Consider the following 72,089-nt stretch of genomic DNA (forward strand, 5'->3'; position numbering starts at 1 on the left):
TATGTGTATATATATATATATATATATATACACACGCCCTGCGTCTGACCTGCGGGTCAAGGTGCAGTGACTCTGAGGTTGTCTAACTGGGCCTCTTGAAACTCTTGCTTTGCATTCCTGCACCCAGTGGAGGGGGGTTGCCACAGACAGGGTTATTACTGGACTGAGAGACTGAAAGAAAGACTGATAGAGAGGGAGAGAAAAGCGACAGAGGGAGGGAGAGAGGGAGGGAGGGAGAAGGGGGGGTTGAAGGAAGCTGGAAGGTATTATGCACTATTTCCTTGCCTTCCTAGAAGCTCTCACTTGTTCCCTCCCACTCGGCCGGCATTCTGTGGCAAAGTAAAAGAAAACGCTGAAAACTTGAACCTGCTTATACTCGAGCTTCCTCGGCCTTCAAACGAGCTCACTTGTTTTCTTTCCCTACCCTTCCCCGCGTATGTTTCTCGCACTCTTTCTTGCTCCTCGCCTTGTTCGTCTCTCTCCCTCTCTCTCTCTCTCTCTGGGCTGTGTGTAAGAGGATCACTTTGTTTCCGTTGCCTTTTTCCGCGGTGCTGCAGACACACATGGAGCAGAGGATTGGATTTGAGGAGATACTGACGAAGTGCACAGCTGCAATGGTCCCCTCCATCTCCACACCAGGACTAAGCCCCCCCACCGACCCACCCCAGTGTGTGTGTGTGTGTGTTTGACTCTCTCCCTCTCTCTGTCGCACTCTCTGCTATCCGGCTCTCCGTGGGGTGGGAGTTGCAATATAGTAACTCAGAAAAATGGAAGTGGATTGGAGACAGACAAGATAGGAAGCTTTCGTTCTTGGGCTCGGACGTCAGGATCTGTGTGGTAAGTGCTTTCCTCTTAGCACTTTTGACAAGTTCTGTCCCTAAGAAGAATCCATCTGCCTGAAATCTCAGGAGCACTCTTCATGGCTCTATTGATTCATTTGTTGCCTGCTTTAACTTCTTTAGTTGGACTTTAAACTCCGTTCCCAAGTATTAACAAAATAAGCCTGATTTCCCTTATATTTCTTGTCAGTCTTAAATTAATTTGGTGACAGGAAAGGCTAGATCTTTGAATTTGTGTCCCAATGATTTTTAATGATTTTTAAAACATTTTTTTATTTTATTTGGTGGGAGGGGGGGCGAGGTGGAGAGATGGGGTGGGAGCAGTTGACTGGGGGAAGGGATTTTGAAGAGGTCAAAGAGAACGGCTCGGACAGAACAATGGTTGTGAAAACTTTACTAGTCATTTAGTTACGCCTCTGTGAAACATGTGTCCGTTTGTAGCCAGGGACCCGTGCTCGACTCCAAGGAGGCTTGCTGTGGAGGCCATTTATTTTAGCTAATTCAATTTATCAGCTGCTCAGTAGCTTCACTTTTTTATGAGTTTGGAATTTTTTAATTTGTTTTTTAAATGGGGTGGAGTGCAGTTGTGAGACACCGCACAGTATTTGAGACACCGTCAGCCTCACCAACCGACAAAACTGTTCATGTCTCGTGTATTTTACACCGTCACTGCTTTTACAGGAACGAAGTGATGAACAAGAGAAAAGAAATGAGACAATGAGCAAATGTTTTGATACAAAATCATAGAGAGAGAGAAAGAGAAGTTCCCAAGTTTGCAGTGGATACGGTGGGCTAAGCTTCGATCCACATTTCATCGGCCTTTGATGAAGCGCTTGAGGAATTCAGATTTTTTGTTGTAGTGCTGTTGAAGGAATAAATAATGCAGGTTACAGGGAAAGTAATACTTTACTGCGAGCCCCCCGAATAACTCCATTGTGTGAAATGTTAGGGGGACCTCACATTTCACATATGTGAGAAGCACTGGACCAACATTTATAATAATTAACATTATTTATATATTTGAGATATGTTATTGCTCAATAATTAGTTGATAATAATATATGATAGGACTTAAGATTTAGTTTGAATTAAAAAATCCTCTGAATTGTAATTTAGAAAGAATATTGTTACCTATTTATTTTAAGTAATGTTGTAGCTCATTTAAACTCACAAATGTTGGTGCAGTTAAAAAAAAGCTTCTTGTTTCCTGAATGTAAATCATCAGTTACATGAAATATATCACTAGCATCATTTAAAATTCACATTTTATTTTACTTTAATTTTTTTTGATGTGCAAATATTCTTTAAGGGTCTGACAAACTATGTAAAGTGTCAGTTTAATAAAGTAAGCCTTTTCACTCATTTGCACAGAGAAAGCTGTGGTTTGTGAGAGTCTTGAGAAATTAGCTGAGTTGAGCAAGAAACTCATTTTAGGAAGCTACTGAACTTTAGAGCCGTGATTTATGTGTCTCACCTTGATGGTTCACTGGCAGTTTGGGGTTTTTGACCTCACTCTTTGAGGAAATCAGAACCCGTTTCTCTGACCGCCTCACTCTGTGCCTCCCTCGTTCCCTTTGTTCATTAGACATCTCAGTAACATGGGAATTGAGTGTCTCGACTGGCTGTAATGGGCTTATTTCTCCTGTGAAAGGTAGTTTTTAGAGCCACGTTTTAAAAGCCTCAGATGTGCCTCTTTTAATTTATTTATGGCGTTCTCTGAACACAGTTGAATTTATAGTATGCAGGATGAAGCCTAGCTGCTACCATAGCTCCTTTATGCATGCACACGAGCTGTGCTGCAGGGTCTGGTTCTTTATTTTGATTATGTGGGTCATAGTGTTGTGAAGGAGCACAGAACTGCACATCTTCTTGGAAAAAAAGTCTGTCAGAAAGTTGGATTTCCAGCTTCAGCAGCGTAATATGAGAGTAAATAGAAACTTAAAGTGACTGCTCAGCACTGAGGATGATGCTGTCGATCGGTTTCTTCTTGGTGAATGGCTCTTTACACACTTGCAGCTTTTGCTTTTCTCTCCCAGTGTTAGCTTGAACAAATATTAAAATAATGTAAAAATTCCAGCTGTGCTCAGAAATATTTTTTGACCCTTTTTAGGAGGTAATGGCAGAATTTTTGGATTAAAATTACTTTTTTTCTTTTTTTACAAATTATAAAATGCACTTATTAAATAATAAAGTAAAAATCTGATTTGTAAAAATGACAAAAAACTTTACTTGAGTTTCTCAGCTCCCAGAATTCAGTGCTAGTGAAGAAGACTGCAGTTGTCTTCTATGACTATTAATCAGTTGGTACGGTGCAGTTCATCGTCTAATCGGAAACCCTCTCTACTCCTCTCTGGGATGCATTTGTGTATGTTTTCCAGTAGTATGTCTGCTGGCAATCTCCACTGCTGTTTTTTAAGCCAAGTAACGACATGTCGTCAGATAACCTCCCTGACCTCCCCGGGCCAATTTTAGCCTCTCCTGCAAGCCTGTTCTAGTTATAAATTAGCCTGGTTCTTGTGCGCAGGCAGTGAAAAGGAAAAGCTCAGTTAGGAGCAGTGATTTATTAGCTGTTAGGCTTCCACTGTCATGTGACTGACAGAGGTGTCATTCAGGATGAAAACAGAAACCCAGAACGCAGGCGGGATCCGACTGGTTCAGGAAATAGGAGGTGGTTTCCTTTTCTGCCACTCAACCAGGAGAGAAGTTGCATGATTTACATTTGAGTATTCCTGCCAAGTAGTGTTTGAGTCATTCTCAGAGCCTGTTAGTGCCACACTGTACTATTTACTATGATTTTCAAGGGTTTTAAGGTAATTGTCTGCGACGTTCCTAAGTTGTTTGTTTGTTAAAATCCATAAGATGAGAGACAAACAGGAAATAAAAATGAAATACTAAAATCTTTCTAAAACTTAAGTCTTTCCACTCAGCATCCACCTTGAATTGTCAGAGGGCATTTAGCTAAATGAACTTTCATTAAGAACTGCATTCGTTGAATCCTTAGATCAAACACTTACTTATAAGGGTTTAAAAGCTTTAAACAAGCCCTTCCACCCACGTCTTCCACCCTGTTTGCTGTTGTGCATTTTCCCACTGACTTCATCTCAGCTATGCCACGTCTCCCTTATGTTTCAGATAAATATGTTTGTACCTCATCATAATGCAACCTGTGCGAACCTGTGTGCTGGTAATCATCTATGTGATGTTGCCTGAAAACCGTGTTTTATTGCTCACTGCTGCTCACCTGGCTCCTTCTCTTTCCAAACACACCACCTTGCATGTGCTTCACTCTATGACTCGTGTGGCAGCTGTATACATACTGTGCTATATGCTCTATACGTGGTCAGGCTCATCTAAAAATCGATTACTTCTGTAAATCGAGTTTTGCTTACTCCGATTACGGCCTTAATGCAAGTAAGATAATTTTGTTAAGATGTTTGTATGACAGTCCCAATAATGTGAGTATTGTCTTACTCGGGTTATGATCAAATTACTAGAGTGCATGTAAAACCAGTGAGTGGAAGCCCTGTTTGTCTCTGTTTACCAAGCAGGCTGCTCCAGTTTTTACCTCTGACATATGAATTGTTGTAACAAAGCCTGGATATCACCAGGCTGAATTCAGGGAGGCTCGTGCTGTTGCAAGTGTGGACAGTAAGAAGTTTTTAGTCGTCATTGCTTTGTTTGTTTGTTTTTGAGAATGGCTAACTAGGAGACAGTTTCTAGTTGAATTTTGCTGACTAATGTAGGCACACAGTGTGGCGTACAGTTAATTCATGCTGTTCCAGGAAGAAATATGATCAAAATAACTCCTCCAACAATGCAGCTGTTCATAGAGCAGGAGTTCGTATCCCCGAAGGCCGAGAAGAGAGGAGCTTTACAGGTGCTTCTTAGGCCTGAGCAATGTGACGATCATGTATTGTGAACAATCTTAACTTGGCATATCTGCTTTAAAGTCATAAAGTTTGCGTCATTAAATGACATTCCCTTCTCTGTGTGATGTAGACAAAAGCATGATTGGTTATGACTCCTTGGATCATTAATTAGAGTTTATTGTAAACCAGAGACAGTATGGCAGATGAAGAATAGCAGCGAGCAACAAAGGAGTCCCAAAAACAGCACTTCTGATCAGAACTTTCAAAATAAAAGCAAGATACAAATTGAATGCAGACCTTAGTGACACTGGCCTCGATTCGACTGCAAAAATAGGCCCAATCCAGCGTTTCTGTTATGATACTGATATCTGGGCTTAGGCAATTTCCTGATGCAAGCATTTAATAGTAGTTTTCTTCATTTTGAGACTCTGAATAATTCAAAATTATTGCTTTTATAACTTTATCATCTGATATGTCACAATTTATATCCAAGAATAAAAACTTACTGGATTTGTATTTGCTAGTAAATTAGTAAGTGAAAACAGGAATAATTAAAAAGTAATTACAACATAAAAATCATTGCATTTATCACATTTCAGCTCAAAGTGAGAGTCTCTTGTAGTTATACTATTTTCCTTTTTTGTCTCTCACACTCTCTCTCTCTCTCTCTCACACACACACACACACACACACACACACACACACACACACACACACACACACACACACACACACACACACACACACACATCGGGCGTGGAGCTGACATCCATCCATTCATTTATTTTCTTAACCACTTATCCAGTTCAGGGGCACAGGAGGGTTGGGGCCTATTCCAGCTGTCACTGGCTGAGTGGCGGGGTACACCCTTGACAGGTTGCCATCCATTCCATGGTGAAGTGAACTAATATTAACTGAGTTGACAACAACACTTTCTGTTATTTTAAGTGGAATAAAATCTTCCCTGCAAGTGTTAAAATGAACCAAAGACCTTCTAGCTTCTGTTCGTAATTGCTGTCTCTCCCTGAAAGTTAATGAGAGAGAGAGAAGCCTGTTCGGTTGTGTCAACTGTCTTGACCAAAGTTTGCAGTTAAATAAAAAACTTTTTCAAACATAGAAAAAAAGGAGCATGAAATGGCTCCAAACTACTGCAGCGTTTCAAAGAGATTTTACTAGGGCTGGGCCATATCATACCGTTCACGGTAATACCGGTATAATGTTGGGCAATGATAAGAAAATGAAATATCACGATAGAATATGGGTAAAACGCACATGCGCAGTGCTTTTGTTTTCATACGCACATGGCGGAAAAAGCATGGCGGCGACGGAGAATATAAGAGCGAAAGTGGATCGTTGAATGAAACGGATGAACCAGAACTGGTTTGTAAAAAATGCTGCAGCTTCACTGGTGTGGAACTGGTTTAGCTTTCGTCCGTCAGATACACAACAAAGCACTATTTTTGGTAGCGCATGCTAGCGGGCCGTCGTTATTACCGTGTTTTTTGGAAAATACGGCGCACTTAAAATCAATCCTTTGATTTCTCTGAAAATCGACAGTGGCCCTTATAATCCCGTGTGCCTTATGTATGAACTCTGGTTGTGTTTACTGACCTCGAAACGATTTTATGTGCACGGCGCTCGAAAATCTGTCAAATGTTTCAGTGCGACTTTGCTAAGCTATGAAGCCGCACCGCTTGATGGATTGTCGGAGCATTACGGCTGTCGTAGGCGGAGCCTCGCGGCGTGATACGTACTGCGCTTCAACATAATGTTACCGTATTGTGTGTGTATAACCTCTTTTTAAGTTGTGTGGATATTATACATGGTTATGCTCAGGATATGTCGGCCAATTTCCACTGGAAATGCCTTTTGGTTAAACTATCAGCGAGGAATTTGCATTTGCACTGTTAAATTTTTATATAACTTTAATGCACATAAAAACAGCTGCTTGTTTAAGTGAAAATACATTGATGGTTTTTTTTTTTGCACTAATAAAGTTGTGGAGTTGTAAAGTATTTTGTCTAGTGTCAATTATATCGTCAGTTATGTCGTTATCGCAAATTTTCAAATGTATATCGTGATAAATATTTTTGGTCATATCGCCCTGCTCTAGATTTTACCATTCTACTTTAGCTTTCCATCTAACTGTTACTCACGTAATAAGCAAAGAACAGGTTAGGATGCCTTTATTGATACATGATCCAGTTTTTTGGGTCGGGGATCCAAATATTCCATCTGTGAGTCCCAGCAGAGAGGACCATGTGGTCTACTGGCCAGACTGTAAAGATGGCAAAACACTACCAGCAAATCGTCTCAGTGTTTACTGATATGATTGGTGCAATCGTGACTTCCACAGAAAGACATCTTCAGTTTCTTAATCGAGCTGGTGGCTCGTGCCTCATCCCAATAACACTGTCCAAAAAACACGATCATCCATATGAGCACAATTGCAAACTGGGGTGGAACCACCGTTAAAGCCAAACTTTTAAAATGACTGGCAAACTCTTTCATGCACCAGCAGAAGCTTTTGAGCGTGCAACTGTTAGTACACCCATTCAATGATAAATGAACGGATTCTATTGCATTCTGTTCTATTCTATTAGCACCATAGTTTCTGTCCAAGGTGGGAATCTGCTTCTCTGATTGGCTAATGTTACAAACATCACATTATGTTTCTTAAAAAGGTCACCTGCTGGATGTAGTAAAACTCTCCCGTCCTTTAGCATGTGCCCAAACTCTGAGATGCAGGTTTACTTATTTATGCATGCCAGTTTGACAAGTCTGTTTGTTTTACAGAGTTGACACTCCCTCTCCTTTAGTACACAATGCACATGTAGCCCTCCACGAGGATGATGCACCATTAAACTGTTAGTTCACATGTTAGGACGTATTCTTAGGACAGAGATTTCATTTTTAAGTGCAATAATTTGTCATTGGATATTTTTTTAGTATTTGAGGAAAGTCATAGGGGTTGTTTACTCTTTACTTATATGGTAAAAGAAAGTCATGACTTTATGGGCGATTAGCATAACTTACTTTGACAAATAGCACGAAGTGCAGGAGGATGCTAAGTGTCATTCAACACTACAATAATGATGACAGATGATATGCGTCATAAGTCACTCATTATTGAATTATTAATGACCTGAGCGCAGTCTTGAGCATTGCCAATGGAAAATAACACAGATGTTTAGTGTTTGGGATTGTTCGCTGTGATAAATTAATACCCATGGCTACAGTTTTCAGTTCAACCTATTATTACCACATGAAGAAGAAAAGTAGAACAACATGTCGGTCTTTGAACTTAAAGTGATGTGAAAAAAATATTATCTAAAAAGCAAAGCAAGAGTAGATACACACATACACATGAGCACACATGCAGCATTGGATTCTGGCACAAATGGCCCCCAAAGGGTTGTTTATAAAGGGGGTGATGTCATGTCTGTGATGGAGGCTGTGTCTCTTTACCAGTGATCCATTTCTTACCCAGCTGTCCTTTGTGCTACTTAGCAGAAAGGAAGAACAAAAGAAAGACGGATATAAAGATGCAAGATTATTTTACATTCCTTTCACCTCCAGCTCACTTTATACCTGCCATTAAAAGGTTTTAGTTATTGATACGATGGTTTTTTTTCTTCATTTGTTTTTGCCCATTTGATATTTTCTGTCCTTTGCTGCACAAATGTAAGGAGGGAAATAAAAGAGCACAAGTCAAACATTGTGTTTCTACTGTATACCAGAAGGCGGTTGTTGGAGTGACCGCGTCTAGGACGCTGATTAAACAGCATCCCAGTGCTTACTGTGAGGTGCTCACACCAGACTGCTTCTGCAGTTTTGCTATTTGAACACCTTATTTGAAAAAGTGCTCATCTTTGTACTTTCACTAATCCAATTTACATATTTATTATCTTATTTAGTGTTTCAGCAATTTTATTCTGGACAGTTGCCCATTTCCTGGGTCAAAGGATCATTGGCAATTTGTCTGCTTGTCTTTGAGCCAACAGGAGTTCGTTCTTCTGTGCAGACAAAGGGTCGCGGGACTTCTTTGTGGCATCGTACGTGTGTCTGCGTGTGTTTATGTGCGTGTGCGCATATGTCAGGTCTAGTGTTTCCAGCCCCTCGACTCTGCACTATTTTAAACAGCTTGGCTTCTTTAACCACCGCGCTCTCTATGGCGGGCACGCATATAAGTGCTGTGGGGGGGTTGTTGGGGGAGGGGAGTCCATATAGAGCTCAGGGGGCTCCCTGGGAAATGGTTTCCATACATTTAGCGTTTCCTCTTTGTGGTGCAGCAGGGTTGTCGCGTCAAAGCTGTGGTACAAGGAGGGGTGGAGGTGTTGGATAATGCAGACACAATGGGCTAAGGCAAACATTAGGAGTGAGACAAAGGACACTCCGCTTAGGTCACAGGGGGGGCAGCTCTTCCCATTATCTAAGGGAAGTGATCTTAACTGAGGGACTTTTTAAACCCATCAGCAAATTAGGGGCAGCGCTGAGCTGCTGGTGTGCGTTCGGGTCATGATCAAAGCCTCGAGAGTGGGTCTGTTTAAAGAGGAAGGCCGTAAAGCAAAGGACAGCAGTCACAACACAGCACAACATGAGGCTGGGTTAGCGCTGAGAGTGCTATCATGACCGTGTTATCATTGTCACAGTCGGGATATTTACTCATGGGAAGCAGAGGATAACTTCTTTCTCATCTGCACTAAAAACAGCACAAGCACCGTATGTCATATGGTCAGCTGAGTGTTTCTGCACCATACACGTGTGTTCTAAGGCGAGCCAATCTATAATCATGCTACACCTCTAATAAAAATTGGCATCAGTTATCTTTTTTTATATAGAATAACAAAATTGTGTTTCAGTTTCATTGTGTCAAATTATCATCTAGGTTTTTGTAATTGTGTTTTCTTTGGATATAGTACAACATTAGGTTTTACCTTTCTAGTATGACTTTGTATAGTTGTTGTCTAATCTGCTGTTCAGAGATTTGGGCTATACAGTATATTTAGCTTGAATTAATAATTTACTTAAATAATTTATCATTAAAATAACCACCAAAGGATTTTTTAACATCACTAATTTATTTAGACACTCCCATATTTGCTAACCACTTTAGAGCTGAGACGTAGGTCAGCTTTTAGTATTTTTTATGAGCTAAGCAGCTTGTCACGTTCCACTCTAATTTATTGCTTGAAAACAGAGTGTCAATTACGTGGTAATTACACGCTGTTAAAGCTACTGCTTAACTGCTGGACATTATGAACATTTATGTCTTTGTTTCTCACTAAACATTTAATTTACTATTGGGGTGTTCAACCATAAGGAAACAGTGCGATCAAAGCAATTAACCTGTCGTTAACAAATTTTAAAAGATTTCACTGAAAAATCACTGAAGAAAATTGATGGAGGGAAAAGCTAGAAAAGAAAAGCAGAAATCTTTTTGCCAAAAAGCTCAACTAAATGTCTCCATATTCACTTATTGCGCTTCTTCTCCTTTTTTTTGTTTTTTGAAACCTTATGCGTGTTTGTGTGGCTGAAGGACCATTATGGGACAGGCTTTTAAGGGAGATCTGGGAAGTGGAAACCTAATACTGCCTGACTGCTGCTCTTGTGTACATGAACCCCACAGCTGCTGGACAGAGAGGGAGAGAAACTGGGGAGAGAAAAATGGAGGAAGAAAGGAGGAGGGGATATAGGAGAGCACGGTGTGCTCGGTAATTAGTTGTCTGGTTTTGTATTGACCAGTCTGGTGCTTGGGCCTTGGGGACTGTTAAATTTGCAATTGAAACTGAAAGGATTATGCATCCAAAAGACATTAAACAGGAGCAATGAATAGATTGTGGGCCACACGGTGGACTACTTTGTTTTTCTTTTTTTTAATCTTCTTCCATCTTCTTAGACGAGCTCGTACTTTCCTTGTGAGAAGCTGATGTTTTACATGTTACAGGTAAATTACAAAAATGTACTGTAGGGTCATGACAGTTTTACATTGTGATAATGGCAGCCCGTTTTAAGAGTCAACCATTACAAAAACAAACACTACACTGGTTCGAGTCATCATTCGGGGTCAGTTTATTAAAAGCAGACAAAGTCTGAAATCATTGCCACATGCTACCTGCTGCAGAGTGCGATGCGAGTCTAATGAAATGTGTTTGAATGGAGACGTGGTGACCACGTGTGGGAATTGATGGCTCTAGCCTGAGCTGCCCAGGGGGGAAGGAAGATTTGTGTCTGTGTTTATTGGTGCTGAGGTTGCTCGTGCTTGCTGCAGTGGGCCCACAGAGTAGGTAACACCTTCCAAGTACTTGCTGAATCTTATGGCCCAGAGAGATTCCCTTTAGATGCACTGCCAGCGTTGATTTAAAACGATCAAACTGGTGTGCGTCAACAGTTTAGTGACTTTTAGCAGGGGAAAGCAGAGACGGGCACAGGAATCGCTTCAAACTAAAGTGTAACGTAGCCCCTTTCTAATGACTTCCATTGTGTGTTAGGGTCCGCTGTACCTGCCGTTCTCACCCTTGGGAATGGTGCAGCATGCCAAAAGTGACATCACCCTTGCCGTCGCAAGCCACACTTTGTTGTCGTTTCAGCCGTGAACCTCTTAACCTGCCAACACCACCAGAGTGAACACACGAGTGTATGGTTGTGTCAGTTTTTGCTGCTGGTTTAATGAAGCTCAGAGATTCACAGACCATACAGAGGCAGATGATGATGCCACAGTTTGAAACGATGAGGCTTTGACTTCTTCTCTTCCTATAATGTGGAGCTTTGTCTGAGTGGAAACGCTTATCGTTCAGGTGAACACTGCAGTGAGTACTCGTGCCCTCAGAGCTGGTATAAATGGTACGGCGCTGCAGCAGCAATGTTACTGTTACTGGCAAGTATAATGGACCCATCAAGCAGGCCAGACCTTACAGTGGGGAGGCAGAGGGTGACTTTTAAAAAGGCAGGCTATAATATGAAGGACCTCTTTGCTTCCATCTGCATCGAGCATTTGAACCTGCTGAACTGTGAGCCTTGAGTGTGTCTTGTGGATGATAGAGGGGTGATGTCATGCTCTCTCTCACTGTTTGTGTAGCTGGCAGAGCCCGGCGTGCTGCTGGAGAGAGTCGCACACTATGACTTAGTCGAGAGCAGAACAGCCCTGTGGGACGCTGCCAGAAAGTTCCTGCCTGCTCCAAAAACTCTGGTTTCTGCTTTTTCCTCTGATTCTGCTTTGACACGATGATTCGAAATCTTGTACCAACAGTCCGTGTTTTTAATCTGTTCGAGTGTCCTGTGACGCTTTGCGACCCAGAGCGAGGAGGCACTCTTTGTAGATAAAACACACAATCTGGTCGAGATCCCGCTTTGTGATTATCACAACGTAAATACAGGAGAGCCTGAGCACAGGTGGCTGATGCTGGGCTGATGGTAACCAGACCGGACTGATGTGTGCATGGAAAAGAAATCACTGCTGTAATGTCACGCATAAACAAAGCCTGTTTTCTAAACCTTGCCATGTTCGCTTGAAACATCATACAGCTGAGCGTTTTCACATTGCCAGAACAATGAGCCAACTCCAAAACAGCAGCATGGGCAAACCTTCTTTTCTTTCACATTTACGTAAATATTTTCCCTAAACTTACAAAAATATGATTAGACAGAAACATCTTCTTTAAAAATAGCACTTTTGCTGCATTAATGCTTGAAATAAAAAATGACAACATAAAGATAAAATCAAATCTTTTCAATTGGAATTGTAGTTAAATTAAAGAATAAAGCCAAATATACTGCACATGTTAGGTGTTTATTATTCTGTCATATAAATGGTTGTATTTTTGTTTTAGAAAAACAAAAAAGAAAAACCACGGCCTTCCTGCAAAGGAAAACCAGAGTTAAAGTACTAGTATTTTTTTGTGTGCGTATTTTTATTTACTTAACAAATATATTTTTGTTTTATATATCCAGAAATAACAGGAAATGCATTGCCTTATAAATAAGTGAGCCAACACAGCTCATTGCCTCAGTCATATATGTTTGTTAGTATATTTGTACTCGCGCCCCAAAGGCCCATTTCTGAGCCTGGACAAACCCTGTAATATCTTCTAAATTGCCCTAAATGTTGTGAGGATTACTTTAATTTTCTGCACTATTAGGCATTTTACCTCAAGAAATGTGTCTGAAAGGCTTTGTGACATTTATTCTGATGATGTTAAATTTCTGGTTTAGTCTGTTCGCTTCATCTTCATTCCCTGACTCAGCAGCCAACTCCCAGAGAAAGTTCAGATTTTCTATATTTTTGGATTTTTTCAGGCAAAAACAGCTTTTTCAGACCGACTGCTGCATGCGGCACTCCATCGTCTGCTCGTCAGAATGAGGTGGCAGGTTTTGAGCTCCTGTGCTCATCTGCAGTTAAGAACCTTGCCAACTGAGACACCCCCACTCCCACACACACACACACACACCCCACCCCACCTTCTATTTGGGGGTCTCTGACTCCCCTCCCCTCATCCCTCCTGGTAATAGATGGCCTCCTCGCTTTGAGCTTGAGCCCACCTTTAAACAGCTAGACAGGACTGGGGTTTGTCTCGGGCCAAGCGGTGGAGTGGAACAATAGGAGTGTGTGACATTGTCTGGTGTGTGTTAGGAGACCGACGTCTGTCTGAAACATACGTACAAACACGTGATGGCGTTCTCTTCACACAGCTGCCTTTACCTGTGCCTGCCAGGTAGCAGAGAGGGAACACGGGACATCCAGGGTATGCACATCTGCACATTTTTTCCTCTTTTTCTTTTTAAGCCACTGCCGTTTGTCAAACGTGGCTTCGCGCCGAGGCATCCGTCTCCACATCACGTTCATTGCCGTTTCCATGCTTCCCGCTGTTTGTCTTTGACGACAAACCCTTTGTCTGGCTGAAGCCTTTAACACAGAGGGGCTGGGATGGAGCCTCCGTGGATCTGTTCTTATGTCTGTGTACGTGTTTGTGTCCATTCACGATAGACCATCTCTGAATATGTGTGTGTTTTCGATTCATAAGCTGCTAGGACAGACTGCAGCATTGACCTTGGCTTTGTTGAAATGTGTGTGAGGAGAGCATTTATGCGTGTGTGAAAGGAGTTTTTTCTTTTTTATTGTTCTGTCTAAAAGTGCTTATGATGCCACGATTCCTGTTATCTGCAGTAAAGGAGCATGTAGAGTTCTCCCTGCAAATCTGTTTTCCCTGCAGTGGCTCCATGGGACAAGGATCTTGTAGATTTCTCTTTTCTTTTTTTTTTCTTTAGCATATTCTGCATTCATATGGAAATAAGGGGCAGATGAGGGACAGAATCTCACATCAATTTGATTGGGCCATGAATAGCTGCCAGTGTGTTTGGACTGACCCAGCGCTGCCTTAAAGGCACTGCCCAGCCTCTGCTCTAAGACCGCAGAGCCGAGCACATTTTCAGCTGCGACGCACACGTGTTCGTCCACACACGCGCGCTTCCACCAAAGATGAAAAAGCAGATGCTCATAATTGTACTCATACAATTAGTTACACTCGAGCACTTAGGAAGACAGAACGCTGTCTCATTCTCTGTCACTGTCTCTGTGTTGCACATATACAGACAGCCACGCCAGATCCCAGGGAGACGTTAGTGTCGCAATACGCTCGTCTTTTTTTTTCTTCCTTTCTCGCAAATCCTTTTTTTTTCTTTTTTATTAAATCCTCACTCACCCTCTTTTTCCCAGCAAAACGGATGTCATGATGATGGGCCTCCTTTAGCATTATTAAGGAAGTTTGACTTTATGCTTCCATTTAGTTTTGGGCCAATGAAAGATGCTTAAAATATTTTATTACAATATTTCCCTACATCTTACAATTAAACAGGACAAATAGATGTCTGTTTACATAAATGCAGAGTTAGAGTTGCTGCAGTTAAAACACAAATATAATTTTCCATGTGAAATATAAAATATTTCACATTAAAAAAAGAAAAGAAAATTTTAGCTTTAAGGTTTTTGTGGTTTTGTGTTATGTAATACTGTAACCCTGAGAAAATGCACAGGCATCGGTTGGATTAAGGTAATATGCTTTTTCTACGCTGTCTGTGAATTAATATTGTATGTGAGGAGTCCCGTTTCTAATAAATTTTGAGTGTGTTTCCTTCCCGGGCACGTCTGGTACAATGGGCCTCCCAGACCGAACTATTGCAGTTGGATCTAGCAGCAGGAATCCATCAAACAAGATTTGTCTCGGTGGATATGCTGGTTTTGTGCTCAAGAATTAGAGCCCACCACCCATATTCAACCCTGGTCTGAGTTACTTTGTCTTTTATCAAACTAGACAGTCCCTGAAAGCGTGGCTGTAGAGTTTTAATTCATTTAGTAATGCATCGTCTCTCTCTTTTTTTAAATAATGTTTTTAAAATATGATAACTGCAATTAGGCTTATTTCAATAACATAGACATTTAAAAAAATAAAATCAAGTAGATAAAGTAGAAAGAACCGATTCATTGTTCTTACTCGGTTTTATTAGGATATTAAACGATTTTTTCACAAGTATTCAGCACCTACTTTAAGATAAATTAATAACATTTATTAAAAAAAATTTTGTGCTTAATATTTAACCTGAAATTAAACTTTTTTTGCTATTAAATTTCCTTCATGAAAGTATTTGTTCTGCTGCTGTGCATTTCATCTGCTAGATTATCTTCGCTTTCTCCCTGGTGGCCGTTTTGTTCTGTTTTCCGAGTTTATGGTTAAATTTAGGCAGAGTTAAATATTTTGCCTGCTGAAGCATGGCATGTCCGCTTTAACACCAAGGTCCAGCCTCTGTCTGTTAAAAGAGCAATGTGTTGAAGGAGGGCCTCAGTGTGTGTGCGTGCTGTTTTGTCTCTCCATTAGCACCCATTCAGAGACAAAGAGTTAGAGGAGCAGACGATGGGCTTGTTAACACACAGGCATTAGTGAGTTAGTGTGTGTCTTTGTGAGGGAGGGGACACTCCTCTAGTGTTATGGGGCTTTCACCACCGATACACTACACTCCAATACCACAAGTGTCCAGCCACTGAATAGGGAGGATTTGTTGCTGCACACCTAATTAAATAGTGCTTTGGGTAGTGGTTGTGGTGAGGGGCCCTTTGTTCCAGTCCACCTTCTAAAGCACCTTGGAAAGCTTAGTGTTTGACTTTGGTGACAGTGGAGGTTAGACCCAGCCTCTCTGTGACAAATGCAGCAGCTGCCTTTCATATACGATGATCATAGCTGGGACCTACAGACATGCCCAGCGAATTGCTGCACATTTTTAACTTAATCACCCAATTAATAAAGTGATTGATTCATTAAAAAACAAAAGAAATGTGAGTTTGTTTGTTTTTCCCTCCCACAGTGAAAATGTAGTGAAACAATGTGAGATAGATGACAGAGTGAAAATGTTGTGGATCTGCTTAGTGTTGTAGGTTTTGAGCAGGACTGACTGCTGGGGGGTGAGGAGATTATGATGCCCTCTGCTTTGTGTAACAGCCTATGGGCTTGACCTGAGGGAGGGAGACTTTGTGGCCCTGAGAAGGGACAACACATCTGAAGTCGGTTCAGAGTTTGCACTTTCTTTTGGATAGAATCTAGATTTGAGGTGGTAACTGTTCTCTAAAGTTATATTATTACAGTTTATATAGAATCCAGTGTAATCTTTGTGTTATTGTTTGTTTCTCTGTAAGTTAATTATTAAAGTTTTTGCCATCACCTGATATTTTAGTGCCTAGGAATTGGTCACGTTTCTCCCCTTGACAACCCTAAAAGAATAGCATTAGCTAGCACACAAGATAATATGATATTTCCCTCAGTCCACCTTTAATTTATGACAGTGGTAATCCTCATTGCTTCTGTTCTCCTGTGCACAGCTGACATTAAAGTGAATGGTAGTTTTTTTTTAGATATGTAAGCTGCAGTCACAATCTCTTACAGGAATATCTGACAGGGTCACTCAGCGATCGAGGGGTTTTTGGTTGTTTGGTTAGCTCTGCTGCCTCATCATGAGCTGTGAGAGCAGACGTGGTGGAGCAGCACTCTGGCATTCAGCTGCCACCGATTCCAGGCAGGACGATGGTGATGGTGGGTTGCTGGTTTACCTGTGTGTTCCAGGAAACATCTGCCAAAGCTGCTGTTTGGTTGAGTGTGTGCTGGTAAATGTGTGGTGCAGAGAAATCAAACGCATTTATTTATTGTCTCATTTACTGCCAGTTGTTCTAGTATGAACAGTGGAAAAATTATTTGCTTTTGGATCCATTAGAGAGGAGAGGATAGTTTCAGATGATAGAGAAGAAACACACACACACACACACACACACACACACACACACACACACACACACTTGATCAAAAGGAATAAAAGATGTTTTTCTGTTTTTATTTCATCATGGGGTATTTTGACACACATTCCAGAAATAATTGATTTAAAGAATTCAAAAAATATTTTAACTTGAAGGAAAAATATATAAAAGGCTTCCCTGACGTATTTATTTTCACATTGTTTCATAATTCTGTTGTGTCTTTTTAAAGATTGGATCGTGTGAGTGCGTAACATGAGACGGGAATGTTGAGCTTGTCTTTGTGGCAGATTTGGCCGACTTGTCCCCGTCACTGTGTCGTATAAAGGTTCAGTGAAGAATCCCCTCCCCTCCACCCCATGGTCCCATCTCTGCCATTGTTCCTGCTAACATCAGTCAGCTCTGTTTTTTACATGCAGCCTTTTTTTTTGTTTCATATCCAGGATGAATAATGTCCTTTTTATTTTCAGGCCTTGTCTCATGTTATTTATCTAGTTTATCTTCCCTTTCAGATTATGTTTAATGTAAAAAACAATTAAATGAAAATGAATTTATGTTGCATATTTTACTCTTTTGTAATTTTTTAAAATGTTTCCTAAATAAGATTGAAAATAAATTATAATTTTTTTAAAGCAATTTAATAATTTTGAAATTATAACATTGTATCTGTAGTGAGATGTTTATCACGCAGTTAGCAGCTATTATTTGTTTCAATCAACATTTTAAGAGATATTCTTGTTAGTTTAATTTTTTGTCACAACATAAACTGGAACTGAGTTTTAATCATAGAAACCCAGACTACAGAGGAGATGCACTGTTTGCAATCAGCTGGCAAACTGCTTTTTTTTTGTCTGTTTAATTATAACATTTAATTTCACATGAAAGCAGATTTTTCTTCAAGCAGGGCGAGACCTCCAGCTGCTCTGGTTCTGTGCTGTTAGGATGTGGGCTCTGGCAGCAGCGGTATTTTCGGAGGAAGGCCCGGTAGTCGCTGTGGGATCAGCCTCAATTGTTGTGCGAACACAATGCCTTTGCGTCCTTACTTCACTGCTTCTTTTGCTTTGCTTCCCCTGCCTTTGAATTTGCTCATTTTCTGCCCTGTTTTGTTCCCCCCATCGCCCCCTTTGATTGGCCCCTACATAGCAACTTGTCACATGGAGCGTGTAGTCTATAACTGCTCCTCTCTGAACCTTTTGCTTTTTAAATTCAATGCGAAGTGGTACATTTCTGCACTTAATTTTTGTAACATGTTTTATCCAATTAAATGCAGTTAGAAAAATTCTTTTAGCATTAACTGTTTTTAAGTATTGTTTTTAAACATTTAAAATATTTTAAAAAAAGATGTTAACACAATTAAATAAATTCAAACCACTTATTAATAATGTTAAATCAAAAATAAATTATTGTAAAATAAGTACATGAGATAAAAAAAAATCTAACAATTACTTTTCTACTTTCAAAATAAAAAATAATCAAATAAAACCATAAATCCATATGTGAAATAACAAAATGAGTTTTTCTTTATGAATCACAACAATCACCTTATATGACTGTACAATGCTGATATGTTGACATTGATCGTGCCACCTTTTACTGTCATCAAGCCTCTCACTGCCTTCTCTCTTTGGCCCAGTCAAGTGCACATATGCTCATCCATAACCATTTACTGCAGCAGTTCAATATGTAAACACACACACACACACACACACACACACACACACACACACACACACACACACACACACACACACACACACACACACACTTGACGTTAATAAAAGCACATCGTTTTAGCTGCCTTCACATAATGATTGTATTTAATTAATTACCAGGACTTGACAGGTCGAGTGGTTTTGACTTGAAATCATATTGTCATTGGGTCTAATAATGAGCCAAGTAATGCAGTAATGTATGTGTTGCTTAATTTATTTATTTTGTACGTACAGCTAATTCCTCAGAATATAACTGAGCAGTTCATATTTTTTCAATTTTCTATTTTGTATAGTTGTTTTGTTCCTTTACATATGACTGGAGTCATTCATGTAAATAGTTTACATTTGTTTTACAAATGTTGCAATTGCATTAAACAATTAATATTTAAGTGCTTTATGTCTATTTATAAATTTTAGTTGCAGATTTTTTCGATTCAACCAATTTTCCTTTTTGTTTTTTTATTTTTAGACAGGTTTTTTTTGCAGAAGTTTAATTAATTAATAACTAAAAATTCATTTGTAATCATAGCACGCTAATATAAATATAATACTAGAGAATACTATAGAAATCAAGCATGTTGGATCATCCAGTGATCAGTGAGGGGTGAAGAAAGCAACTCAGCTCTTTTCTGCATTCATCACTTTAGCAAAATACCAGACCACATCAGGAATAAACTTGGCAACAACTGTTAAAGATGACATTTTCTTTGCAAAAAAAAAAAAATATATATATATATATATATATATAATTATAAGGATAGATAGATAGATATTCTTACAAGTATTAAGAAAAGGAATCACAGCTCTGGGCCCACAACACAAACCTGAGAAGAGAGGGGAAAAAATGCTGGCTAAGCTATCCGTTTCACACACGCGGGGACAGAAGGTTCGATATTCATTCGATCGATGAATGAAAAGGCACAATGGCAAAATCGGACAGGCTCCTTTTCAAATCCACGTCTCCAGTGTCCCCCCCCACCCACCCACCTCTCCCTGCCGCCCCTCCACAGTCTGCAGTCGCTGGGCGGCTGGTGTGGCAAACAGAGAGAGAAAGAGAGAGAGGGGAGAGCAAGGGTTACATCAAGGCTGCTCTCTGGACCGTGCAAACAAGTCTAGACCAGTGACCTGTTCAATGGCTCCTTTTGAGGAGTGGGGCAAGTTCGGTCAGAGCGAGGAGAAAGGCAGGCACAGCCTCTTTTCACTGCCGAAGCAGCTCACAGCTCGCGATCGACAGGAGGTAAGGAGGGCCGGGAGGGCAGGCATCTGCTTCCATGGTTACAGGCCGGGTATGGGGACCCTACAATTGAGGAAGCTCCGTTCTCATGCTCCCACAGAGGCAATGTCACGCATTTTAAAAATGCGTCAGGCCGGGGCGAGGACCACATCCACCAGCGGCAGAGTCGCTCTTTCAGTGTGGAAATAAAATGATAGCACGTCTGTTTGAGGGGTGCAAAAAGAGTGTGTGGGGGGGGCCTTTGGGATGGGGGTGGCAGCATGTGCTTGGAAAAGAAAGAAATGCGTCACATGATTGAAATCCTAATTCAAAGTAAGGTGTTTGTTTTTTTCCCGCGAGCTGCAGTGATTTTCACAAATGCGCCCGATGTGTGTTTTTAGCGGCTTTGGTGGTGAAATGATGTGGTTTTGTACAAGTTCGTGGCACAAATGATTTATCCTCAGAGGGAGCAAAGGTCAAGGTTTATATGGTCCGATATCTTAATGAGGATTCTCCCAAAGCAGCAGAAAAATGGAAACAAAATAATCTTTTTTAAATTTCTTCCGCAGGAAAGACGTTTTCATTTCTTTCTTTTTTTTTCCTTTCTTTTTTTTTTTGCCAGTGATTTCAAATTCAAATCAGCTCTAGTGAAATGTGCATATTTGTTACTTTAGCACAACGTGTGTGTGACGGTTTTGGATTGCAAACCAGTCAAATGTGAGGAGTCACATCTGTCTGTTTATTTGTTGATTTGTTTGTGTTTGGGCACAAGCTGTGTGTGCGTGTCTGTGTGCTCGTGTGCACGCGTGCGTGTGTGCCGAGTTGAATGGATGCTTTGGGCTTTTCTTCACGAAGGCGGGGTGTGTTGGAACGTTGAATTTGGTCATGCAGCTGACGCTTTACCCCTTAAAACACTCCAAACAGAATGAACAGATGGCCGGCCCTCAGGAAGGGCTCGGGGCGTTGGATTTGCTCTCAGACCGTGGGAAAGTCTTTGGCTGACTTCACCTGCTCGGGGAGCTGATGTGACTGGATTAAACGGCAGTGAAAGAAATGAGAAATTAAAACTAACACAGAGCACGGTGCACGGAGCTTTGTACGATTGCGAGCATTTGACTCACATCTTGTTTAGCAGTGGAAAAAAGGGACAAACTGAGACCCGCAGAAACTGATTCAGTGTTTAAATTTAGAGCTTTTAAACACAACAAACATGCTTTGTATATTGTTATTTTTCTTTGTATGTGTGCAAAGGAGAGCAGGGTGGATGGGTTCAGGTTTTTTTTTTTTCATATGTCTTTGTAATCCTAATTGGAAACAGTTGATCCTCAGTTTGTTGAGACATTAGACATGATGTTTGGCCATCTCACCCTCTGCTTTTGATCATCTCTGTCTCAGAGAGACAGCCATGTGCAGGCTTTGATTTATTGTTATTAAAAAAGAATGGGGCTGTTTGTCAGCCTTCCATCTGATTGATGCTAAGATGCATGCACACTTCAATTTAATACTCTTAAAAAGAAAAAAAAGGCCCACGTCTGTGCACTTAATGGCTCATTAATTATGTGTTTGAATGTGCAATAAACTTAGATGGATTATCTGCACTGAAAGGTTGTGTTTTGTTCATTTCATTTAATGTGTGGATGCTGGAATTTATACAGAAGCCACTTAAGGATGTGCTGACAGGTGTGAAACTCCATTTCAGACCTCACGAATGAATCATCGAAAACAAAAATCACTGCCACAGCTGAGATAATGATGGGTGTAGCGTGATGTCCGGACAGGTAGCTCTTTATTCACCGCTCAAGGATTCACTTCCGTGATCCGATTGCAGCTTTCGGCAAAGGAGCAAAAAGATGGTGTCCTTAGGCTTTGTGATTACCAGCAGGATGATTTTTTTCTTTCTCCCACAGTTTTTATTGGTAGTGGTTTTACTTGTGGCAGGGACTTCAATAGATATAGAAAATTAATTTGACAAGTGTCTTTGCACATGGGTAAATATTTGCCATATTGTTGTATTTATGACACCAGTTCAGTCATTTCCAAATGTCAACTGATAACCACAAGAATCCTTGGTTGGTGTTAGTCCAAGTGCTTTGCTCTCAATGAAATACTCCATTTCAGTTAAACTACAAAAAAGTAGAGTGCATAAGAGTTCAATTTAGGCAAGAGTCAAGTGCTCTCCATCTGAGAAGTGGGAAGGGAGGAGTTGTTGGGTAGTGGAGGAGGCTGTGGAGGACTAATCAGATGTGTTTATGTGCTGAGCAGCGTAGTCAGTGTTAGACAAGAAATGTGAACTTGACTACAGAGAGCCTTTGGGAGTATAGGTGCATGTGCTCTTGAGATTTAGCCAAAGTTTGGTTATTTCTGGAAAGGGGTTTGCGCCATAAGGATTAGGTCATCCGGTTGTATATTCCATATTCATTTGGAAGACGTGCCCTAGCGGAGCAGCGATGATGTGACAGCGTCGACAGCAATTAAAAAGAAATGGTTGTTTCTTTCTCTCCCTTTTTTTCTTTTTCAAGCTCTCGACCCGATCGGTCCAGCTAAGCACTTCATTCAACAAGAAGTGATGTTCCAGCTGTTTTTTTCTCCCTCTAATTGCATACGTGCGAGCTCATCTCTGCCTCTCAAAAATGTCTCATCTAAATTCAAAAAGTTCAAGAAAATACATTTTTCTGTGTGACTGCAGAGCCGCGCAGCATTGCTAGAGCTGGGCTCTGACACTGGACCAACACTAATTGGGTTACTAGAGCTCGTTCCCTATTCGCTCATACCCTATATATAAATACACACTAAGAGACATTTTGTGCTCCGGCCTGGCTGACCTGTTCACATCATGGTTTATTTTTATAGTGGTAATTTGCCATTGGCCTGATGGTTTGGTTTCAGAGGCCCACATCATTAATCATGGAGGGCATTACTGCAGTGTAATTACACTTTCTCTCAGTGAACCCGCAACATATAACGCAAACACAGTTAGCTGCAAAGTATGCTCGGCACAACGGCAGGGGAGGGCTGCTGTGTCTGTATTGTTAAAATATTGCACTCTAGTTTCGAATAGAAAAGAACGAGTTTAAAGGGTGCTCAGAAAATGCAGTGGTCAAAATCCCTTTTAGGTGCGTTTGTAGAGAGCGGCTGTGTTTCACCAGTAACTGTTGCTGATGATTGACTACAGTGGAACATCCTCTTAAGGAATGTTGTTTGAAGGTGGTGTTAAGAGCTTAAGAGTTGACAATAATTAAAACCACAAACACGCCAGGAAACAAATGGAAGTATGCATGTGTGCTGTGGGGGGGTTAACGGGTAAGTTGGAATCAGTGACAATGCCGTATAACCCCTTTAAGATCATTATTCCGCACAAAATGCACCCCCGGGGTGTGTGACACATTTGTGAATGGGCTCTTCCGCGGGATTTAACGGGTTAACAGCAGACAAAGGGAGCTGGGACCATGTAACCCAGCAGGGGAGACCCCAGTGGAAACACCAGGCTGCCTTATAATCCTCATGCTGTCCCATCCCGTTTGCTCTGCTCTGCAATCACAGATGACTGACATGCACCCTGTAAGTCGACATGGCTCTGGGGTGAGAGGAGCCACGTGTTTTCAGCTGGTCTCGGCAGAATTTCCTCCACCAACTCTCACACACACACACACACACACACACACACACACACACACACACACACACACACACACACACACACACACACACACACACACCTCCAGGCTGTGTCAGCACACCTCACGCTTTTGTCCAAGTTGTCAATGAAAAATGATAATTAAAGACAAATGCTTTGATTCCCAGTGGATGGACATGAACTTTGGACAGATGCCTGTCTTTATTGTCTTGACCAGCTGCATGTGATTTCATGCTGTAAGCCCTGATCTAGCACACATATATGGAAGCATCATGCAGTCTATTGTAGGGCAACGTGTGCTGTAAGGATCTGGTTGTGTGCTGGAGATCATAGAGGCCAAGCAGAATAAATCCAGTTCATAATACAGCGTTACAGATGTCAGTTCCACTGATGTTTGCAGTACATCTTTTGCGTGTTATACTTGGCCAGTTACAGTCTGACTTTTTTCTAATAGCATAGCCTTTTCTGTCTGAATGAGCAACTGCATTCTGTTAAAAAAGATAAATTGTGGCAGCTTTATTTTCTTTGATTAGAGCCTGCACAGATGTGGTTTTTCACTGGTAAAAGATCTTTTTGTTTTCAGGCAGTGATTCAGGCTAAAATGTGTATTTAATTCTCGTCTTTCAAATGCACGGCCATGTTTCACTCGTTCAAAACATCGATTTTCACTTTCTTTGTGAGATTATGAAGCAGTTTAGGTCAGTAAGCCACATTTCATTGTGAGCAAACTATCTGGAGAGGTTCTGTTTGTCGGCTCAAGGTATTTTAACTAACTTTAGTATTCACGTTCTGCACTGCACAAGCATCGCTATGCACACATATCTTGAAAACTCAATTTGGTTTAAACCAAAGGCTCAAGCGTTTGCTGTTGTGGTGGATTGTCATGAGAAATATGGTGATATAATAATATTTTGGGCATTATTTTCTATTTGGCAAGAAGTAATTAACTGCTTTAGCGTTGTTAATTATGAGAGGGGAAATGACAATCCGAAACTTGTAATGTTTGCTCATTTGAAATTATTCACCCAGAGAAACGGACGCGGCTGTTTCTCGTAGGATTTCTGGAGCGTAACGGTTTCAAGCTACTGTTTGACCTTGCTGCTCTTAAGGTGCACCGTGGGCATCTTTAGATTCCCGACATGTTTCCGGACCCACTCAGATGTTGCTCGATTACCCCTTAATGGTCATTTTCTTTGGAAGGCAGGGCTGATTCACCTGCTGATTTACCTGCTAGTCCCCGGCTTTATTTGCCACAATAAGAGCCGTGAAGGCTTCCAACTGTCTGGTACCCGACTGTGAGTGAAAGTCATCTGAGCTCCAATAGCCATTTAAAAATCATCAGATATTAATTCCTCTCCTCTTGCTTTTGAGTTTTCGGCTTATTGACTGGTACCTCCTAATTGTGTCTGATTGTTTTGCAAGGGCCTAATTAAGGTCTTGAATCACCAATCATTTTTCCATAGTCCTATACTAATTCCCGTAATTTCCAGTGTTCTCCTTCCCATTGTCAGACGATTGCTTTGATAATGAGCGGCTGTGCAGGGGGATTATCTTGGAGAAAGCATTTGGTGAGGACACACAGAGAAAAGGTATCATTATGATAACTGCTTTCTCTGCCTCCTAAATGAGAAGTCATCCTTAAAGTAGTCGATTACGGTCTGCACCTCTAGAGAAAGCCTGCGCAAAATTATTTGTGCCATATAATGTTCTGAGGTTCTGTGAAATTTGCACACCTGTCTCTATGATATTATGTGGCACAAAGAAGCATCTATAACTACAACACAGGACTGAACGGTCTCTGTAAGAGATGTACCAACCTCAAACTTAAACTAATAAACAATAGCAGCGTCGCCCTTTGTGTCTCCTTCAGGGTGAAGTGTTTTGGATATTTTGTTTACGAGTCCTTTCAGTTATAGCTCACCTGCACTGATGTTGTGCCTGATAATTTCCCTTAGTAGCAGTAATGCACCTACATATAAATGTTCCTTTGCTTTTTAATGTTGAGCACATAGATCATAGCACACAGCGTCTTTCTAGTGAACGACAACATGAATGACGCGATGTTAAAATGTTCTGAAAAGCCTGTAATGATCAGAGAATGTACTGAAGTACAAGTTAATCATTTTAAAGCTGTTCACACTGTGTGAATCATATTTTAAAAGGTGGCTGTATTTTAAAAACTGATTGGATTTTTTTGAACCGGATTTTTAATAGACATCAACATCTGTGACAAATCACATAAATGTTCACCAGCTCATCAGTGATTAGACCATTAGGGTTCAAACATTAGTGTATTTCTTTGAATGACAACACGTTTGCTTAGTGCTCTTTCCATCAGTATGTAAATGGTAACCCGAGCCTTTCGTGTCTCTATTGTTTTTACCATCTGAGCAGCCTGATAGGAGACAGCGGTAATTAAAGCACGGGGGCGGGCCGTGAGGGGAGCCAAACGCACAATAAAAACCTTCTGTGAGATTCCAGGACGAAGGTGCCACGCAGTCCGATCCATTTTAATTGTCGTTTGAATTAATTTGAGAACCCTCAGGTCGATTAAAAAGATGCATTCCTCCGGCTGCGCGTGATGTCATATTCATTGATCCGTAGAGGTTACTTTATGCAGTCGTGTAGGATACGCTTATGCTTCTGAAACTTGGCCGTTTGGAATTCATTAGCTATTGATCCCTGTTAGCGATGGTAAACGCAGGGTCTGATAGCAGCCTTGTCTGAAGCCAGGTAATCAATTCAGTGCCATTCAGAAAACAAATGCCCTTTTACTTTATTATTGTTCTGCATCAACATTTGATACTGCAGCAAAAAAAAACCCAAAAAACCCCCACTCATATCTCTGTCACAGAGTAACTTTGAATTTACTGTTTATTTGTCGAGCTTTTCTTCTGCCTTTGCGTTCTTTTCCCCTCTTGAGTTTGTACGAGGTTCGGTTGTCTCTGCACAGCCTCTTCCTCTCTCCTCTGCTCTCACTGACTGATTCTTGTCCTCCATCCATGCCTCCTTGCGCACTGATTGGCTGCCTGTTAGTCAGTTGCAGCCAATAAGCCATTTTGAAAATCTCAGTGTTTAGTCTGGTGCTAGGCAGTAGGATCAACAGACAGGTGGGTCGGGCAAAGTCATTGCCGTGGCTGGCTGCACAGAAAAGCTGCGTTAGCTTTTAAAGCAACATTACCCTAAGTTAATAGTAACACGGCAGTATTTCTGTAATCCCAAACAGGTTAGCCCATGTTTGTGAGCAACTGCTATGTTAAGCCCCAATGCTCAGAAGCATGTGCTCGACTCTTTCTTTTGGCTTTTCTGTCTAATTAAGCTGAATTTCTTATTGCTCTTTACACATACATGTGTTTGCCTGTGTCGTAGCAGCAGTAGCAGGTTTCACACGCCTGACCGTGTTGCTTTTAATTCACTTGTTCATATCAGCTAATTGGCTTTCTTTTAAGTCATCTTATTCCTTTGTCAGTCCTTGTAGCTGAACGCTGAGAAAGAGGCGCCAGAGCAGGGCACAGTAAGATGAGGCCTCTCTACAGGGGAAACAGAGAAAAAGTAAATCCTGTGTACTGCCTCGACTCTGTTCGCTTTCTTTGCCAGTAATAGTGTGCAGGGTGTTTTCCCAGTATACTAAAACACTCAGCAAACAGAGCTATCCAAAAATATTCCATGCACGATGTTAGATTTCAATATTTGGGCTTTGTATTGGGTTCTTGTCCTTGGCAAGATCAAGTCTCATACTCAGACACAATGAAGTGGCTGGATGGGTACGTTTCATTAATGCGAACTGCACAAACTCTGTCTGGATTAACCTGTTGACTGTTTTTCTGTCACGGCTTGAGGCAACATTAAATTAATGGAGATAAGAGCTTTGAGCCAAAAATAACCCCCTGTCTCTGGTGTGCCTGCAGAGAATAAAGTAGCACAAATTATCTTCCTGCTTAGTTTTGGCTGCCAGTATGCAAAGTTTTGGTAAAGATAACAAAATGTATAGTGTTTTATACACTTTGAAAATGCCACGTTTCTAAATGAATAGCTGCTTAACACAGCTTTTACATTTTCAGGCTTATAAAGATGTAATGCTTATTTTTTCCTTCACAAAAGGATGTCTCAGGTGGAGTCTGGTTTGGTCGTCATAACCACTGATATAGTGTTTGTGTACCTACACAGATGTATGTTGCCTTCACAGTATAACAGGGTTCCCATCAGTGTATAACAGGCCATTCGATAAAAACAAACACTAGCTTTTCTCAGCCTTTCTTATATCCTCGCACATGTAAATCATGTCGTTTCCTCCCCCGCTGACTTTATTGCATTGTCGATGACAGTGTTGATTTTTTCCACCCCTGTCTGGTTCATAATGGTACGTTCCATACCCAAGGGAAGTCCTTCAAACCCCCACCCCTCTGGTTCTCATTTGAACTTTGACCCTGGCCTTCTGCCTTTCAGGACATGAACTGACCCCCTCATTGGGGGAATGTTTTGGCTGAGCGTGGCTGACGTATCAGATGAGGCGCTCAGGTGGCCGCATGGCCATTTTCTTCTACATCGCAGAGCTAGCTGTCTCGTAGCTATGCAGACCTGTGCAAAGTATGTATTTGCACTTATTTTTCCCTTTCCACAACATAGTATGTGTGAGAGAGTTGTGAAATGGATATTGTGTGGTCGTTAATAAAGATGACCTAATTATGGGGAAAGATGAAAACGGCACACAGCAGTTTCTCCAAGAAGAACATCAGGATGCCGCCTTTTCCTATCAGTAAATAGCACCGTCAGATCTAAGTGAACAGTCTGAATTGTCAACAGAGAAGTGTCGACGTTTGTGTGCTTGTTTTGCACCAGCGAGGTGTTGACTGCACACGATTTAATAAATGTAACCACATTAGATTCTGATGATAGCGTTGCACAAGTTAGACAACAGGTGTAGCACGCTGCTGTCCTTCTTCTTTCTGTTTCCAGGGATTTAATCAAGTGAAGGTGAGTTGTTTGCTACAGGCTGCTCTTGATGACAAATAATGGGGGGAAACACACATTAATCTTCAGCTCAGAACAGACTGCTTACTGGCATTACAATCCCATTACGCCGGCATCTTTGATGTTGATCTATCGGTTGGAGCCTGATCGAAGTGTTTGCTCAACGTTTATTCTGTACCGTCGTGTCAGTGCGGTGTTTCTGACTTGGTCTCATTTGTCACGAGAATATGAAATGGGTAACATTAAAAAAACAGATCATTTCTTGTTTTGTGTTTTTATTTGCATGCATCTGCAAATGTTTTGTGCCTCTCCTCCACCTGTGTTCTTATCACGCTGTCCTCTCTAAATTTGATTCTGTTTTTCTTCTTTATTTTAATGCCAGTTTGAAATTGTCCTTTCTTGCAGCAGGTCTACAGTTATAACTTCAAACGATGTCCTAATCCACTATGAAAATGAGCATCATATAATTTAAATAAAGGCTAAGATATGCACAGAAATATTTTATATGTTGCCGCTGCATCTTACTGTCTTATCCGTCCATACTGGTGAACTTTTCTTTGAATGACTGCTACACTGTGGAAACGAAGGTTTTAGATTATGTGCAAAATGTGAAGTATTTCTCCACATTTTGTGTTAAATTAAAGTAACGCGGTGATTGAAAATACAGAGGTCGGGAGTCATTGCTACACTGATCGTTTCCTTGAAGTCAGAGCTGAGCAAGTAAGGCAGATGCTCAACAGTCTGGCGTTAAGCTGAGTGAGGAGGCCGGCGTGTGAGATGCTCTCAGCACAGAACTGTAGTGTGGTCTCTGGCGGATACCTTTCTCTTTAGTGAGTCACAGGTCTATGACATATGCTTGTGTTACGGTAACAAACCACCTGACTGTGCTTGGCTACTTTTCTGGCTAAACTGCAGAAGTGTGCGGCACAGGAAAACACGCTGCTGATGATGCATGAGCGATTGATACACTATATCCCAGCGTGTAAGACAGAGCTCGTCTCGTCTGCTTGAAAGAATCATTGCAGAAGTTTGCAGAAGATTCCTTATACTACCGAGTGTCCTTTTTTATGTTTTTTAATACTTTCCAGCAAAGCCACATAAAGTGTTTTATTTGATGTGTGACGAATTTGATCCAGTGTTTGTGTTTACTGAAAGAGCTCACATGATTTTGATGAATAGCGTTTTAAAACAGAAGCATGTGAACTTTATTTCAATCAGGAGGTGCAGTGTGAGCGTGTCGTCAGTTTGTCATGTATCTAGACGATTTTATTTACTTTGTCAAGAAAAACAAAAAATCTGGCATCAGCACTGAAATCTTAAGCAACCAGCACGCCCATGGAGTTGACTTTGGAAGGCGATAAGCATTCCTGCTCCACTCCATATTAGCCCGCAGTGCTCGTGTGTTGGGCAGCCTGCCAGGTAGAGGTTGCTATGGCTTCTAACACCACCCTTTACACTGCCTAACCCCCCCACCCCCTCCCAGAAGGTGCGAGATTTTGGGAGGGGGCAGGCCACGCTTTGATTTAGACAAAAGATGTCTTTACAGTGTCAGCAGAATACTAACTGGGAATGCTGTGGCTTTCTGGTAGGAAATCATGTGATCTTTCCAGCCAAGGTTTTGTGATGGTGCCAGGCGAGGCAGAGGGAGAGAGAGACTCACACACGGAGGGAGAAAAGGGGAAAACTTTGAATAATGATGCCAGCAAATCATTTTTATACAATTTTTTTCTCTTCTAGTTTGTTTCGGAGAAAATGGCGGACAGCACATCGCTGAACTGAAGCCGTGATTTCAGTGAGCTCAGTTTAGAAGTGTGCCTCGGTCTTTTCATCATTCCTCCATTTAGCAAAGTAATAAACCAATGGTCCTAGCACCCACTGTGCATAGCTCACACCCAAGTAGAAAGTGTGGATACAGAAAGATAGAAACATAAAGTCTGACAGAATAGTAGAGACGTAGGTAAGTGGCATTTTCTGTTCTCTTATTCCAGGTTTTCCTTTGTCGCACTGCGGCCGTAGGAATATTCTGTTGTTTGTGGCTCTGTGGCACTGGCACAGTTAATGGTAGCTGACCGTGGCATGCTTGATTACACTGGCATCCCTCTCAGGCTCTGCTCTCTGCTCTCTGCTATCTGCGGTCTTGACTAAGTTGAGCTAAGCTCTCACCACAGCCACATTGCTGTTGGCCAGGAGGAGGACCGCTCTGGCAATTCTGTGGGCTAGTTTGGGATACAAGTCCACAGCAGATTGTTATTATTATGGATTTAATTTTGTAGCTGGGAACTGCAGAGACATATGACACTCCCAAACTGAGGCACAGAAACTTACCGATATACACACATTTGTGTTTGTGTTTTTCTTCTTTCCCGTGTGGATGTGATGTTGTCAGAACAGTTACTGACATGTAACTGTGAACCTTTTTTTTTCTTTTCTCACAACGATAAGAGTCATTGTTAAAAGTGAATCGTAGCATTAAGCTGCAGGTCCTGGCAGATGCAAAGCATTGTGTGGTATTTAAAAGCAATTCTCTTTTCCTGTTTTTAGATAAATAAATGGCCACCCTAGAGAACCCACTGGCCCAGCGACCCATCCTCAGAGCAAGATGCAGCCACGATGGGTAAGTTACCACAATGCTGTCACCATCTGTTTGATGAACTTTGATCGTGTGGGGCGAATGTCTTGCTGCTAGCTGCGGTGTATTCACTGGCACTGCCGTGATCTGCATGAACGCCAGTGTTCAGCACACGCGTCCTGCTTTTTTACACCTGTGTTGCTATAGCTGCGAGGCAGTATTAGTCCTTTATTGAATTATTTTGCTACTTTGGCCATAACCATTTGGCACAAACCCGTAGATCCGATCTTGTGGCGAATCTGACAGCACAAGCTCGCCTCTGTGGGTCTTTGTCATTGTGGTGCGATCGTCGTGCTTGAACCTTTTTTTTTCTTTAATAATTTAGGTTTTAAACTGCTCCATATATTAATATTCAATCTTTCTCCAAGCGTAAACCTGAAATGTGGTGATAGTGATGAGACACAGTTTGGCTTGAGGATGACTTTATTCAGTACATAGACGAGAGGAACCCTAGTTGAAAATGTGTGCATCCGGGTTGAGGTAGTAGGTTGTATGGTTTAGAATTACACCCTGGGAGTTAACTGTACAACCTTCTAGCTTTCCTTGGAGTACACGTATGACATCAGTTTGCAGTTTGAACATGCAGCACCTCTAAAGTGATGCTGATCTTTAGAATAATGTAACTCTGGCTCACATGTGGTTTTTGTTTCATGGCGGGCCTGCCAGCTCACTATGGCCCTGCTAGAGTTCTAGTTAGAACACATTGTACTCAGGCTTACTGCTTGTCTTCATCTGCCTTTTAAGTGCTAACATATTCAATCCTGATAAAAGATGTTAGGAGTTGCTCCAGTTATAAACAGTTGTGAAATTCAGTATGAGTTAAACAGGGTGCTAAAATATAAAAATATGCCATATTGTCTTATTTTGAAGTGCTTTCTACTCGCTGAGGTGTAATTGCGTGGTGGAACCTATTTCACGCCGTGATGGCCTCGTGTTTCAAACCGCCGCTTTATCTTTGCGGCCTAGTATTACACGTCGGCCTTTTTATTCAACACGGCTGTGGCGTCTTTCTAATGTGTGCTGCGTGCCAAATATTATGATACACAGAGGGTTCGCTGTAAACAGAAAGTATAAAATATAATAATCAGACTTGTTATATTTAGCAGATGCTCTGTGATTGCCATTTGCACACATATTTTGAACAGCTGACTCAGGTTAGGTCTAATTGACACACCTAACACTTCCTAAAACTGTCTACCCAACGCAGCCCCACTCTATTATTGCAGTTGGATGTTTATAGGTTGTTGCCAAGTCTTGTGATACATTGTCCACAGTTCCATACTATGTGCATTTGTGATATGAGGTCCAGTTTCAGGTTGAAGCTTGCCTCAGCGACACTAGAGTCTCTGTTTACTGTGGACTTGTCCACTGACTGACTGCGTCAGACTACATCTGTGTCTGGCATTCAGCCACAGCTTGTAAAATGACTCCAAAGCATCACACAAGAGAAAAACGGCCTGGCAGATCAGCTTGAGATTGTTACTCTTCAGGACGGTTTGATGTAAGCAAGCTGCCTGCTCGAGCTGGAGCTTTGTTGTAAATTCTGCTGTAGTTCTTCATCATTGTGATAGGGTTTTTTTTTATTGATGACACAGATGTTACAATGTTTGGAGCTGAAGCTGAGCAGGCTGCCCTTCTGCAACCTTTGTCATTTATCCAACGAGCTTGTATCTTTTTCATTGTTTGATGCTCAGAGTTTCCATTGAATTGCGCTCATGCTTAGCCAGATATGCTGTTCCACTCTGAAATATTTGATGTTAAGATGTTGAAGAATTTCTTTGGCTGAAGGGTTGTCTGCAAAGTTAGCCTGCTCTTCCAGTGTGAACAGTTGTGGAAAACCCCTTACCTGTTTCCTATCAGTGCAGCTATTGAATGGAATTAATTGGCTATTTTTAGATCATCAGTAATTAAATCTGGAGGGAAACTAACACCGTTGAAATCCAGCGATCCTTGTCAGCATCGCATGGCCGGTAGAGTCACTGTCATCAAACAGGTTTCTGTGTGGGAATATGATCCTGGTAAATCCCTGGAAACCAAAGAAGGCCTTTTATCTTCCATTTTGTAATCCCACTGTCAGGAAGATCACGCCTCCTTATTCAGCTACACACCACCGGGTTTCACATTGCTGCTGCTGCTGCTGCTGTTCTGACCCACTCACAGGAAGAAGAGTCAGAAGAAGTGTTGAAAAGTGGACAGTGTGCTGAGGAACGCAGAGGGGATCTCATGCCAGTCAGCTTGGAATGAAGAGTTAGTTCAGGCAGCACCAAATGTAGCTTCTTTATTTAATCACAAATGCAAACTTTGTTTCCTTCGTCTTTAGCTCTTACAAATTTAACAGAGTATGCAGAATCAAGATGTGCCTCACTAGTGTTTATTTCAAGAGCTGCGATTTTCTCATCTTTCCTCACCTCTGAACTTCAGTCGTTCCTCCAGATGTGTCGAGGAAAGCGTTGCTGCTGAGAATCATGCTGCCTCAGCACTCTTCTGTCCAGCTGGTCATTGGTTCCAGCTGGGCCTTCATTTATGGGATGGTTAAACAAATAAATTATGGGATTAGATAGGGCCGGTTTAGGTCGCTGATTTATTAATTTTTTTCTGCCCCCACTGCTATAACAGCCCCTTTGAGAAGTACGCTGGCAAGGAACTTCAAGGTTCTTCAGATGACTTTAAGAATTAATAAAATAAAGATTGCCTTGATTGAATTTGGTGTGCTGCAGTCCAAATGATGTACAGCAGGAAGAGCTGGCAGCACTGCGCAGACAGCCAATCATGGAGCATCACATTTGCTCTACATTTCATCAGTGAAGGCAGCCAGAAACCTAAAGAGTGCGTGTATTAGACCAGCAATAAGGAAAGTTGCTGAATCCTAGAATAATAATTCATTTTGGATGATTTTTCTTCTTTTTTGGCCAGTTTATAGTTGTTTCCTGTTGCATGTGTTCAGCTAAACGCTAGCAAATGCTGCTGCTCTTTAAAGCTCCATATGAAGATAAATCTCACTGAGCTCAAAACAAAAATAAACAGTCCCTAAAGTGAATTTATGTTACCGCCTGTGGAGTGGATGCAATGTTTACATTGTGATCAGATTGCAGATTGTCCTGCATTTTTGTTTCGATGTCAGAGAAACTGTATATTCAAAGCAAGAGACCCATCACACGAGACTAATACACTTTGTGATACTCAAAGTTCTGTGAGCCGTTTAGTTGTATTGCAGACAGTGACACTCAGGCACAAAACATTGGAAAATCAGCCAACTGCTGCTTACATCTGTAATCTCTCTGAGAGCAGAGATTGGCTTCTTGCTTTTGACGTCACCAATGGGTGGAAACCTTGGTAACAAATCGTCTGAGACCAGAACGCTGTCGGTTCTGGCCAGAACGCTACTCTAGCTCCCCAACTCATAAAATCTCACTTCCCTATAAAAATGAGCAGCCTCGAGCACCATTTCTTCCCAAGGAAACATATTCCCTTAATGCATTCGGGTTAATGGCAAATGAATAATCATAACTACTTTCACCCGCCCCCCAAACACACACAGACACACACACAGACACATGGGGGTGGGGTGTCATCGATCTGTCTGGAGTGCGCCCCTCTCTGCCTGCTGCATCAGCCGCTCTCCCCCTATTGATACGCTCTTGCCCCTTGACCCCTGGGACAGATCGATGCAATTGATTGGAGAAGGGCAGGGACAAGGGCAAGATCTGCTGACTGGCCGACAGCAGTGTGACAAGACATGATCGTCATTAATGTCCCGCTGGCTGGCTGGCTGGCTGGCTGCGAGGTGCTGTGCATCACATATTCCCCGCCGCCCGCTCTCCTCCCCTTCCAGCCTCCATCTTTCTCCTTCACTCTTCTCTTTCCCTCCTCCTACTTGTGCTGCTCCATGGTCCCAGTCTGTGCTGCTTCAGCTGACTGAGATAACTCCATCAGTGGGATACCTGTCTAATGCTCGCCTGGCATCTGCCAGCACAGATATGCATCTCCAGGCTGCATGGAGATATTCTGAGCTGAGTGTAGAAACATGAACAGTGTCATTGCGAGTGTCTGCTGCATAATGTCTTTGGGCTCATTGTGCGAGCTACTTACCAATCACAATGGAGCCGATCCTATTTTTGGTTGCTTTGAAAAGCTGTGTCTTGATGCAATTCAAAGCAAGTGTATCAGAATCTGCTTCATCTCTGTCAAAACAACTTTATGCATCCTCTGATTGGAGGTGAATCCCATCCTAGTATTATACATGCGCATGCCCTGATTCTGAATCTGAGAATATGTCACTGATACACAGCAGAAACTCATCTGTTTTTTCACTGTGTTTACTCTCATGGACCAGTTTCATCACGCTGCGGGATTCTATTTTCCAGTCTAGACTAGAAACAGGCGATGTTTGCGTGTATTGTGGAGGGGTGATGGGCAGGATAACTCCAGACTCGGCAGTGACACTGCTGTAATGGAGCTGATTGATCACCTATATGGCCGCCTGCTGGCCCCACTGGCTGTAGCATACAACAAAATCCCCCCCGCCCCGTCTCTGCGTCACCGCCACCATCGCCGAGCCGATCCACAAGGACCAACCATCCCCCATAGACTTCATCCTGGCCACGATTTTGACATTGGCAGCAGGATTTACTTGTGCACCTCTTCGGCGCTTAGCTCGCCATGTTTCTGTGTGTTTCTGCAGGACGGAAAGGTACAGACGAATTTGACATCTTTGATGAAGTGACATCTGCTGTGAGAGCCTTTTTCCTGCACTGCAGCAGAGTTGGGAAGCTGATGCTTTCCATTTGAATTAAAGGGCATAATCAATCAATGATAACATTTGCAGACCTCTCTCTCTCTTTCTCTGGCCCCTCTTTGTGGCACAGGGTCGTAACCCTAATCTATCCACGGTGTTGAAGGTGATTAAGGTTTGAGATTAGCGCAATCTGTCGAGGGCAGATCTGGTTCAGGCTGAATGAGAATGAATAAAATGTCATATTTTTAAAATGTACTCTCTACGGGTTTGTCCCTCGGTATCTCAAACAAAATATCTTAATTACATAAAGACAAATGTATGTCACATTTCTTTCTATTGTTGAGGTTTTTAAACATTAAAATGACCAAATGCTGCTTTGGCTACGAACAGTGAAGAATTCTGGCAAACGCTGAAAGTAGGTTTGATGTTTTTGTGACCCTTCGAGTTAATCAGTCTGACTCGAAATTATGCTTGCTGAGCTCCATTTTGTATATTTCCACATAGACATAGATGTAGTGCTGGGCGGCACAGTGACACGTTTCTGTATTTTGCGTGTGATCGTGCAGGATCCAAAAAGCATGATCTGAAAATGTAACACTTGACAAGAACGATGAGGAAATTCTTGGACCAGATATTTGCTTTTGTGTCTGACTCAAACAGCCGTGTGCCTTATGCTGCCGCTTGCTGCTGTCAAGCCTCGGTCACAATATTGTGACAGTGACAGTTTGTGTTCGTGCTTGTGCTGACCACATTGCTGTGTGTGTGTGTGTGTGTGTGTGTGTGTGTGTGTGTGTGTGTGTGTGTGTCAGTGGCTACCTCTGCTGTGCATGTGTTTGGATGTGACTGTACCAGCTGCACCGATGCTACAAGACAGTGGGATAGCTACAGTGCATCCTCCACCACGGCCAACCAGTCCACTGCAGTGTGCACGCGTGTGTGTGTGTGTGTGTGTGCTGCTGAAAAAGAGAAGAAATTGATCAGCACAGGGAGGAACGTGTTCACCAGCAAAGGCTGGATGGAGGGTGTGTGTGTGTGTGAGAGAGAGAGAGAGAGAGAGAGAGGGGGGAGAGAAAGAGCGAGGGCTGTCGCTGCAGACTCCTGCTGCAGTATCTCACTTTGGGCAAGCAGCTGCAGACAGGGAGAAACAGACAAGCAGACAGGTACAGACCTGGAGTGATGGGAGGGGATGGGTGGTGGGAGGGGGTGGGGTGGAGATAGTAATAGAAGGTAGGGCTTGGGGTGCAAGGGTCAGATGGGGGAGGGGGATGAGTGAAAGCAAAGTAGCGGGTTCCGGCGGCAGCGGCAGCTAGAGGGAGCAAATGTTTTGGGGTTTCTCATTTTAATTTTTTTATATCCCGTTGTTTGTTTGGCAACGGCAGCGTGACGCGTCGGACCTGCGATGGGTACGAGAGAGAAGAAGACAGGGAAGAAAAATAAAAGTAGAGGGTGTAGATAACAGTGTCACGACATGGCTGATGTCCCATCGTCATGAGCAGGTAGGAGGAGAATGAGTAGTTCTGGTGGTGGTATTGGTGCTGTGGAGGGGTGGGGGTTGAGATGCTGAGATGGAGCTGACAATGCAATTGGAAAGGAGGGATGCTGTGTGCTGGGGAGTAGTGGGTGGGGGTGAGGGGTGGGGTGGCGGAGACGTCCCACCTCACTGACCTGCGTCTGGCTGCAGCTTCCCGCGGACACCTCAGCCTTTACCGGCACCCGCGCCGCCCCCCACCGTCTCCCCCTCCTTTCTTCTGCCACTGCCCTTTTTTCCCCCCCCTCGTTCTGTTCTTCATCATCCTCAGCTCAGAGGCGGATAACAAAAGGCGTAGTCGGTGGCAGACAGAAGAGTGAGCATGCGAGGCAACGCGTCGGGTGGCGCGGCGCATTCATTTCCGGAAGCCTCCACTTTGCCTGGCGTTCCCCAGAGAGAAGGAGACAGTCAGAGACATCTATCCGGCTGCTTTTTTTTCTTCTCCTGGTCTGAGGAGGAGGAGTTGTGGGATGATTGGGAGGAGGGGGGGGGGGGGGGGGGGGGCGGGGGGAGTGGGGGGGGCATTCACTGGTGTGTTTGGGTACACGACCGGTGAAAACGATATGGGAATGTTTTCAGTATTGCTTTAGCATTTACTGCAGTTTGGCATTTTTAAGTGCAGCTAAGGTCTGGATTGTGACTGTTTGGCTCCGGCCGGGCTGGAGCTGCTTTCCAGTTAATTGTCTCGCTGAAGCGCCGTGCCTTCTGACACTGATAACTTATCGCCAAGCTTGCTGCTGTGGCGGCAGAGTTGGGCTGGTAGGTGGTAGAGTCTGGTGTCGAGGGTATTGCAGTCAGCAGTGGAAAGTGAAATATGGGAAGGGAGGCAAGTTTCGGTACCTGTGCTGAAGACGAACCCGCCCTTCTCTCGTTCGTACTGCTTTTGTGAAAAGATGATTTTTCTGGAAATTTACCCGCATTCTGTGTAATGCTGAGCAGCTCAAAGTGCCGTGCGTTTTTTATTTTTTTGGATTCAGTGTCTAACCGTACCTATCCGTAGGGGCTGCTGTGATGGAAAGCCAGAGGGTGAGGCTGCTGCTGGTGGCTCTCTGCATCCATCAGTCGAGCAGAGTCTGCCAGCCAGGTCCTGGTCCCGCCACCCTGGAAGCGAGAAATTTAGACTGATGATCAGCTGATGCTCTTTAGGACAAAGGCGAGCCCAGCTGCTTGGCTAGGGGGCTTTTCCTTCCTCAGCACAAAGGCTAGTTAGCACAGAGCAGGCAGTGCAGGCTTGTCTGTTTGTCTGAGCCTCTGCTTCTGCTTCTGTCTGGGCACTGCCACGAAGATCATTTAGGTCTGGCCATCTCCGGCGAAATCCCTGCTTTGTCTTTCTTTGTCATCTCTGCAGCCTACTGCTGCCACTGCTGCTGTCTGCTGCTTTGTTGTTTTTTAGTGTATTTAAACATATGCCTGAAAATCTGTCTACCTTTGCAGGTCTTTGTGTGCACAGGAATCAAACCAAGCCGTCGAGAAAAAAAAAGTTGTCCGCAGTGGAAGAACGGAGGAACGCTGGAGCATATATCTGTGCAGAGCTACTTTGTTTTTTAATTGCAGCCTGTGCCTATAGTTTCAACTATATTTAAACTATAGACACTTTGTAGCTTTCGGTGCCTTTTGATAGAAATTTGGTACGTTTAAGTGGCACTGGTTGACGAAGAGACAGTGTGTGTGTGTGAGTGTGTGTGTGCATTTGTGTGTGAGTGAGTAAGAGAGAAAGAAAGGTGTCAGTGCCCTGCAGCTGACTGCGGCTCCTCTGTAGACTCTGTCGTACTTCACCTGCTCCCTGAGACCCTAACTTGTGAGCTCTCTTGATGAAAAATCACGGGTTAGGCTCTTGGGACGCGGGCGGACGGCACAATCGACTTTCTGCCGAATGTTTCACATGGAATCGGAAAGAATCAGCGGCTGATTTTCTTTTAAAAATGCATGTATGGATGGGACGGTGCAGAGAATGGCTAACACACAGAAAGGAAATAGCTTAGCGCAGTAAAAAAAAAAGCACATATGTGAAGGGTTTATGTTCTGTTGGCTCCTCCGTGACATCGTATATGAACCCGTTAAGGAAAACTGCAGCACTGATGCGACTGCATCTGCAGGGCTGCGCTTGTTTGAAATTTTTTTGTTTGTTTTTCCCCCCAAAATCATGAAGGACGCCTTTCGTAATGGCGCCAGTACCGCCGCCATTAAAGCGAAAAATACCCATCGATTCTGCACTGGGCTGTCAACCGGCACCGTAATCTCTCTTTGTGTCAACATCTGTGTTTGAATACAATTCTAGTAACACATGATCTGATTAGAAATGACAGGACACCAACCAGTCCAAACCACCACACCCCAGGCTCATGTTGATTAACCCCTGTCACCACCTCCACACAGCCAATATATCTGATCCTCCATTACCAGAGCAGTCACTCTGAAATTGATAAGTCTAGACGCTATAGGAGCAAAAGGACTAATGCCACATCTGCTGCTGCTGTGAGCACTGGAGAGCTAAAACACACAAGTTCAAAAACATTTTTTTCTTTACATTTTTCATAGTTGATAATTTCACTTATCTGCTTCATCAATTGATACATTTCTCAGCCAGATGTCAGAAAGTCTTCAAATATTTTACTGTTAGAATATAAATTTTCTACATTAGCCTCAAAATAATTCTTCTAATTATAATTCACTTCTACTTTTTTTTTTTTTTTTTAGTTAGAAGTATGCACATAAACCAGATACATAAACAAAAAATACTCTAATGACTTTATATCTTTCTATATTTAATTGATTTTGAAAGGTCCCGATTGTTCAAATCAGGGGAAATAAAGAAAGATACCATGCAGTATGTGAAATAAAAACCTATGGCCACGCTTTGAAAATGTGGAATCGGGTCAACAGAAACCGAGTTGCTCTCTTCATCTGAATATTTCTGTTGAAATCTGCGATTGTGGTGAGATGAAACGACCAAATTGGTTAATGATCTCAATCAATATTTAAACGGGAGGCGTAGCTCAGCGCAGACAGACATCGTAATTCATTAAGACAGGCTCTTAAAGAGAAAAGGACAAGATTGAATGCTGAATAGAAAATGAAAACACTGGACCCGTCTCTTATAAACATGACTATAGAAGTGCAATTACAATAAATTAGGTCTGCATAAAAAAAAAAAAAAATCGGTTCTTTTCCTTTTGTGCCAGAGAAAGGTGTGAATTCATTTACAATTACAGCTTGACCTGGTTTTTAAACTTTCAGTTTTTCCCAAGACGGCATGCTTTTCTGAAAACCTAATTTCTGCTAAATTACTCGTATTAGGAATACAGTTCAAAACAATTGATTTTCTCTCTAATGCCCTCCTCTCCAACTCTCTCCCAGTCTCCAGTCTTTCTCTCTCCCTAATTATGTTTTTTTTTTCTCGTCTCCCTATTTGGTTTCATAGCGAACAATGCCGATGCCAACTAATAGTCTGTGCCTATGCCACAGAGCCCCCAGCAACAGCTGAAGGAGCGCCATGCCCCATGAATACCAAACAGCCAGGCACAGTGCGACAAGTGCTGAGCAGTCAGACGCAGCACAGGCAGAGCGGAGCTGGTGCCCACAAAACAGCCAGACAGTTTTATTAGGGTCTGTCTGACACGCAGCAAAGTCTGGCAGCACCCGAGCCCACTGATGAAACAACCACCCCCCCACCCCCCTCCAACAGTAACAAAGCAGCACGCTCAGAGCAATCCACCAAGGATCCAATAAATATCACCCCGTAAAAATCAGCTCCCAGCTGGTTTGTAACTGCGCTCAATGGGGAATACAAACTTTGTTCAAAGTCAAACTAGTTCTCAATGAGCTACCGCTAAATTGATCTCGATTCTGCCATCACACATCACACACTGCATCGGACGTAGCAGCGAAGGCAGGAAGTGTCGTTCAGGAAAATGCTGCTAAAGCTTTAACGCTGTAAAAGTCGTGATTTTATTGAAAGTGAACAGATCCAAGCCTGTAGGCATTGTGCTGAGGGAAAACATTGACACTTTGGGATTAATATGTTCCTCATTAAAAGTCTTTTATTTTGTCAGTGTCAGTTTTGTTATTACTTATTATTGAAGTGTATAAAGTGTGACTTTAAAAAATGGGTTAATTTAAAATAAGAGCTGATTCAAATTGTTAAAACTTTTTTTAATGAACTCTTAATCAGGTTGCAGTTATAGTAGATCTGAAAGTGTCTGTCAAGGTTGCACTATCTAACAGCGAGGGGCAATATTAGCTTTTCTTTTCTGTTTCTGTTTTAAAAAAAACAAAACGTTTATGCACCGTGTTTATGCCGAGCCAATCAAAAGACTTTTCCTGGTGCCGGTTTAGACACAGGATGTTAAATATTATGTTTGGACTGATTAAAGCGAAATAATTGAAATTGCTGCACGGATCAGCAGATCTCGTATATTAATATGTTGCGATGCGCTTTTATCTGCACTCGTGTTAAACAAACAGCTGTCGGTATGAGGTTTCTGTTCTCGCCAAGTCTTCAAGCTCCTGCAGGAAACATTGATCCAGACCTTGAATAGGTGGAGATAAACTAAAGACTCCAGCTGATGGCCCAAGTGTGTGTGAGAGATTACGCTCCATTGTTCAGAGGTGGTCATGTAACACACTCCGCCGCCGCGTCGCTCAGCTTTAAAAGCAATAAGGCCAGATTAACATTTATTCGGCACGTTAGGATTTGGGCTGGAGCGACATGGAAATCAGGTGGATTTTGTGAATTAGATGGCTTGTTTTTGATTTTTGGTTGTTTTCGATTGTCAGGCTTTCCTGTTGGAGGATCTCTTATCGCAGCAGGGTGGGGAGGAGGCGCAGGTGGTGGTGGTCAGTGTGTAGGTGTGTGTGTTTGGGGGTGGGGGGTATCAGGTATGCCCGATAGTGGGGCAGTACAGAATGGAGGGGGGGAGTGTCTGAGTTTCCAGACACTGCGGCAGGAGGCCAGACAGTCACCTAAACGCACACACGTAGAAGTGCATTAAACTCAGAAATACACACATTTTTGTACACAGCCTATTCAATTTTGTTTTTAATTCAATCAAGGAGTATAAATCATAGTGCCACTTGTAATGTAATTATCCTCATGCATGGAAAGCACAAAAGTTTCTTTATTATTCTCAGGGCGACGGGAGATAAACTCCATTAACTTTTACAGATTACAGTAAGTGCTGTGGGAGGTGCGGCTGTCTGTTGAAAGGACAAGCGATCTGTGCTGAGACTCGAGGATTTTCGCGGCGGGCCCGTGGGCACGGAGCAGGATTGTGGAAAAGTGGGGCCGATGATTAAAAAGCAAACAACAAAGCTCCGAGGGAGCAGACTGACGGCCTGGCAGAGCAGAGGTCTCGGCTTAGCCAACTGGAATGCTCGCAGACCTGGTTGGTTGCGAGTGTTTGTGCTGTGCGCAGGTCCACAGTATTCGAGGGTGTCTCCTGGCCCTGCTCCCTGCTCGGGTCCCGTGTTTTCTCGCCATTCTCTCTCTCTCTCTCTCTGATCTGCGATTCACTTCGGAGGCGTTGCCAGGGAAACCTGGTATCTGGCTAGCGGCTTGATGGAGTTATTGAACTGTAACTGGCTGGGATAATTACGCTCTGTCTTGCCGGCTGGCTGTCCAGTGGCTGGGACTTGAATGTGACCTATAGCTAGCCGGCATTGTCACCGCAGGCTAAATGTTTTTAACCCCTTGGCTGCCAGACATTTGGGCTGTGGTAACTTTGGCACTGATGTCCAGTTTGAGTTTACACTTACTGGAACTCCTGCTTCTGTAGCCACATCGTTGCTTTTGTAGCTAAAGATTCAGTTAAGCCTACGCCTGTAACTCCAGCAGACACATGTTCAGCGTGCTTTCTGTTCATGCTGAAACAGGCCATGACTCGGAATTCCTCGTGTGTCCTCAAGTGTATCCACTGATCCCCTGAGCAGGTGGATCCTTAGATAATAAAACTGTGTTTCTTCAGAGTTTGCATGGATGGATTTGTATCTTTCAGTACAAAAGGCTTAACGTTTCACAGATTCTCTTGTGTAAAAGAAGGTTGGTGGAATTTCTGTGTTCCTACATTTATGCTAAATTGCTATCATTATCTCTCCTCGTCTAGGAGCCCCGGCAATTGTCTGCCATTCTCCATGCTTTAAGGTAAGACAGATACCACTTGCATCTGCAACACCATCAACAAAATCCTTACTTTTCTAGTCTTATTCAGTCTGATCCATTATGCCAGCAGACAGCAGCAGATGAGAGTTTAGTTGTGTGACTGCCTTGTTTTGCTTGCAGTAGACGAGTGAGTCAGTAAAAGTGTCAGACCGCCGTAACAGACGGCCTGCGCGAGATAATTAGCCCGGAGTCATTTGGAAGGCGCTCAGCTCTGCCCAGGTGCCCACTCTGCTCAGGAAGAGACCAGGCGACCTTTTACTCAGCTCCGTCCCACTGCAGTCACTTAAAACAGTGATGGATGTTTCCCTTTACTCCCTGCTCCCTACCGGCTCTCATTCTCCTTTCCTCTCCACCCGTCCCTCTCCCATGTCACCATTTCCCTCACTTCTGTCCTCTGCTTGCAGCGCCTTGTTTGTCCCTTCTCCTCTCCTTGTTTTTCTACCCTCGTCTGCCTCTTACAGCTCCCATTCTCTCTGTTATTCCAAAGTGATGAGAGGGAAGAGGAGGAAGAAAGGTGTGGAGAAAAGGGGGAAGGGGGGGATTTAAAGTGAAGTGGTGAAGGAGACTTTTTTTTTCCCCTGTCTTTTTTTTTTTAATCCTGCCAGTTTGAGAAGAGCAGACTCGAGCCCCGCGCCCCCTCGGCTCCTCATTAGTATGCACCGGCTGTCGCTCAGGTGACATGGCCACTGGATTCCATCCCAACTGCAGGAACATCAGCAGCACGGTGGAGAGTGGGATAGCAGGTAAGGACAATGAGAACGGAACGGCGTGGAGGAAAGGAGAAGACGAAGGTGGTGGGATGGGGCATGGACTTGTATACACTGCTGCAATCCAAATCCAGCTTCTTTAATTAAAGCGTCTACTGCTGTGAGCTGAGCCGTGCAAGTTAAGTCATCGTTTGCAAAGCACATCCACGCAATTTTCCTCGTTAATGAAATATCCCGCACTTCTCTGTACACAGTTTGAACAATTCATGAATTCACGAGCATTAAATGTAGATGTTGGAGCGTCTGCTCTTTCTGCTGATTTTAATAAACACCTCTGTTGATTATGCTGCGTGTGTTCGGTTATTTCGAAATATAATATTTTTACTCCATGTAAGCAAACAGCGGAGGAATCCTGCAGTTTCCCTCAAAACAGTTTCATTGTTTTCACTTGTGCGATTTTGATTCCCCGTGATATGTAGGATATTGGTTTTGTTGCCAAAGGCAGCAAATAGAGGGGCGTACTACACAAACAGTCGCACTCTGTACGTGTGTGTCAGAGAAGCCAACAATATGAGAATAAGGAAGGAAAAAAGTGCAAGAAAGAGAGTGTGTGTGTGTGCATGCATAGGTGTTTGTGTGTGTGTGAAACAGAGACAAACTGTGTGTGTGTGTTTGGGGAGCAGTGCGGCCAGGCTGCAGATATCATCCATCTCCCTGTCACAGGCCCAAGGGCTGCTGGGAAAATGGCAGACAGCTCCCTGGCTATGACAACAGAGGCTGCATCCTAATTTTCCGACAGAGAATGCCTGAAAAAAGCTGCGCCTCTCCTCCCTCACCGCCCAGTACGGAAAGCCATTAACCCCTCGATCTGGGAACAAAGCACGGAGCTCGGCCCGGGCCACCGTTGGCTGCGAGTCACATCGGCTCCCATCATCCTGCAGCTGTAACTCCGAGCAGAAACGTTCCACCTGAACTCGTCTTTCCGAAGCGCTCCGGGCCTGCAGAGGTACGGCTGAGCGCGGCGAGGAGCACGGACCAGCTCTAAAGGTGTATCTGATGAGGAGCTCGCATTACTGACAGATACTTGATGACAGCGCAGTGATTTAATTTGTGAAGTGCATTTTCAAAATAAAAGAGCTCGTGGCAAAAGCTGTTCTAACTGGATTACATGCTTTCTGCTTAGCCATGACTAATTTTGTTATAAAGCTGTTGTCAGATATTCTATGGCTTTTGTTACACACGCCAGCACTCTCTAAGTGTTTCTGCATCTCCTCCCTGATCCTGGGAGTTAAACACTGGCACCAAGATTAAATCAGGACTCATTAACATGAAGGAAGTGTGTGAACGTTAGTCTTTTTTCCACTCGTGCCGACTTTGGTTTTAAAGTTTCAGCACTTTAAGGAAAACCAAGCATTCAGAGCCGAGTTAAGACGCGCAAATGTTTAATAGATTCCAGGTCTGATGAACATATGATGACTGATCAAACGTGCTTTGAGTTAAACACACAATAGAAACGTGAAAGAATGTTAGTAAAGCCTTTTTTTTGTTACATAAGTGCATCGTTTAGTATCCAGTGTGTCAAATGTCTATTTTAAGAGTTCGTGTATTAATTTCACGAGTTTCACGAGAACTTAATGCTAAAATTACACACAGAGCTTATTTAGTTATTTTTCTGCAGACATAATCACATCCCAGCTCCTAGAATTTCCAATGAAATTGTTTTCTTTGTAAGCAACACTATTGTTGCTTACTCTCTGAAATTGCACTGCAGGATTTCGCAGTAGGAATTCAGAATTTCAGTAGGAACTAAAAAGAAGTCTTTTTAAATTTTTCATTAAAAGAAATAAAGCTGAGTGAAGAGTCGATGGTGCCAAATAAATGTAATATTTTCCATGAAGACAGAAGATGGTAGTAAGCAGTGTAACAGAGAGTTTAATCTTGTCCCACATCAGGGCTGATATGGGAACGTGCTGTAAAGAGCTTGAATTGATGAATTTATGATCAAAGACGCGAGGACGAGGCCTGCTTTAGATCTTTGATCACTGTTAACAAATCAGTGGAACGCAGCGTCGGGATCAAACGTGTTCGGTACCGAACAAAGACCGCACATGTTGGGTGGGAGGCAGAGCGTGTTAGGCAGGTACTGCAGGGTACACAGAGGAGCCGCCCTCTCCTGCATTCTTATGTTTCAGAACTTGCTCAGTGCGTTTGAAGGCAGATGTAACTCATACAGATAGTGAGTGATGTTAAAGAAAAACACTAATATATGTGTTCAGTGACATTTACCAGTTTGTACTTCATGTAGTAATGAAGTGCTCATTTATACTCTGGACAAACTCTACTGGCTGATGAAAGCCAGCAGCTGCAGCTGGAAGCTCAGGAAGAGATCTGGCACGGTAAGTGGCCCTCCAAGGTTTGAAACACATTTATTGATCATTTTAGATTCATTTGCTGATGATGTTTTTTTTTTTTTTTTATCATTTTAACATCTTTTGAGTGTGTGAAACAGCACACACATAAATGCACTTAACAAAAAAGCCATAACATCATCTTGGAAAAACAATATTATTTTGTTAATGATTCACTTATTAAGTCGAATTTTAGGGTAAAATAAATCTCTGGTTCTTTATTAATAAACCATGAAAACCAGCACAGGTAAAAAGATTCCCTTCTCGGCAGAGATGCTGCATTCAGGTCTTAAGGGTTAAGTAGTAAATCAGAGCTTCGTGCTTTGGGGTCATAAATGCTTCATGGGAAATGAGTTTCAGTCATACATGTCGATTGCGCCTCCCGAGTGTCAGCAACTATGAAATATGGTAAGTGGGGGGAGCGAAGTGATACATCCACCTAAAATAAACCCAAAGAACTGCATGACCTCTGTCTCTCTCTCTCTGCTTTTTTTCCTGACATGAAAAGAGACAAAAACACGAGCGCATTGAGCTTTCTGGATTTGTCATTTGTGGTTTACATTTCTATGTTTGGCTCGCTGTAAAACATGAACTCCCTAATCAAGCGCACATGTGAAGGAGCTTACTTTACACACAGCTGCAATCGCCGCGTCACTGCAGCCTCACAGCAGCCTTTATTCCGACCGGCCATCTCCTCAGTCACGGGTGAAGTTGACGTCGCTTCGTGCGCAGCACTCCTCTGCATGTGCACGATGCTGATCGGGTCACGGGTCGGAAAAGCTGAGCCTGAGAATCCGAGGCCCGCTCAGCGCAAACGCAACTTTGATTTGTGATGATGAGTCACACAAACATGCTTGTGCATGCGATCACAATCCTCTGACTGTGTCTGTGGAAGTGGCCTCGGGGATTCTCACACTCAGACTGAGGGGTTAAAAAATTCTCAGATGTTGCTAATGAGGTCGAAAACACACAAACTCTTCGTTTGCAAAACTATATTCATGAGCATCTATGCTCAGATGATGAATCCACCCACTTTATAGTGGTAGGAGGACTGAGTAATATCAAGCGATGATGCAGCAATTCAGGCGGCTCATTTCCACAGAAGATACACAGTGCACAAACAAACAAACTATAATTTACGATATTTTTTAAAAATCTAATATTATGATTGAAAGGACATCCAATGATCACAATTGACAAGGTGGAATTTCCTTTGCATGAAAACGAACCTAAATTACCATCTTTCAGCTTTACTCGTGTAAAACACACTGATGGATAAATTAAAATGAGGCACAGTTTCTAACAAGCAAAAATTATGATTTTTTAAAAAAGAAGTCAGGCGATCAAATAAATGCAGCAGAGTAAACAACACAACATTTTCTTCTGAAAAAGTTTGTTTTGGAGTTTTCTGATGGTTTTCAGTTTTTGTGTATTGTTTCCAAAGTGACTGCTCAGACTCTTTTTATTTATTTTTATTATTATTTTCATTTACACAGTTATTTCCCCCTTAAGGAGCGGGATTACAAAACTCCTGTAAATAATATAATTATTGCCACAATCACTGGAAGACACAGTTTCAAATCTTTCTTTGTGCCACTTTTGCAGCAGTGCTTTCAGCGTGCCTCCCCACAGCTTCCCCGGAGTATAACTCATACTAACTTTAGTGATCCCTGAGTTTTCCTGTGGTGCAAGCAAATGGTTGACATTTATTATACTCAGTGAATTAGCTTAAAAAACACACAGCTGCTAAGATTTTGAAGTTATCCATGTTCATGAACTTTCAACAGAGCACCAGCATCATGAAAACCTGAGACTTTCACATGAGACACATAGTAGACTGTTAGTGCTGTTGTGTCAGTGTGTGAGGGGCACATCGCCGCTGCAGCCATGTTTACAGGTAGTTTAGTGCCATTTCCGGATCACGGGGTAAATCAGAGGGGTTGTGTGGTGATTAGGATGATTAATGAGGCAGGGAGAAAAACAAAGTTCTACTTCTCAGATTTCTATTTATTTTTTCAGACATGGAGCTTCCTGCTTTCATATGAAATATCAGCTACACTGACCTCTTTGGGCCTCAAACAGTTTTATTTAAAATGAAGGCACTGAGTGATATTGTATCTCTGGCGGAGCAGCTAACAGCTCTTAAACAGCACTGCTTTTGTTATCTAGTGTTGTTTATTCCACAGGCTAAACAACACTGAACATAAATGCTATATATACAGTAGATATATCTTTCCGTATCAAATAGATATTAAAGAGTAAGAAATATTGTCTCACCTAAAATACAGTGCATTAGAAGAATAAAGCAAAAATGGAGAAAAGAAGTCTAATGACACACATCAGACGCAAACAAATGTCTGCCAACATTATTATACCTGCTGAACACTGTCAGTACACAGCCTTACAAAGCTGCTAGCAGGTATAATACAAATACATAAATAAAAATAAATGACTTTTATTATTATTATTATTTATTTTTTAATTTGGTTCTACTGAACAAGCCTTTTTTCACACTGTGATATAAAGAACACAATAAAACAACATTATAGCATCTCATTTTGTATTTCATTTCATTCCTAAAGCCTTAGGCAGTTTCTGCTTGAGTGGCACTCCTGAGTTCAGAAACCGAAATGAGCCACCCTGGGCTCTGTGGAGCAGACACGTGTGGAAATGAAGGCTTTCTGCGTCCCATCACCAGGTCAGAGCCAGACCTGAAAAAGTCTGGCAAAGTGAGATTTTCACTTCTGCATATTGAAATCAGAGCATATAGCATTCAGAATAAATAGCATCCTTCAAACGGTAAACTCTACAAAATGTCACGAAGCGCAACAACTGTTCCACTTTGATGTTCGTAACACTGGCCTGCCTCTCCTGTGCTGCAGTAAGCAATCTTTTATTCATGTATGTATACAGCCTGGTACTGAGGCAGCTCCAGGGAGGAACGGGACACCTCATAGAGGCCATTTTTGTTTTTTTAAATAAATCGACAAAATTGATTTTAATCCATTTGATCCATTCATTTTTTCCATTCTTTTCTTTCCTGCTTCACTCTCTAAAAGGCAGCTTTACTAAGATGGAAAATGACCTGTGATTGAAAATGATGTGAAAACCACGACCGCAACAACCAAGAAGAGAATAAAATCACAACATTTGTTTTAGGCCAGCAAACTCCTACAGACTCCTGCACTAAAGACACACATACACATGTATATGTCCACATGTGTGTCACATCCCTATATGTGCATGTTCTATAGACAGTGTATCTCTGCAGTGTATTGATTCATCTTTATTTCACAGTCTCACACAACAATGATGGTGGCCACGGCTCGCCACGCAGCCAGGCGAGCGTGTACCACCTCCTGTCCTGCCACGCGCACCGAGCAGCACGCCGCAGGAGTAGAAAGCTCGAATATACAGATGTTTCTGTCCCTCACAGGCTCACTGGTGCCTGCACGCAGCGTTACTGCTGCTGCTTCTCAGACTACAGCCTGTCAGACGCTCATCCATCAGTGCAGAGACGGAGGGTACAGCACTGCGGCTCCGTCTGATGTGAACGACTGAATGAGAGGACAGACTTGTGTCAGAATTAGCGGCTGGAACAGATAACACAGAGCTGCTGTGTTCTCGGTGTGTTAAGGAGGCGCTTTATCATCGAGATTCAGTGTGAAGATGATCACGTCTTCTCTGGCAGAGAATGTGACTGACAGCTCCTCACACTGCAGACCTCTGTACTCACTGAACACATGTATAGTCTGCAAACCTCGCAGAAGGCATTTCAGTTGTCAGGCATGCTAAATTTCCATATCGGATGTTCCTCAGCTTCAAATAGCGGTCATCGGTATCATAACACAGAGTCAGTGGTGTTATCGCTCAGGCCTGAGTGTTGTGAACATTGCACTGCCAGCTGATTGAGTGATAGACCTGCATTGCTGTCTGCAGAGAGCTCTGGCACCATCTTGTGGCACACTTTTCAAGGCAGAAACTGTAATAATAACAGTATTACAGTTGTAGTAGTATTTAACATGACCAAACTAGAGATGCTCTAGTTTAAAGGAAGAAGATTCATTTATGTAATAAGGAGTGATAATGACAGGCTCAATATAATGACAAACTGGTGCGGCGGTCTAGCTCTGTGCTGGGACGTCCCCTGGAGTCTGTGGAGGTGGTTGGCGAGAGGAGGGTGTTAGTAAAGCTGACATCCATCATGAACAACCCACATCACCCACTGCATGAGTATGTGAGTGGGCTGAGCAGCTCCTTTAGTCAGAGACTGAAACACCCTCGCTGCAGGAAGGAGCGCTTTCACAGATCATTCATCCCAACAGCAGTTAGACTCTATAACTCCTCATTCACGATGTCATAAGTCACTGGACACTGTGAACATCCACGGTCACCACTTCATGCATAATGGACCTTCCATGTGTACGGACATGTGCAGGTATATATGTATGTATATGTATATTTAGTGTGTACATGTGTGTGTGTACATGTCTATAAATAGGAATAGTAGTGGTACAATAGTTATGTCAAGCTATATAGTTTATGTCTTCCATATTTCCAACCATACTCACATACTGTGTGTGCTACCATTATATATAGTGTATTATCTTACTTTTTTCACTGATTGTACTTATTTGTATTTTTGTATTTCCTTCCGATATCTGTACCTGAGCAAAAATTTCCCCGTTGTGGGATCAATAAAGTCTTATCTTATCTTATCTTATCTTATCTTATCTTATCTTATCTTATCTTATCTTATCTTATCTTATCTTATCTTATCTTATCAAACCCAGCAACACTACTGTAACCTTAAAAACGCCACATTCACTCACAAAGACAGGACAAGAACTGATGATATAATCCCTCTAATATCTCAGTTTTCTGTCTTAGTTATTGTTTTATTTATTTTTTCCTTTTTCTCTCTGTTTATGTCCTCGGTCCAGTTTATTTCTGCATTTTGTTCGTGCTATGCAAATGAGAGGTCTGCCATGAGTTCATTCCACACCAGTAGCCAGAGTATGTTCTGAAAAAACGGCCGATAGAGGACATGCCAGATATTGGAGACTGGCCTCATATGACAACTGACAAATGGGAGCACAGAATGCTCTTCCAAGCTCCTAAAATGACAGGTCCTCAGTCATGCTTTCATTCAATTTGGAGGTTTTTCCAAAATAAGACAGACCATATCGTACATCAGTCCAGGTGCCATTGTTTCCCGAACTAACCTCATTCATGGGGAAGACAGCAAGCTATGACTATGCATGTATCTCTCTTGCATTGATCAAGGGTTACAAACCATTTCTAAGACGTTGAGACTCCAGTAAACTACACTGGGAGCCACAAGGAAACTTAGAGCTGTGGCGAACCTTCCCTGGTTCACCACTGATGGATGAAGCATAAAGGTAAGCTAACCCAGATAAATATGAGGATATCTTGAATAGCACAGGCCCCCGCTGTGTTTTGGTTGGACTTTTCTTAATTTTCTTTTATTGGATGTTCGGAAGGAATTTTTGGTTCTCTTTGGTTCTTTGAAGAAGGTAAGGTATGGGGGAAAGTCATCACTGGGCTTCAGCTTGTCATTGTAGCTTGTCAGCCCAGGCAGACTCGGCTCTAAGATGACTTTTCTAACTTAGAAGTTGACAAAAGACGTTTTGTCAACCCGCTGTGCTCCTCCTTAATTCAACTCGCGGTGCTGTTGCAGCTCCTTTTATGATGTTCATACAAAAGACATGCAACACATTTTAGCTTTAAATGTGTCAGAGAGTAAACAAGCATGCTGGGATTGTTCCCAGCTGTGGGAAGAATTGAGCGACCACAAAAAGCTTAAAGATGTAAATTAAGTTAATGTGCAGAACCGCTGTGTTTACAAGTTCAGAAGAAGAACAAGCTCTTCTTGCTGCCACGCTGTTAGCCTGTCATTGCTCTTCCTCACAGTGATCTGCCAGCAGGTGACGGTAATGCACCTTTTTAAATCGTGACCGACTGCAATGGGTTTGTTTGTCACTGCAGCTGGGTTCAGTATGCCTCTTTATGCAAACACCCTCCCAACGAGCTCGCCCTCTTCTTCAGTCTGATGTTGTGTGTATACTCTTATAAAGATGTATATCATTAACTTTGCGTCTCATCACTGATGTGTTTGCGAGAGCAGGGAGTGCTGGGACTGTCTGGGAATCAGCGCTCAATCAGCACAGCAGGAGAAAATGAAGTGAGCCGTCACTTTGCAGATTACTGAGTATTTACTCAAAGAAGTAAAGTGAACAGTTGTTCAAAGTTGGATCACACCCCGAATCACTCCACAGAAGACACACTGAAAGTTATACTGTGCATCTGATATCTGCAGCAAGCCTGAATGAGAATAATGTGTTGACAGATAATGGAAACTGAAATATTTCAGAAGATGAATCCCAGTGAATTCAACAATAAGCCCAACATTTCCTGTCATGGTGTCCTGCTGATTTTCCCTCTGTCCCCAACATGATGCAGTAAACCCGTCATTTAAGAGTTTAGGTAATGCTTCTTTGGTGTTCCTGTCACCTCTCTCATTTCTCACTAAGGACTCAACTGTAAAGTGAGTCAGACAGCTCTTGGAGTCCCTTGTCAAAGAAATGCATTGTTTGACTGTAATAGTAGTAGGATTAGCCAAAAAAGAAAAGAAGCCATCTATGAGTTTCTCACATAAACACATTTTAGCATGGTAAATGGACTGGTTCTTACTTGACCGCCTTTCCACTCTGCGAGCACTCAGAGTGCTCTCTATATAACATTCACACACAGATGAGCACATTGGGAACAACTCTGAGCAACTCTATCGAGGATACTTTTGATAACCAACCTTCTGATGGCTCTACCTCCTAAGGTAGATCTTTGGGGTTGTTGTTTGAGTGATGGGTTGATTGTGTCAGTGAGGTTTGGGTTGTTTTCTTATTTTAAAAAGAGGGAGTTTTAGTAAACATGGACATGTCTAGAATTGGGCCCTTTAAAATTGTAACAGTGCACTTAGAGAAAACCTGTTTTGATGAGCTAATAATCAGCTCTCTTTTTTCTCATTTTTTGTAGGCAGGACTGCAAGATTGAATTAACAGCGCTAAAAAATTTTTCGGGAGAGCAAATATACGGTGACCTTTTCCAGATTACAACTGGCTGAGGAGAAGGCCACCTGTGGGAACCTGGAGTTCCGGTCTAGAAGGATTGCCGCGTGTCAATCCAGACCAAAAATAATAGACAATTGTTTTTCTTTTGAGTGAATGCGTGTGAATGAGTGAATGAGGGTTAGCACGAATAAAGGGGGGCAAACAATTGACTCTGTTGGGGAGAGAAAGGGGATGCTTTGCAGACTTAATCCTTTGGCTGCTGATTTTGGGTTGCTGATGTTTGCTTTAAGAAAATTTTGTTTTATTGACTGGGTGTAGATTATGGCAGTACATTATATTGTTGGGGAAATGCCAAATGCTAAAGGGGAGAAATTTTTTTGATAGAACTCATGCCATTAACAAAATAGGCCACTGTAAAAGTCAGCTAAAGTTTATAGAGGAAAATATCGTTAACTCGATTTCCCCGGGTCTTTTCCTGTGTGTTATGAATAAATCTTCTTTTTCTTGGTACCGGTACTGGTTTTATTTTGTTGTATTTATCAGTGACACCTTAAAGGCAGGTCTGTGAATATATTGTCAGACATAAACCAGTCCGTGGCACTAAAAAGGTTTGGGGCCGATGTCATAAATAGTATAAAAGATGAATGGATCTACTGCAGCATCACTGTTTGTTTGGTTGTAAAAAAAGCTGGGTGTGAGTGTGAAATCACCTACTCGTCATTGATAACTCATTAGCCAATAAGCATACAGTTTCATAGCACAGATAATCCTCCATTTTTAAACACGACTTAGATTTATGAACTCATTTTGTCTATTTTCTAGAGTGAGTGAGTCCATGAACGTGTTTAGAGTGATCAGGTCAGACAGCTGTTTCTCTATTGACTTCTGTTCATGTGACATCAATCACACACTGCTTTAGAGTTGTACACCTTATTGGATGAGACACAACCACCGGTTGCTAGGGAAATATATGTGTTCCCTGACTGCTGCTGCACAAAAACCTCCCAGCGTTTGCTTTGGTTACGAGCAGTTTGCACCAGTTGCCTGTAGACCAACTCGTGTTTGTCTGTAAACACTCCCTCACTGCTCGCTGAGCTGTGCCATGCAAAGAGAGAAGTAAAAGTTGTGTCTCAGTGCTGCACCCAACATCTTTCAAAAGGCACAATTTTGAACACTTTACCTGATCTTACATTTTAACACTTACAAAATGGTGGACAACTTAACATCATGAGTTAGCAGTCAAGTATCAGCTTTAAACCCAGGACTCTGTGTCTTTTTGTAGAGGGCTTCTCACAGATTGCAGCTTTTTAGGTGCCTCGACATTAGTTTCGATTTTTCCAGTCTGGATGCTACGTCCATGTTTCACACTGTGCATGCATGTCATCAACGTCACCTGGTAACTGTTAAGCATTTTGTGTAACATTAGCTCTGGAAATGACGGTGAATGATTTTACCATCTATCCATCCACAGATTTATTTTTTAAATGAGCAACTTTTGTTAATTTTTATAGCTACTTTATGTAATTACTGGATTATTATTTTATTATTTATTGTCTTTGTAAGCTTTGTTTTTCTATCTTTACCTTACAACACAAAGCGCATTGAGACAACTGTTGTTGTGATTCAACACTTTGTAAATAAAACTGAATTGAATTATTAATGGAACTGTGTCATGAATAATGTTGCTTTCTGTGAAGTACAGACCATACAAGTTTGCATTTAAAATTTTTGGTAAGTGTTTTAGTGTAGTATTTTGTTAGACAGCTACATTAATAAACAGATATGTGGGCCTGTCTTTTCCACTCAGATAGTTAGCATGCTAACACCTTAATTTAGGAATATTTAGCACGCTAACACAGGCAGCGCGGTGGCACAGTGGTTAGCACTGTTGCCACACAGCAAGAAGGTCCTGAGTTCAATTCCAACATCAGGCCGGGGTCTTTCTGTGTGGAGTTTGCATGTTCTCCCCGTGTTTGTGTGGGTTCCCTCCGGGTACTCCGGCTTCCTCCCAAAGACATGCAGCTTGTGGGGATAGGTTAATTGGATAATCCAAATTGTCACTAGGTGTGAATGTGTGAGTGTCTGTCTGTCCCTGTGTGTTGGCCCTGCGACATACTGGCGACCTGTCCATGGTGTACCCCGCCTCTCGCCCTATGACAGCTGGGATAGGCGCCAGCGCCCCCCGCGACCCTGAAAAGGATAAGCGGATGGATGGATGGATAGCACGCTAACACACTAAGCTATTGTGATGATATGTGAAGAGCACCATCTTAGCATTCTTTTTTGGGGGCATTTCCCTAAAGTGCAGCTGCATTGCTAAGGTAAGCTAAAACTTAGCTTAGCTAAAACAAGCTAATTTTTAAGAGGATACCTTTGTATTAGGGGTGGGTTTTGATAATCGATTAAAATCGATTAAAATCGATTCTGGCTTGGATAACGTGATATCGATTCATTAAAATCCTGAATTGATTGTTTAATATAAATTTATTTACGCCAGAATCTCAGGTTAAACCTCACCAAATTTCAACAACCACCAAACATTTAAAACAGTAAATGAGAGCAGGTACACGGATTCTGCACAAAGACGTAAACACAAAGCGCGGACCCGCCGACGGATCAGAATCAGTGAGATGTCACTCACCCGACGGCACGGACACGGTCGGGGCTGAAAGCCGACAGCTCGCTGATTCTGAAGTTTCGGCGGGTCCGCGCTTTGTGTTTACGCCCTTTTTGCACTGATTCTAAAGCTGTTAGTTTGATCTCTCTCCAAACAATATTGACCGAACCAGCAGCAAAAGAAGATCCAACCTACGCTTCACAAAAACATCGTCATGAATTCCCTCTGACTTTTGCTGTTTTGCTTCCACCATGATAAAATCACACTTCATGCAGAGCTCTCTCTCTCTCTCTCTCTCTGTACTTCAATAACAGTTTCCCGTCTAAAAATCTGTTTTCTGCATTATTCGCTTGCTTGTTACACACAAGTCTACCGTTGTTTACAGCGCTGTCGGCCGCTGTTTTTTTTTCTTTTACTTACTTCTGAAAAGAAAACCTAATTTCTGCCATTCAATAGGCTTCTGAACAAATGTAAACTTTTTAACATTATGCAAAATGCAAAACGCTTAACCGTGTCTCTAATAAAACCGCTGTAACGTCAGAGGTAATGTTCATAAGTTGATTAATGGTTTTCTTTCGTTTTTGATGTACTGCAGAATATTTTTATAAAATCCAGGCCAGGAAAATCACCTTCATGTTTTTCTGTGTTTTATCTTCAGCTGCTTTGACACAAAGGCATCTGCTGTGATGCTCACTCCTTTAATAAAGTCTGGAAAGTGTCAGCTTCCTTTTTATAGATACAAAAATATGTAAATGTACTGATCTGAATTATAATATTTCTGAGTGTCTGACGCAAAATTTCCCAGATTCAAATCGAATTGAATCAAATCGAATTGAATCGAATCCTGGATCGAATCGATTCGGGACCTCGTGAATCGGAATCGAATCGATTCTAGAAATCGGTGACGATACCCAGCCCTACTTTGTATATACAGTATTTGTTTTCGTTACGTGTGAAGTAGGACTACACATTACAACAACGTGGAATGACTACTTTTTAAATTCAAAACTCAACAAAGAACCCATTACTTCTCCCAGATAGTTACAGCACTGGGGCAGCAACTAGAGTAAGTGCCAGGTTGTTGAACTTTGAACACTACATCACTGCCATCATTGTTAAGATGAAGAATTAATCATTTACCTTCTGAGGTAAGAAGCCAAATGTTCCTAGCACCATCTGTGGTGTCTGCATGGAGCAGAAATTTGTTTAGAACCTTTCAGAAAGTGCTGCAGGAGAGAGGTCACTTTGAAGTCAGGAAGTTGGAATGTGAGGATGAATAATGCTATGCTGCAATTAACACATTAACCATGATTTATGCCTGAAACTTAGTTAAAGTGGCACCTCTTAAATTTCTACTGACCTTGTTTTTGTCTGTATGTAAGGTTTTTTGTTAGTAATGCAGGCGTACCTCTTCTCTAATGCAGGTCATCCTAACCTTTTACTCATGCTGGTGGAGTGCTGACGGGAATTAAGAGTAAAAGGGCACTCAGGCAGAAGGGCTTGTGTCTTCTCTGGCTTTTTTTCCTTTTTTTTTTACCAGAGTAAACTGGGACATCAGAGTGATGATTCAGACATTATCATAAAGCGTTGTGTTACAAGTCTAGCCGGAAGATTATACTTGAACTTACACCGAGAGAATCTGAAGATCTTATTATTTATTTACTTTTGTGGTTTTTGCATCCCGTAGCTCCTGCTGCTTTATCCCCCGCATAAAAAAAAAACAATAAAGAGGGAGGTCGGATGCTGGGGAATATGGCAGCAAACAAGGCAACAAACAACAGGCCATTATCTCTCAGCAGCCTCTGGATGTTTGTCCTAAAACTTGGCACTGCTCTTGGCCTTCAAATATTCTACATCAGGTTTCAAGTTTTTCTGAGCATCAGGCAGTCAAGAGAGACAATGCAATGCAGTCCATTAATACTGATTCTCTGAAAAGTGCATTCCTCCACGGAGCTGGTGTAGCTCGTTTCTGAAAGGAGGATAGAGAGATCAGACTGAACAAGGCGCATCAGTGTTTTCAAAGCAGACCTCTAGATTTGTCTGTAAAAATGTGGTTTATACACAAAGATATTGGTATTCTCAACATGCTGTCAACAATAATAAATCACAAATACTCTCCATGACTCTGATTATGCATGACCAGACTCATTTACAGAACCCAACACCAAAAATCAATGGCCTTTGTGCATCACAGTAGTCTTTGTACACTATATTAAAGTCTCTAAAATGTCATTGCATCCTTATAATTGATGGATGCTAAATAGGTGTGTCGGTGTTACCTGATCATCTTATTCTGGCTCAAAATTTCCAAGATAGCAGCAGAAACAGGACTCGTATGCAGGACTCCTTTTGGAGAAGACAGTGGATTTATTTACAGTGTGGTAAAGGTGCAACAGTTCAATATATATATACACACACACACACACACACACACACACACACACACACACACACACACACACACACACATATATATATATATATATATATATATATATATATATATACATCTCCAAATTAGTTTTTTTATTATTATTATTTGGGTGTTTTTGTTTTTATTGGATAGTTGACCCGACAAGACAAACTCAACAGTAGGGAGAAAGAGGAAAGATACACAGAAAAAGGCTGTGTATCAGACTTGAACCTGTGGTGCTACATTTTGGCCATGCAGTAATAGTCACCTCCTCACCCACTGAGCTAAATTGCACGTTATGTTACAAAAAGTGTACTACACTATTGCAGAGTCACGCTGCTGGACTATGCACAAAATGTGGTTTCCCTAAAAAAGGCGTTTATGCAGTGTAACATTCACAGTTTTGGAGTCATTACCTTCTAATTAGAAGTAATGTAATAATGCAAAATTGCACAGAGTTTATTTATTTTGGATACTCTTCGAGACATGAACTCCACAAAATCTCTCAAAGTGTCTGTGAGATAAGGCATCTAGAGTTTTGGGGAGTTCAGGTTGTGTAAGCTGCACACTTTGCAGTGTGACATGGTGCAATATTCTGCTAAAAGAGGCCGCTTCCTGCAGGGAATACTGCTGCCATGAAGTGGTGTACATGGTCTGCAACAGAGAAAGTAGCCTGTGTGAAAATAACTTTTACTTCAGTGCCAGAACCCAGCCGCATGTCCACGGCATCACACTGCCCCAGTTCACTTGCCTTCTGCACATAGGGCATCCGGCTGTCATCTCTTCCTCAGGTGAATGACATGCAATTACCCAGCTGTCCACATCACCAATTACAAACACTCAAATGCAAATGCTGGAAAGATGAATCATGAAAACATCAGGAGTTACACTGAAGTGGTGAGACCTGTAACAGGACAACAAACATGTATAGTACTTAATTAGTAATGAGTCATGTTGATGTGATGCAATAATACAGATGCATCCATTTTTCCTCTTTTAATGTTTATGTAATTAGGGTTAACAAATCAGTCAGTGACTTTAAATATAGGTGCCACCAACTTAGCTGGAATCTAGCAAAATAGCAGCAGAGCTCATGTTTGTCTGAAAGCAGTGCAATAACCAACACAGCAAAAAATACTGAGCTGTTGTTATCAATCTGCTTACTTAGACTTAGACTTAGGTCCTCCTGCACCGTTCGGCACTGAAGCAGCTGCAGCTGACCAAAAGTGCATTCATCATCGATGAAAGTCCTCATCATGTTGTTCAGGTTTGCATTTTTCCGTGGGGTGGGTTCCACATGATGGCAATCTTGGGCAGTCGATGCGGGAGTTGGTGCAGAATGTGACCTCCAAAGCACGTACGCCACTCAGGCACAGTGTCATGGAGGGGACGTGTGGCAGTGACATGGTCCCGGTAAGAGACCCGCAGGATCCTGCTTAGCCGTCGCTGTTGAGTCATGTTGAGTCTTTTGCCGATTTTCACTGATGTTTTCTATGTCTTACCAGCATGGGTATAACGATGGAGTTGAGCAGACGAATCTTCGTTGCCAGGTCGATCTTTGGGGTCGACCAGATGGGCCGGAGCCTATCAATCTGCTTACCAGTTCCAGAAATCTCTGATCATCAGCTGCAGGTTCTCTGTGGGTTCATCACTATCATCATAGTTCATCACACTATGAGATATTCCTTTTTCAAATCTTATACTCATGTGAAGGTTAATGATGCATCAGATCAACAAACCTCAGTCGTGTGGATGCACACGATGCTGTCACCATCTCGGTGCTTCTTCCTTAGTATGGTTTAGATGCAAACCACCATATAAAGGGGCCGGTCCAGAACACCTGTTGTTTTGATGATGCTCTGAGCCAGGGTCGTTCTGTCGCTGTCTTTTTCCTCTTCCAGCAAATCACCTTCAAGAAGTGGGTGTTCACTTGACAGGTGCCGTTGTAACAAAGTTTTTTATAGGAGAATATGTTTCAGAATTTCAGGAGCAGGACCATCGAACACGCTCCTTCTGGTTGTCATCTATCTAGGTTCCCCCAGTTCTGCAAGCTGTTCATTCTCCTTTACGTGCCCCTCCCTCCCTCCTTCCTTGTTTTCAATTCCTTAACTTCTTCAGTTCTATTTAGTACACGGGGATCTGCCAGGCCCGGGAGCCGTCGCCAGTCCCCTTCGAGGCCTTCTCCAAAGCGCAGCTCAATTCACATCCAAGCGTTCACCTTTACCTACTAAAACACTGTCAAACCTAAAATGAGGACGTGGGCCCAGCGAGTGAAATGTTATATGTGTTTAGGTCAACAAGCACTGTCACTTTTTGGTTGGGAACCCCTTTTACGATCATCCAATCCAACGCTAGCCTAGAAATAAGCTGCTATTTAAAATCTAGTTTTATTTTCTTGTTATTTTCTTGTTAATTATTTGTTTTGATTATTAAACCAGTTCCTCTGATTTATCTAATTTAGTTTTCCTTTATTAACTTCAACTGGAATTCTCATCTCCAACTGATAACAGTCCAAACAAACTTCTCAGAGCAGCTGTTCACACTCGTGCTTTTACTGATTCTCTGTTTCTTATTAAGTCAATTTTTTTTTGTCACTGTAGAGTGAGCTGAACGGAGTGAATTAACAAGTCAGCAAAATAAAAGAGTGTATTCAATGCGGGTCCATCCAATTAGACATTGGGGGGAAGGTTGACTTACAGACAATATTATGTTTTGAACATCAGTACGAGCAGACACATTTCAAACTGTCCTCTGGAACAACTGAGGCTGAGCTAATGGGTGTCAGGGAGCCTTTTGGCCTGTGCTGCCAGATCAGTTGGCTGATCTAAGTTTTTCTTTAGGGTTTCGAGACAAACACAGGCAAGAAAACAAATGACAAAGTGGAAATCACAACTGTAATCCAGTAATACTGTTGATTTAATGAAGCAGCAAAATAAACAGTATTTGGAAAAATTATGGAGATTTTTTAATGAGCTTTATGGACCTAAACGTGCTGTGCTGTGCTAGTTATGACAGTCTGCCTCCTGGAGTGATTGATATGTGTATCCAGATTTGCCAGCTGTTGCGCTTCCAGCATGAGGAGCAGGCCTTTGATTTCAGTCACACCCTCCAACAATCTACCCGAATGGATCTCATGTGAAATAAAAAGCAGCCTCAAATCCAGTCTTATGTGACAAAAACATGACACACACTTTTAATCTTGACATCAGCTTTTTTCACATTTCATTATTAATGACACGCACCAGTGAGCCTAATCCTTCTTTGAGAAAACATTCATGGATCTGAAGATGTATTTGTGCTTCCAGCTTATTGAAGACCTGCAGCTTCATACACTATGTATTTGTGCCTCCAAGGTGAGAGATGTACACGACAGAGTGATCGCATTGTTAATTACTCATAACAATTATTAATTACTGAACACACAGAGACATAGGTTGCAGTCAACTAGCTAACTGAATGAAGTGTCTGGGTGGCAGAGAGAAAAACAAATCATTAAGCACTTAGTATGTTCTTTATTATCTCCTTTAGTATGTCTGTTTAAAGCAGCCAGGTAAAAATAAATGGTTCAAAGTGTTTGGCGTTGTATTTTCAACACAGCAGACACACCTCAGCAACATCTGCCATCACACTCTCTTAGGCTACGTTCACACTGCAGGTCTTAATGCTCAATTCTGATTTTTTGATCAAATCCGATTTTTTTGTCTGGTTGTTCACACTACAAATAAAATGTGACAGCAAACGCGCTCTAGTGTGAACCCTCAAAGCCCGCATGCGCAAAAGAAGACGTCACACGCAACGAGCTCTATTTAGACCCAGACCGAACAGTATTGTTTGACTGGTGGCCCTTAATATAAAGACTTCGGACTTTACGTTTCACAATTTTGCTTTAAGTTATAAAGTTATTTTGTTATTTACATATGGCCTAAGAACCCACCCACCACTTTAATCACACTCTAGATCTTGTTTGAACATATGGCATAGAAACTGAACATTTAACAGTGTTTCCTGAAAACCCTCTCCTGTCTGATCATTTCCTGATAACATTTACATTTACAATAATTGATTACACAGCAGTGGAGAGTAGACTTTATCACAGTAGATGTCTCTCTGAAAGCGCTGTAACTAAGTTTAAGAATATAATCCACCCACTGTTATCATCTTCTATGCCCTGTACCAACACAGAGCAGAGCAGCTATCTGAATGCTACTCCAACAGAGGTCGATTATCTTGTTAATAATTTCACCTCCTCACTACGTACGACTCTGGATACTGTAGCTCCTGTGAAAACTAAGGTCTCTAATCAGAAGTACCTGACTCCGTGGTATAATTCTCAAACACGTAGCCTAAAGCAGATGACTCGTAATCTGGAGAGGAAATGGCGTGTCACAAATTTAGAGGATCATCATTTAGCCTGGAGAAATAGTTTGCTGCTTTATAAGAAAGCCCTCCGCAAAGCCAGAACATCTTACTATTCGTCACTGATTGAAGAAAATAAGAACAACCCCAGGTTTCTCTTCAGCACTGTAGCCAGGCTGACAAAGAGTCAGAGCTCTTTTGAGCCAACAATCCCTTTAACGTTAACTAGTAATGACTTCATGAACTTCTTCACGAATAAAATTTTTATCATTAGAGAAAAAATTACCCATAATCATCCCACAGATGTAATATTATCTACAGCTACTCTTAGTACCATTGATGTTAAGTTAGACTCTTTTTCTCTAATTGATCTTTCTGAGTTAACTTCAATAATTACTTCCTCCAAACCATCAACGTGTCTTTTAGACCCCATTCCTACAAAACTGCTCAAAGAAGTCCTGCCATTAATTAATTCTTCGATCTTAAATATGATCAACCTATCTCTAATAATCAGCTATGGACCACAGGCCTTCAAGCTAGCTGTAGTTAAACCTTTACTCAAAAAGCATCTCTAGACCCAGCAGTGTTAGCTAATTACATGCCAATCTCCAACCTTCCTTTCATATCAAAAGTCCTTGAAAGAGTAGTTGTCAAACAGCTAACAGATCATCTGCAGAGGAATGGTTTATTTGAAGAGTTTCAGTCAGGTTTCAGAGCTCATCACAGCACAGAAACAGCTTTAGTGAAGGTTACAAATGATCTTCTTATGGCCTCTGACAGTGGACTCATCTCTGTGCTTGTCCTGCTAGACCTCAGTGCAGCATTCGATACTGTCGACCATAATATCCTATTAGAGCGATTAGAACATGCTGTAGGTATTACAGGTACTGTGCTGCAGTGGTTTGTATCATATTTATCTAATAGACTCCAGTTTGTAAATGGAGAGTCCTCTTCACACACTGAGGTTAATTATGGAGTTCCACAGGGTTCAGTGCTAGGACCAATTCTGTTTACATTATACATGCTTCCCTTAGGCAGCATCATTAGAAGACATAGCATACATTTTCACTGCTATGCAGATGACACCCAGCTCTATCTGTCCATGAAGCCAGATAACACACACCAATTAGTTAAACTGCAGGAACGTCTTAAAGACATAAAGACCTGGATGGCCGCTAACTTTCTGCTTCTTAATTCAGATAAAACTGAGGTTATTGTACTCGGCCCTGAAAATCTTAGAAATATGGTATCTAACCAGATTCTTACTCTGGATGGCATTACCTTGGCCTCCAGTAACGCTGTGAGGAACCTTGGAATCATTTTTGACCAGGATATGTCCTTCAACGCACATATTAAACAAATATGTAAGACTGCGTTCTTCCATTTGTGCAACATCTCTAAAGTTAGAAATATCCTGTCTCAGAGTGACGCTGAAAAACTAGTTCATGCATTTATTACTTCCAGGCTGGACGACTGTAATTCATTATTATCAGGATGTCCTAAAAACTCACTGAAAAGCCTTCAGCTAATCCAAAATGCTGCAGCAAGAGTACTGACAGGGACTAGAAAGAGAGAGCAGATTTCTCCTGTTTTGGCTTCCCTTCATTGGCTTCCCGTTAAATCCAGAATTGAATTCAAAATCCTGCTCCTCACATACAAGGTCTTAAATAATCAGGCCCCATCTTATCTTAATGACCTTGTAGTACCATATCACCCTATTAGAGCACTTCGCTCTCGCTCTGCAGGCCTACTTGTTGTTCCTAGAGTATTTAAAAGTAGAATGGGAGGCAGAGCCTTCAGTTTTCAGGCCCCTCTTCTGTGGAACCAGCTTCCAGTTTGGATTCAGGAGACAGACACTATCTCTACTTTTAAGATTAGGCTTAAAACTGCCGGGGGATTCCCATGATGCATTGAGTTTTTCCTTTCCAGTCACCTTTCTCACTCACTATGTGTTAGCAGACCTCTCTGCATTGAATCATATCTGTTATTAACCTCTGTCTCTCTTCCACAGCATGTCTTTATCCTGTCTTCCTTCTCTCACCCCAACCGGTCGTAGCAGATGGCCCCGCCCCTCCCTGAGCCTGGTTCTGCCGGAGGTTTCTTCCTGTTAAAAGGGAGTTTTTCCTTCCCACTGTCGCCAAAGTGCTTGCTCATAGGGGGTCATATGATTGTTGGGTTTTTCTCTGTATCTATGAAGTGCCTTGAGGCGACTTTTGTTGTGATTTGGCGCTATATAAATAAAATTGAATTGAATTGAATTGAATTAATAATTATCCTTATTGCTGTTTTAGAGGAGCGGTGCTTCAAAGGATAGCTGCAGATTATACAGTACGAATAAAATGTTCACGTTTCTCCAACATTGTCTTCCCAACAGTTTCACTAACATCTACACTGGATGGCCAAGAAGCGTTCGCGATGTCTTATCGGGCGCTTTTCCGGCGCTGATAATTGGCGTCTGTCGTGTCAGTGACGTAAAAGACGGATTTAATGCGACATGACCGTTCAAACAGCAGTCGCGTTCTAAAACATCGGATATGTTTCGGATTCAGCACCACACATGAAAGTGACCCAGATCGGATTTGAAAATATCGGATTTGTGCCGTTCATACTGTCATACCATGATCGGATATGGGTCGCATAGGGTCAAAAAAAGTCAGATTTGATGTGCTTTTGCCTGCAGAGTGAACGTAGCCATAGATCCTAAACACACGTCGTCATCCTGTTAAATAACCATGATGTGATGTAGTTTCCAAATTTAACTGAAAACTGATCCAAGTGGAAGACCACTTTAATCAGACCATCAGTCACCTCCCTGATAACTGTGGCCTCTTTCAGCAAGATAATTTTCTCCCCTACAAAGCAAAAATGGCTCAGGAATGGTTTGGTAACAGTGAGTTTGAGGTGTTGACTTGGCCTCCAAATTCCAAAGATCTCAGTCCAATTGAGCATCTGTGTGATGTGCTGGACAAACAAGTTTGGTCCATGGAGACCCCGCCTTGCAACTTAAAGGACTTAAAGGATCTGTTTCTAACATCTTGGTGCAGATACCACAGCACACCTACATATGAGCTATAACTGATATCAGGATCAGCTTCTTGTACAAAATATAGAGTTGAAAATATGTGTGTAAAGTGTCATTTGAAAGTATAATATATTTAAGGATATAATAGTTACTATTGCTGAATGCTGTGCCACATGTAGAAGTAGAAAGGGCACTGCTTCCCGTGTTGACTACAAGGCTTTTGTGGCTTCAGTATTTGGGGTTTTATGCATTAACTCTTTTTATTGTCACAGAAACTCTTCTTTCCTCGCCGTACTTTGTGACTACACTGAAGCCTTACTGACAGTGACATTGCATGTCCTTTGAGATCCCTCATGAGCTGTCAGGACTGTCTCGTCCCACTGTCTGTGCTGGTCAAGTAACAAGCCTGGTCGTGTCTGTGTGACCGGACTGAGTGCAACAGCATCTGCAGTCTGGCTGCATCTTCAGTTTCTTCTTCCTGTGGAATTTTCTGCTTTCAGTGAAAAAAATCTTCTTTTTTTTTGCACTTTTAATGATTTTTATGTCTGCAAATCAGTAGGAGAAAAAGCCAATAAAGGAACTACTTCTGACATCTCATACTGTTTAAGCAGATGTTGCTGCATGTCTTAATATAACCCAGTCTAGCTGTCAGTCCATGCAGTGTTTATGACAGACAGCTGACTGTGAGGCCTTATGGCATTGCTTCGCTAATTGAGCTAACTTTCAAACTCATTCAGTCCTCTGGGAGTAACACAACTGTTACAGACAATCAACATGATGAGGCTTGTCAACTCACCACCGGTGAACTACTTCAGCTTTAGCAGCTGATTTGGTTCCCCACCAGAAACAGTCTTTATTTAACGTCTGCGTGCAACTGGATCTCAAATATTTATCAAATAACTTCACAAATATTATTTCGGCAAAAAATAGTGGATAAGCAGTGATGCTAACACCAAGGTAGGAAACAACATGGTGGGATTTCAGGATTCGAAATATGACCGTGTACTTCAGAAACAAGAAGCACTCAGAGAGCTCAAACCTCCGCCACAGCAGCTCACTCGCTGGGTAGTGTTTACTTTTAAGGGGCAATTATTTAATTTTTTTATATATTAATTTTGTTTCATTTTTGTTTCATCTGTTCTTTTTAGATGTAATGTCGGAAGTTTGTGGGGCAATAAAAAGCGTAGCATGACTAACTTGGCAGTTCATTCTCTTTTTCTTGACAACCCTTTCTTTAAAGATAGGACATGTTTTGGGGTCATCTTGAAAGAAATGCGATGTAAAATGTTAAAGTGAGGTCAGAGGTCAAATGTGGCATGATATTTGGATGCAAATTATAATATGACAAAATATGACCTGAGTTTGATTTTGAAAGCTTCCTTCTTCCTTCTTTGGATTCAGGAGACAGACACTATCTCTACTTTTAAGATTAGGCTTAAAACCTTTCTTTTTGCTAAAGCATATAGTTAGGGCTGGACCAGGTGACCCTGAATCCTCCCTTAGTTATGCTGCAATAGACGTAGGCTGTCGGGGATTCCCATGATGCATTGAGTTTTTCCTTTCCAGTCACCTTTCTCACTCACTATGTGTTAATAGACCTCTCTGCATTGAATCATATCTGTTATTAACCTCTGTCTCACTTCCACAGCATGTCTTTTATCCTGTCTTCCTTCTCTCTCCCCAACCAGTCGCAGCAGATGGCCCCGCCCCTCCCTGAGCCTGGTTCTGCCGGAGGTTTCTTCCTGTTAAAAGGGAGTTTTTCCTTCCCACGGTCACCAAAGTGCTTGCTCATAGGGGGTCATATGATTGTTGGGTTTTTCTCTGTATCTATTATTGTATGATCCACTGTGCAATATAAAGCACCTTGAGGCGACTGTTGTTGGGATTTAGCACTATATAAATAAAACTGAATTGAATTGAATTGAAAAAGAGGTCAAAAGTCCAAAGTAATTTGATATTTAAAATCCTCATAAATCATTTTCTATATGGTGTCAATACAATGACAGTAAGAAACAGCTTTTAATAGCTCTATTTAGCCTTGAAGAATCTTGTCAGTTTTTGACTAATGAATCGTTGAAACTTTTCGAATGTCATGCATGCAGGCAAATGCTAGTGTTAGCTATCCATCCATTCTCTTCCACTTATCAAATTCACACACCTATCCCAGCCTCTACAGGGGTGAGACAGCTATGGGGCACCGTTTGTAAACAGAAACACGCTGAAATCAACGGCAACATTTTTCCACATTTAGCTCAAAACCTTATAAAAACATGTTTTTTTCGAGTCATTTTTCTTAACATTTACTAAAATGTTTGTAACTTCTTATATTTAAAACACCATATTAAATGTTAAATCTTAAATCTAAATATAATATTTAAATCTAAATGTTAAATGTTACAGGAAACTAAATATTTAGCTAACGTGCAAATTTATTGAACGGGTCAACGGAAATACCAAAATAAAAGCTTTACGAAAACCTCCGGCACTAAAGTGTGCCGGTGGTGGTCAGGTTGCATCTGCTCTCCCTTGACGGTCACTTCTCACCACCATGAGCTGCTTCACTTCTTGCCTACCAGCATGTGCAGCGATTTAGCTGGACATGTGCTGCGGTGATTGTGAAGTGGAGGCTGTAGCTGCTGAGGGTGCTGGACCTTTGGATGGTCGGCAAAACGGCTCTTCCAATGTTTTCAGCTAAAGGAAGTTGGAGTAGGCGGACTACCTGGACAGAACCCACACATGCAAGGGGGAGAACATGCAAACTCCACAGACTTCCAGGACTTTTTTAATGATGCTGAATGTTGTATGATGAACCCAGGGCGTTCTTGCTTCAAGACAGCATGGCACTGTGTCACCGAGCTGTCCCAAGTATCATATACTGAACATCATTTGGATAATTACTGAAAAGTTATTTTATAAGCCAACTATTTGCCAGTCACTGAATATTATTGATTAAGATGTCATTGACTGTTACTAATAAATACGTATTAACACTAGATGATGTAAAAAATTAACAACACTAAATGAAATTTTGAATGGATTGTTCACTTTTTTTGTATTTTAATAAATAAACATTTGATCCTCTTTGAAACAAATCAGTGAAGATGGTACACTAACACATGGCACACAGTATTCAACAACTTTACATGATTTTTTAAATCATCCATATTATTTAAATAGTGACTTTTAGATTAGTTTCCAGTGTGTACAGCTTTCTTTGAGTTAGAAACGTGACATATTCAAACCTCTGGCAGTGATGTCCTCTTTGATTTTGAAGTGTCTGGTGTCATCATGCCGAGGACTGAAGAGCTCTTCAACCTGTCTGTTCATCTGGCAAAGGATACGAAAAAGAGCTGCAAATTATTTAAAATGAATAATTCCACCGTAAAGACAATCACCTACAAGTGGATTGTAAATGACTGCCAATTTGTGTGAAATTCAGCCTAACTAGTCTACTGTTTAATGTGAAAAGAAGACTCCAGGATCCCCATCAGGTAACTGTTAGTATCAGAATGCATGTGTCCGCGATCATAAATGCACGAGTGGTGTCCCAGAAAACGTCTTTGCTGTCCAACAGGAACAGTGGAGCTGAACAACACTTTGTGAACATGGAGGTAAAGACCTGGCCTTTTGAAGTAATGCAGTCTGGACATGAAAGAGAAATTTGTTTGACCACAATAACAGCAGTCTTGTTTGGCTCAAATGAAGGGGAACTATTCTGGAGAGTAATTTTGAAGCATAGACGTGTTCTTGTTTGGGTTTGCTTGGCTGCCTTGGAGACTCAGCAGTTGGTTATTCATCTATGAACCCTACATCCTTTGAAAAACAGGCTGGTAAAAGCTATCCAAGATGGACTAGAAGTAGACGGTTCAACGGGACAAAAACACTGGTTCAGAAAGAAGGCAGAGTCATTGGCTGGTTTAGTCACAATGCAGATTTGAAACCCGTCACACTGTTGGAGGGTTTGAGAGAGATGTAGCACGTGGACGGAATTTCTAAAACAACTTGTAGCAGACTGATCTCAGACACTAGCTGATGTTTAAGCCACACGGTGGCTAAAGGGGACTTAGTTGTTTCATAGAAGATGGATATATATGCATGTATCCACCTGAAAGAGCATATTTTCTTTCTGTCTATACCATCCTAATCCGAACACTGGACGGACTTCTTTTTCATGAGTATGTGTGTGAATTATTGCACAACACACAAAGTTTCTATTGTAATGTGATGTTGGTGTGAGGCTGTGCTTTGTGTTGTCTGGAGAATCTCCCCTGTAAAACCACCTCGTTAGCAGCAGCATGTCCACCTTCTTGTATTCTGTCTCTTTTTTCTGTGCCTGATTTTAGAAGCTTTCTACTGTCTCAAATCTTCTCTTTGTACTCACCTGTATGTTCTGACGTACTGTATCAGACAGGTGTTGGTGAGGTTATCTAGTGTTAGCAGACAAAGAAGAGGTCCAGATTGTAGATATTGTCAGCAGTGAAATGGGATACTTGTTACAAAAAACAAAGTTCTAAGTGGTTAGTAGTCCACAATGAGCTCAAAGAAGCAGGGACTGGATTTTGGAGTAAAAGCTTACATTCACATGTGGCTGATAGAGGAGGCATACATTTAGCTCGTTGCTGGAATCAGTTGTTTGCATCTCTGTTGCAGTGAATGAACACAGTGACAGCAGCCCTGCATGAATCTTTCATTTTCAGAGGTGTTATTTTTTTAGCATTGTCAGAGAGGTGCTGATTGTGCTACAGTTTCTGAGCAGTCTATGGTGAAATTCATTCAATTTATGTCTCCTTGGTGTATTTCATATTAATATCAGATACAAGAACGTGACTCAAATAAAAAATAAAAATGTAATGGTGAATGCAGAGAAAGGAATTTGCACCAGTGTTCGTAGTACTGATAGGTGCAAATTCAACCACCAGGTGGCACTGTTCTCCCAGGTTATTCCAGGAACGATTGAAAAACATCTGCACTTGAGCAATATGCGAGTCCTTTGCTAAGAGATCTACAGCGCACACACGTGTTTGCTTTCTTTGTGACAAGCTGAACAGCAGATACACAAACCCTCCCAATGTCACCTTGGAAATGGAGACACACCTGTCCTCACCTGGTAACAATAAAGTGAAACACGTTTCAAGTGATGCCAGTGTACGCAACTGCACCCAGCTCAAAGTAAACGCATTTAATGAAATAAAATGCTAATAGAAACATTTCATACAGTTTGGAGAAGTTTTCATTGTCATCACCATATTTCTGAGTTCATGTCCATATAACAGCATGCAGCAGCTCTGAAGGACATACAGATACATCCAGATCTACTGCCTAACAAATCCTTTCTGAGTAATCATCATATTTGCTGCTTGCATAGAGGCAGTCCTGGCCTTGACGCTTTCATACCTGTTCTCTGTAGAATTTCACAATGAACTGAAATGTTTCTCCAGTGACCTCTAAAGAGTTTCTCTGATTCTACGGGCATTCACAGTGTGACTGGCTTATTAAAGAGTCAGGTGGGCCGCTTACATTGGCCAGCGTGTGTCTGCTCCCCACGTAGCACTCGGTGGAAACCTTTCCTCTCACACACCTCTGCTGTACCAGTCATTTAAAGAACTACCTCATGACCTTTTCACATCATCATCTGGGGAGGTAATCTTGTGGAAGTCCGCTAAAGTTCCTGCTCTGCAGCGCCTGGTCAACAGCATGAATGTGGGAGTCAATCATCTGTCTCATGTCGGGAGTGAATGGGTCAAAAGAGGGCCGCTGAGCCCCTGAGCGTTTGAAATGCCCGTCTTGGTTGCTCTCTGCACACAGAAACCTCTCCTCTGTCATAGTGACGTTTAGAAAGGCTGTGATGAGCCGGAGCTGGGGGAGGAGATCTCGCTGCAGCTCCTCATAATGCACCACC

At 42.0% G+C, this 72,089-nt stretch overlaps 1 protein-coding gene and 1 long non-coding RNA gene across 2 annotated transcripts in view; one reads left to right on the forward strand and one right to left on the reverse strand.

The window, feature by feature from the left end:
- The first annotated feature begins 281 nt into the window (after positions 1–281).
- On the forward strand, positions 282–44,627 carry LOC101477398 (uncharacterized). Its single transcript, XR_001167782.4, has 4 exons — positions 282–837; positions 31,069–31,141; positions 43,521–43,558; positions 44,182–44,627. It is a non-coding gene; the product is annotated as an uncharacterized LOC101477398 (long non-coding RNA).
- A 26,691-nt stretch (positions 44,628–71,318) lies between these two features.
- wscd1b (WSC domain containing 1b) overlaps positions 71,319–72,089 on the reverse strand; it is a 20,017-nt gene continuing 19,246 nt past the window's right edge. Inside the window, exon 9 of the mRNA XM_004561597.4 lies at positions 71,319–72,089. This exon is cut by the window's right edge and continues 82 nt beyond it. Within this exon, the coding sequence (XP_004561654.1) occupies positions 71,819–72,089 (271 nt within the window). The 3' untranslated portion in view covers positions 71,319–71,818.

This window comes from Maylandia zebra, linkage group LG10, assembly GCF_041146795.1.
Source record: "Maylandia zebra isolate NMK-2024a linkage group LG10, Mzebra_GT3a, whole genome shotgun sequence".
NCBI lineage: Eukaryota > Metazoa > Chordata > Actinopteri > Cichliformes > Cichlidae > Maylandia > Maylandia zebra.